The sequence below is a fragment of the Nicotiana tabacum genome, chromosome 20 (genome assembly GCF_000715075.1).
Source record: "Nicotiana tabacum cultivar K326 chromosome 20, ASM71507v2, whole genome shotgun sequence".
Lineage (NCBI taxonomy): Eukaryota > Viridiplantae > Streptophyta > Magnoliopsida > Solanales > Solanaceae > Nicotiana > Nicotiana tabacum.
In genome coordinates this window covers 55,399,199-55,471,287 of record NC_134099.1, presented here as the reverse complement: position 1 = coordinate 55,471,287, position 72,089 = coordinate 55,399,199, and the positions used below count along the sequence as shown (strand labels likewise).

The 72,089-nt window shown below is 37.9% G+C and overlaps 2 protein-coding genes and 1 pseudogene across 5 annotated transcripts; 1 reads left to right on the top strand and 2 right to left on the bottom strand.

Annotated features, from left to right (window-relative positions):
• Positions 1-48,707: 48,707 nt before the first annotated feature.
• On the top strand, positions 48,708-50,769 carry LOC107804880 (GDSL esterase/lipase At3g26430-like). Its single transcript, XM_016628819.2, is given in 6 exon segments — positions 48,708-49,044; positions 49,317-49,526; positions 49,626-49,795; positions 49,916-49,984; positions 49,986-50,187; positions 50,376-50,769. Coding segments are annotated over 6 exon segments (1,239 nt in total). The 5' UTR covers positions 48,708-48,722; the 3' UTR covers positions 50,642-50,769.
• Positions 50,770-54,786: 4,017 nt separating this feature from the next.
• LOC107804878 (transcription factor MYBC1-like) lies at positions 54,787-56,002 on the bottom strand (annotated as a pseudogene).
• Positions 56,003-57,043: 1,041 nt separating this feature from the next.
• LOC107804879 (bifunctional protein FolD 2-like) lies at positions 57,044-63,383 on the bottom strand. Of its 4 annotated transcripts, none has more exons than XM_016628817.2 (6): positions 63,198-63,383; positions 59,496-59,650; positions 59,081-59,264; positions 58,045-58,202; positions 57,650-57,862; positions 57,044-57,437 (listed from the first exon to the last, which is right to left on the bottom strand). In XM_016628817.2, exons 2-6 carry the CDS (start codon positions 59,607-59,609, stop codon positions 57,207-57,209), a joined length of 900 nt encoding a protein of 299 aa, XP_016484303.1. In that variant the 5' UTR covers positions 59,610-59,650; positions 63,198-63,383; the 3' UTR covers positions 57,044-57,206. The 4 variants fall into 4 exon arrangements, with proteins under 4 accessions (XP_016484303.1, XP_016484304.1, XP_075096776.1 ...); XM_016628818.2 differs by having other exon boundaries at positions 59,496-59,653; positions 63,198-63,377; XM_075240675.1 differs by having other exon boundaries at positions 59,057-59,264; positions 63,198-63,377.
• Between the last annotated feature and the right edge of the window lie 8,706 nt (positions 63,384-72,089).

The window sequence follows — 72,089 nt, the reverse complement described above, 5'->3', positions numbered from 1 at the left end:
TACTAAGACAAAAATCAAAATAAGTTAGTAATAAATGTAAGGATCAAACCAATTACGCAACTGTCTATGCCTACGGTGGGCGCCAAACTGTTTACCCGTAAAATAGTAGAGTTAAATTTATTACGTGATTTATAGACAAGCGAATTAATTTTATCCAAAAATGATAAGGAAATAAGATTAAAATTGAGATTAGTGATTGAAATTAAAGAAGACAAGAAGCCTTGCCCCGAATACAATGCCTCCGAGAACAAAAGTGAGAGTAGCGATAAAGTGCAAATGAAATTGTTAAATTTGAGAGAAAACATAGGAAAATAAAGCCATTGTATGCAGAAAATTTAATGTCTTTACAATGGCTGATGAACCTGCTATTTATAGCTTTACCTAGGGAAATAAGATCCTCGGATCAAGCTCCTCATAAATGATAATAAAAGAGTCATTGATGAATGCGTAACGGCAGGCCATAAATGCAAATATTCTCTGTAATAGTCGTTCATTTAAAGTTAGTGAATATTATTTCATTGAATGTTATCCGATGGCAACCCTTGATCTGAACTGTTGTGATGACCCGAAAGGTCATCACTTATTTTAGAAGCAAATCCTGTATTCCGAGGCCTTAAAACCTCCTTTTTACCTCACCTCGATTTGCGTACATGGTGCGAACCTATATCCGGAAAGCCTTTTATGTGAAAATATGAGAAAATAAAATTTCTAGAGTTAAAATTTGATTATAGTTGACTTTAGTCAACATTTTGAGCAAACGGACCCGGATCCATGTTCTGACGATCCCGGGAGGTCCGTAGGAAAATATGGGACTTGGGCGTATGCCCGGAATCGAATTCTGAGCTCCCAAGCCCGAGAAATGAATTTTTGAAAGAAATTATTTTGCTGAATTATTTATGAAATAAAGAAAAGAATTTATATTTGAAATCATTGTTATCGGGCCCGTATTTTGGTTCCGGAGCCCAGTACAGGTCTTATATATGATTTAAGTTGAGCCTGTAAAATTTGGTAAGAAACGGACTTGAAATGACGTGATTCGGAACTTTAGTTGTAAAATTTGGAACTTTGAAAGTTCATGTGATTTCCTTAGATTTTGGTGGTAAATTCATGGTTATTGATGTTATTTTGAGGATTTGATTGCACAAGTAAGCCCGTATAATGTTTTTAGGTTAGTGTACATGTTTGGTTTGGAGCCCCGAGGGCTCGGGTGAGTTTTGGATAGGTCGCGGAGTGAAATCTAACTTAGGAAAACAGCTGGTATTTTTCAGACCTGCAGGTTTCGCAATTGCGAGCTGGCAATTGCGATAAACCCATTGCATTTGTGAAGACTGGCTGGGAAGGGAACCTTCGCAATTGCAAAGCTTATGTCGCAATTGCGATCTTAGTAGGTATCGTACTTGCGAACGATAGTTCCCATTTGTGAAGAAGGCACCGGATGAATGACGCAAAATTGAGCGCCTGAAGTCACGAGAGAAGGGCGCGAGTTCCTTCAGAGCAAAGGGCATACTTGAAATACTTCGCAATTGCGAGTTCGCATTTGCGAACGTATCATCGTAATTGCGATATCTGCGACCTGCAAATTCATAACTTAGCCGAAAATCTTTCATTTTACAAACCCTTTCAAAACCAAAACACTCTTGGGCGATTTTTCAAAGATAACTTCTCTTCTAAATCGATTGTAAGTCATTTCTAACTCATTTTCTTCAATCATTAACATATTTTCACATGATTTCAACTTAAAATCAATGATTTTCATCGGGGAAATTGGGTGTTTTGGGTAGAACCTAGGTTTTTCAAATTTTGGGGATTTGGACCTTGATTTGAGGTCCAATTTCAAAACAGATTATATATTTTGGGTTCGTGGTGGAATGGGTAATCGGGTTTTGGTTCGAACCTCCGGTTTTGACCATGTGGGCCTGGGGGCGATTTTTGACTTTTTGGGAAAAACTTTAGAAAACCTATTTTCATGCATTGGATTTGACTCATTTAGCATTTATTGATATAGTTAAGTAACTTGTGGCTAGATACAAGTGAATTGATGGTGGAATCAAGAGGTAAAGCGATAGTTGAGGATTGAATTGTGTTCGTGGCATCGAGGTAAGTGTTTGGTCTAACTTTGGCTTGAGGGATTAAGGGTTGTGTCATATTTGCTATGTGTTAATTGTTGAGTGCGACGTATAGGCATGGTGATGAGTATATATATGTCATTGTCAAGCATGCCCGTGAGTCTTAAGTTGAAGTCGTCGTGTTCTTAATAAGTACTACAAATGCCTAAGTTGTTGAATCTCTGTGTTGGGCAAGAATTATGCTTATTCTCGTGGAAATCGCTCATGGTTGAGCATTGGGGCTAGTTGAGGTTTCTTTTGTGAAGTTAAATATTGGAACAAGTTTAGTTATAGTTGATTCCCTTGCCAGGACGTATTTACTTATATTGTCGATTCCCTTGCCGGGATATTGTTGTTCCCTTATTGTTCCCTTGTCGGGACTCTTTTGTGATTGGTGTTGAACTGTATATTGGGATCGGGTTTCATGCCACAACAATATTATATTTGGATCGAGTTGCATGCCGCAACAATATTATATTTGGATCGGGTTGCACGCCGCAACAATATTATGCTTGGATCGGGTTGCACACTGCAACAGTGATATATGATATGGATCGAATTGCACACTGCAATAGAGTTTTTACGATTTGGATCGGGTTGCGCGCCGCAATAATAAAGGATAAAAGTGGTTATTGATTTGATACGGTTTCCTTATTCTTTCTGCTGCGAATTTTAAATTGTTCTTTATGCTTTTCTCCTGAGTTACTCATGGTAAATGATATTCCCCCCGCAGCATGTTCCCCCCTCCCATTCTTAACGGTACATTTCTGCTTTATTTTCCACTGTGTGTGATATAACTTCACAGGTTTATTTGGTAGTCTGGTCCTAGCCTCGTCACTACTTCGCCAGGATTAGGCTCGGCACTTACTAGCACATGGGGTCGGTTGTGCTGATACTACACTCTGCACTGTGTGCAGATGTCGGAGCAGCAACTCTCTGACCGTAGCTTTGGGTGGCTACCTTCTGTCTAGTCGGAGATTCCGAGGTAGTCCTACAGGCGTCCGCAGGCCTTGGCGCCTTCTCATATCCTTTTTGTTTGTTTCTTTTATATATTTCAGAGACAACATTGTAATAAATCTTTCAGACATTTATTTGTAGTATCCCTAGACCATCTGTGGAATTATGACACCAGTCTTGGGTAGTTGTTGTATGGATCGGTATTGGCATCTTTCTTAAATCATTACATTTCAGTCTTCCGCTTATTAGATTTCCGTTGCTTATCAATTGTTGGTTATTAATTGTAAAAGGACTAAAATGGGAGAAAGGAAATAATCTAAATGGTCGGCTTGCCTAGCTTTCATCAAGAGGCGCCATCACGACTCCCGAGGGTGGGAAATCTAGGTCGTGACAAGTTGGTATCAGAGCTCTAGGTTACATAAGTCTCACAATTCACAGACAACCTTAGTAAAGTCTGAGGGATCGGTATGGAGACGTCTGTATTTATCCCTAGAGGCTACGGAGTTAGGAAAAACTTCACATTTATTCCTTCCTGTCGTGCAATTTGGTTTCTTAATGCTAATTAAATTTCTACTTTGTTCTTTCGCAAATGGCGAGAACACACGCTTCCTCATCTACCGATCAGCAGCCCGAGCCCCCAGCAGCAGCTCCCACGAGGGGCAGAAGGCGAGGCCGAGGCCGTGCTAGAGGCCGAGGCAGGGGCAAAGATCAGCCCAGAGTAGCAGCACCAGCGGCGGAGCCTCAGGTTGAGTTTGATGATGAGGTTCCGGCCCAGGCAGTTCTGGTGGGCCCAGCTCAGGTCCTAGAGGGGTTCATTGCTACCCCAGTACTCCAGGATGCTCTGGTCTATCTAGTGGGCCTTATGGAGAGTGTCACCCGGGCAGGTTTGCTTCCTGTAGCACCAGCCATCTCTCAGGCTGGAGGAGGAGCCCAGACTCCTGGTACTCGCACTCCGGAGTAGATGGCTCCCCAGTTTCAAACTCCAGCATCTCAGCCAGTTGGAGCAGTTCAGGCGGATGTGGTAGCTCAGATCGGTGATGGAGCAGCTATGTCTCCCGATGCTTTGTGGAGATTGGACAGGTTCACCAAGCTTTTCACTACCACTTTCAGCGGTGCATCTTCTGAGGATCCCTAGGATTATTTAGACAGCTGCCATGAGGTTCTCAGGAACATGGGGATAGTGGAGATCAATGGGGTCGACTTTGCTACTTTTCGCCTATCTGGATCTGCCAAGACTTGGTGGAGAGATTATTGTTTTGCTAGACCAGCCGGATCACCATCTTTGACTTGGGAGTAGTTTACTCATCTATTTCTGGAGAAGTTTCTCCCTATCACTCGAAGAGAGATCTATCGGAGGCAGTTTGAGTGTCTCTAGTAGGGTTTTATGACTGTTACTCAGTACGAGACCCGATTCATCGACTTGGCCCATCATGCTCTTATAATACTTCCCACCGAGAGAGAGAGAGGGTGAGGAGGTTCATTGAGAGACTCATTCAGCCTATTCGACTTCAGATGGCTAAAGGAGACGGGGAGTGAGATTTCTTTTTAGGAGGCGGTCAATGTGGCTAGGAGAGTTGAGATGGTTCTATCGTAGGGAGGTGGTCAGGGGTCTGACAAGAGGCCTCATCATTCAAGCAGATTCAGTGGTGCCTCATCAGGAGGCAGGGATTCATATGGTGGAGGCCATCCTCCTAGGCCTTTTTAGTCAGCACTTCAGGCTTCTCACGGTGCTTTAGGTGGTCGTGGTTCCCATATGTAGTATTATGATCAGCACTCCTACAATGCACTACCAGCTCCTATCAGTGTACCTCCGCTCCAAAGCTTTCAAGGTCGTTAGTTCCAGCAGCAGAAGGCTTGTTTTACTTATAGCGACACGGGGCATATTGCTAGATTTTGTCCTCGAGCACCGAGTTGTTCTCAGCACCAGGGTTCATATGCCATGGTTCAGGCACCGAGTGTTCCACCGCCCGTCTAGACAGCCAGCTAGAAGTAGAGGTAGAGGTGCTAGAGGTAGAGGTAGAGGTATTAGAGGTGGAGCTCAGGCCGCTAGAGGTGGAGGCCAGCCAGCAGCAGGCCATCCTAGAGATGTAGTTCAGAGTGGTGGGGCCAGCCCCGATGTGATGCTCTTCCAATCAGACCTGACGCTGAGGCTTCCAATGCAGTTATCACAGTGATTCTTTGAGTGCTCCTATATATATGACTACATAGGTGGGTGATTCTATTGTGGTAGATTGTGCTCATCGTTCTTGTACAGTTGTGATTGGGGGTCTTGAGACACGAGTAGACTTATTACTTCTGGACATGGTTGATTTTGATGTCATATTAGGGATGGATTGGTTATCACCTTACCACGCGATCTTGGATTGTCATGCCAAGACTGTGACCTTAGCCTTGCCGGGTTTACCTCATTTAGAGTGGAGGGGGACTCCTAGTCATTTTACCCGCAACGTTATTTCATATATGAAGGCTTGGCGTATGGTCGAGAAGGAGTGTTTGGCTTATTTGGCATATGTTCGTGATTCTAGTGCTGAGGTTCTTTCTATTGATTCTGTGCATGTTCTTCGTAAGTTTCTTGTGGTATTCCCTTCAGACCTGCCGGGTATGCCACCCGACTGGGATATTGACTTCTGCATTGATTTAGCTCTGGGCACTCAGCCCATTTCTATTATGCCGTATCGTATGGCCTCACCTGAGTTGAAAGAGTTGAAGGAGCAGTTGCATGACTTGCTTGAGAAAGGCTTCATTAGACCTAGTGTCTCGCCTTGGGGTGTGCCGGTGTTGTTTATTAAGATGAAGGACGGATTGATGCGAATGTGTATAGATTACCGGCAGTTGAACAAGGTTACAATCAAGAATAAGTATCCATTGCCGGGGATTGATGATTTTGTTTGATCAGCTTCAGGGTGCCAAGGTATTTTCAAAGATTGACTTGAGATCTGGCTACCATTAGTTGAGGATTAGGGCATCCGATATCCCTAAGACAGCTATCCGCACTCGGTACGGGCATTATGAGTTCCTGGTGATGTCATTCGGGTTGACAAATGCCCCAGTAGCTTTTATGGATTTGATGAACCGAGTGTTCAGGCCTTACTTGAATTCGTTCGTGATAGTCTTCATTGATGATATTTTGATCTATTCCTGCAGTCAGGAGGAGCATGAGCAGTATTTGAGAGTGGTTCTTCAGACTTTGAGACACAGTCAGTTGTATGCCAAGTTTTCAAAGTGCGAGTTCTAGTTAAGTTCAGTTGCATTCCTGGGTCATGTTATATCAGTAGAGGGTATTCAGGTTGATCCGAAGAAGATAGAGGCAGTCAAGAACTAGCCTAAACCCGCATCAGCTACAGAGATCCGGAGTTTCTTAGGTTTGCCAGGCTATTATCATCGGTTTGTGGAGGAGTTTTCATATATCGCAGTCCCGATGAACAGGTTGACCCAGAAGGGTGCCCAGTTCAGGTGGTCGGATGAGTGTGAGGAGAGCTTTCAGAAGCTCAAGACAGCTTTGACTACGTTGCCAGTGTTGGTTTTGCCCACAGGTTCAGGGCCATATACAGTTTATTGTGATGTATCTCGTATTGGACTTGGTGCGATATTGATGCAGGATGGAAAGTTCATTGCCTATGCTTCGCGGTAGTTGAAGATTCATGAGAAGAACTATCCGGTTCATGATTTGGAGTTAGCAACCATTGTTCACGCGTTAAAGATTTGGAGGCATTATCTATATGTCGTGGCATGTGAGGTGTCCACGGATCACAAGAGTCTGCAGTACTTGTTCAAGCAGAAGGAGCTAAATTTGAGGCAGAGAAGGTGGTTGGAGTTATTGAAGGACTATGATATCACCATCTTATATCATCCGGGAAAAGCCAATGTGGTCGTCGATGCTTTGAGTAGGAAGTCATCCAGTATGGGAAGTCTTGCATATATTCCGGTCGGGGAGAGACTGCTTGCTTTGGATGTTCAGGATTTGGCCAATCAGTTCGTGAGGTTGGATGTTACTGAGCCAAGCCGTGTGTAGCTTGCATAGTCGCTTGTTCTTCATTATTGGAGCGTATCCGAGATCAGCAGTATGATGATCCCCATTTGTGTGTCCTTAGAGACACGGTGTAGCACGGAGGTTCCAAGCAGGTTACATTAGGAGATGATGGAGTTTTGAGGCTGCAGGGTCGAGTTTGTGTGCCTAATATGGATGGGCTTTGGGAGTTGATTTTAGAGGAGGCCCATAGTTCCCGGTACTCTATTCATCCAGGCGCCGCTAATATGTATCAGGATTTGCGGCAGCATTATTAGTGGAGGAGAATGAAGAAGAACATTGTTGCATATGTGGCTCGGTGTTTGAACTGTCAACAGGTTAAGTATGAGCATCATAGGCCTAGTGGTTTGTTCTAGAAGATTGAGATTTCTGAGTGGAAGTGAGAGCGTATCACTATGGACTTCATTGTTGGACTCCCATGGACTCAGAGGAAGTTATATGCGGTGTGGGTTATTGCTGACAGGCTGACCAAGTTAGCACATTTCATTCCGCTAGCAGTCTCCTATTCTTCCGAGAGGTTAGCTAAGATCTATATCCGAGAGATTGTTCGTCTTTATGGTGTGCCTGTGTCTATCATTTCGGACCGAGGTACGTAGTTTACCTCGCATTTCTGGTGAGCAATTCAGAGAGAGTTGGGCATACAGGTTGAGTTGAGCACAGCGTTTCATCCTCAGACAGACGGGTAGTCCGAGCAGACTATTCAGATTTTGGAGGATATGCTCTGAGCTTGTGTCATTGACTTCTAAGGCTCGTGGGATCAGTTTTTGCCTTTAGCAGAGTTTTCCTACAACAACAGCTACCAATCGAGTATCCAGATGGCTCCTTATGAGACTTTGTATGGTAGGCAGTGTCGGTCGTCGGTTGGATGGTTTGAGCGGGGAGAGGCTCGGTTGTTCGGTACGGATCAAGTACAGGATGTTTTGGACAAGGTCAGGATTATTCAGGATAGGCTTCGTACAGCTCAGTCCAGGCAAAAGAGTTATGTCAACTGTAAGGTTTGTGATTTGGTTTTCATGATTGGTGAGCGGGTATTGCTTCGGGTGTCGCCTATGAAGGGCGTGATGAGATTTGGGAAGAAGGGCAAGCTTAGCCCTAGGTTCATTGGCCCGTTTGAGATTCTTTATCGAGTGGGAGAGGTGGCTTACAGACTTGCATTGTCGCCGAGCTTATCAGCCGTGCATCCAGTGTTTCATGTGTCCATGCTTTGGAAGTATCACGGCGATCTATCCCACGTATTAGATTTTAGCACTATCTAGTTAGACAAGGACTTGTCTGATGAGGATGAGCCGGTAGCTATTCTAGACCAGCAGGTTCGTTAGTTGAGATCGAAGAGTTTTCCTTCTGTTTGTATTCAGTGGAGAGGTCAGCCTGCTAAGGCATCGACCTGGGAGTCCGAGTCCAATATGCAGAGCCGTTATCCCCATCTTTTCCCCGACTCAGGTACTTCCTTCTTATGTTCGTTCGAGGATGAACGGTTGTTTTAGAGGTGGAGGATGTGATGACCCGAAAGGTCTCACTTGTTTTAAAAGCAAATCCTGTGTTCTGAGGCCTTAAAACCTCCTTTTTACCTCACCTCGATTTGCGTGTGTGGTCCGAACCTATATCCGGAAAGCCTTTTATGTCAAAATATGAGAAAATGAAATTTCTTGAGTTAAAATTTGATTATGGTTGACTTTGGTCAACATTTTGAGCAAACGGATCCGGATCCATGTTCTGACGATCCCGGGAGGTCCGTAGGAAAATATGGGACTTGGGCGTATGCTCGGAATCGAATTCCGAGTTCCCAAGCCTGAGAAATGAATTTTTGAAAGAAATTATTTTGCTGAATTATTTATGAAATAAAGAAAAGAATTTATGTTTGATATCATTGGTATCAGGCCCGTATTTTGATTTCAGAGCCCGGTACAGGTCTTATATATTATTTAAGTTGAGTCTGTAAAATTTGGTAACAAACGAACTTGAAAGGACGTGATTCGGAACTTTAGTTGTAAAATTTGGAACTTTGAAAGTTAATGAGATTTCCTTTGATTTTGGTGGTAAATTCATGGTTATTGATGTTATTTTTGAGGATTTGATTGCACGAGCAAGTCCGTATGATGTTTTTAGGTTGGTGTACATGTTTGGTTTGGAGCCCCGAGAGAGCGGGTAAGTTTTGGATAGGCCGCAGGGTGAAATCTAACTTAGGAAAACTACTGGTATTTTTCAGACCTACAGGCTTCGCAATTGCGAAGCCTGGCTCGCAATTGCGAGCTGGAAATTGCAATAAACCCATCGCATTTGTGAAGACTAACTGGGAAGGGAACCTTCGCAATTGCAAAGCTTATGTCGCAATTGCGACCTTAGGAGGTATCGTATTTGCGAACGATAGTTCCCATTTGCGAAGAAGGTAGAGTTGGGCATACTTCGCAATTACCTTTGCCGCAATTGCGAGTTCGCATTTGCGAACGTATCATCGCAATTGCGATATCTGCAACCTACAAATTCATAACTTAGCGGAAAATCTTTCATTTTTCAAACCCTTTCAAAACCAAAACACTCTTGGGCGATTTTTCAAAGACAACTTCTCTTCCAAATCGATTGTAAGTCATTTCTAACTCATTTTCTTTAATCCTTAACATCTTTTCACATGATTTCAACTCAAAATCAATGATTTCATGGGGGAAATTGGGTGTTTTGGGTAGAACCTAGGTTTTTCAAATTTTGGGGATTTGGACCTTGATTTGAGGTCCGATTTCAAAACAAATTATATATTCGGGTTCGTGGGGGAATGGGTAATCAGGCTTTGGTTCAAATCTCGGGTTTTGACCATGTGGGCCCGGGGCGATTTTTGACTTTTTGGGAAAAACTTTAGAAAACCTATTTTCATGCATTGGATTTGACTCATTTAGCATTTATTGATATAGTTAAGTAACTTGTGGCTAGATACGAGCGAATTGGTGGTGGAATCAAGAGGTAAAGCGATAGTTGAGGCTTGAATTGTGTTCGTGGCATCGGGGTAAGTGTTTGTTCTAACCTTAGCTTGAGGGATTAGGGGTTGTGTCCCATTTGCTATGTGTTATTTGTTGAGTATGACGTATAAGCATGGTGATGAGTATCTATACGTCATTGTCAAGCATGCCCGTGAGTCTTAAATTGAAGTCGTTGTGTTCTTAATAAGTACTGCAAATGCCTAAGTCGTTGATTCTCTGTGTTGGGAAAATATTATGATTATTCTTGTGAAAATCGCTTATGGTTGAGTATTGGTGCTAGTTGAGGTTTCTTTTGTGAAATTAAATGTTAGAACAAGTTTGATTATAGCTAATTCCCTTGCCGGGACGTATTTACTTATACTATCGATTCCCTTGCCGAGATATTGTTGTTCCCTTATTGTTCCCTTGTCGGGACTCTTTTGTGATTGGTGTTGAACTGTATATTGGGATCGGATTGCACGCTGCAACAATATTATATTTGGATCAGGTTGCACGCCGCAACAATATTATGTTTGGATCGGGTTGCATGCCGCAACAGTGATATATGATATGGATCGAGTTGCACGCTGCAACAGAGTTTTTACGATTTGGATCGGGTTGCGCGCCGCAACAATAAAGGATAAAAGTGGTTATTGATTTTTTACGGTTTCCTTATTCTTTCTGCAACGAATTTTAAATTGTTTTTTATTCTTTTCTCCTGAGTTACTATTGGTAAATGATATTTCCCCCGCAGCATGTTCCCCCTCCCATTCTTAACTGTACATTTCTGCTTTATTTTCCTCTGTATGTGATATAATTGCACAAGTTTATTTGGTAGTCTGGTCCTAGCCTTGTCACTACTTCGCCGGGGTTAGGCTATGCACTTACTAGCATACGGGGTCGGTTGTGCTGATACTACACTCTGCACTATGTGCAGATCCCGGAGCAACAGCTTTCAGACCGTAGCTTTGGGTGGCTGCCTTCAGTCCAGTCGGAGATTCCGAGGTAGTCCTGCAGGCATCCGCAGGCCTTGGCATCTTCTTCTATCCTTTTAGTCTGTTTCTTTTATATATTTCAGAGACAGCATCGTAATAAATCTTTCAGACTTTTATTTGTAGTATCCCTAGGCAGTCTGTGGAATTGTGACACCAGTTTTGGATAGTTTTTGTATGGATTGGTATTGGCATCTTTCTTAAGTCATTACATTTCAGTCTTCCACTTATTAGATTTTCGCTGCTTATCAATTGTTGGTTATTAATTGTAAAAGGTCTAAAATGGGAGAAAGGAAATAATTCAAATGGTCGGCTTGCCTAGCTTTCACCAGTAGGCGCCATCACGACTCCCGAGGGTGGCAAATCCGGGTCATGACAACTGTTAACTACGCTCCCTTCTGGATTAACCTGATATCGATTACATTCGTTGTATTCAGTATTGGTTGTTCTCTGACTTTCCCTTTGCCTAACTTTGGTTCCACGTGTCATGTTACCATTCAACCATCTATTATAAACCAATTTTACCCTATTTACCTTTCCAATTCACATGATCATTTCAGATGAATTGATTTAGCTTACAAGTTACACCCAAGAAACTACGGTAAAACCTTATCTGCACTGGGTGTCTTCATTCAACTAATAAGAAAATGACATGTCACTTTATCTAACCATAATCATTAGTTTGTTGTGCTTACAGTTAATTATGATGTGTTTTTGTGACGACCCTGCCAGTCATCTCATGAGTTAGCGCTTTGTTTCCTTCATTTCTGCTTCTTATTCTTTATTAGTTGTATATGTGATCGGGTTGGTTGGCTCGGGTTCGGAAAGGATTTGGTAAGGTTTGAGACACTTAGTCTCTTTTGAGGAAGCTTAAGTTGGAAAAGTCAGTCGGATGTTGACTTATGTATTAGAGGGCTTGGATGTGAGTTTCGATGGTTCGGATAGCTTTGGGAGGTGATTTGGGACTTAGGAGCGTGATCGGAATGTATTTTGGAGGTTTGAAGTAGATTTAGGCTTGAATTGGTGAAGTTGGTATTTTGGCGATTTTCGATTGATAGGCGAAATTTTGATACAGGGGTCGGAATGGAATTCTGAGAGTTGCAATAGTTCCATTGTGTCATTTGGGATGTGTGTGCAAAATTTCAGGTCATTCAGACGTGATTTGGTTGGGTTTTTGATCAAAAGCGGAATTCGGAAGATTTTTGGAAACTTAGGCTTGAATCCGATGTGCTTTGGTTGATTCAATGTTTTTTGAGGTGTTTTGAATGTTGGTATAAGTTTGAATAAGGTTATGGGGTATGTTTGTGTTTTTGGTTGAGGTCTCGGAGGCCTCGGGGTGATTTCGGATGGTTGGCGGAGAAGTTTGGAATTTTGGTAAAGCGGCAGATTTGTTGCTTCTGTTGTTTCCGCACCTGCGGATTGGGGACCGCAGGTGCGACGCCGCATATGTGGACGGTTGGTCATAGAAGCGGAGATATGCTAGAAAGGTTGTGACCGTAGAAGCGGTTGGTGAACCGTACCTGCGATGGCGGAGGTGTGGCTGGTGCATCGCAGATGCGATATTGGTAACTTAAGTGAAAACCGCAGAAGCAGTTCGTTGACCGCAAATGCGCTACCGCAGATGCGAAATCTCTGGGCCAGAGCATATAAATTGTTTCCTTCGCGATTTTTGAGCTATTCCACCATTTCCAAGTCGGCTTTGGAGCTTTTTGGACGATTTTGAAGAAGGATTTCAAGGGAACTTCATTGAGGTAAGGATTTTGGACCTAAAACTCATTCCTATGGTATTATTTCACGGATTAGAGCTATAATTAATGTAATTTAAGGATTAAAATTGGAAAAACTAGGGTTGGTATTGGAGACCTAGACTTGAGGATTTGAGGGACCTTTTATGATTGGATTTTGGTACTTTTAATATGTACGAACTCGCGGGGAGATGAGGAATCTATTGATGTGAATTTTATTGAATTACTAGACGTGGGCCCGGGGGTCGGGTTTTGGTAATTTTGGGATTTAAGTTGTAAATCGATTATTTTCACTTGGGCTTCGTTCCCTTAGCGTATTTTGATGTCGTGATTCTGATTTTGGATAGATTCAATGCGAGTGGAGGCCGATTTGAGGGGCAAAGGCGTCGCGGGCTAAAGTTTGGATCAGATTGAGGTGAGTAATGATTGTAAATGATGTTCTGAGGGTATGAAACCCTGGATTGCGTATTGTTGTGCTATATTGAGGTGACGCACAAGCTAGATGACGAGCATGGGGTCGTGCACTGTTAGGGATTGTGACTTAGTCCATTCCGAATGACTATTTTACCGCGTATTTGACTGAAAACTATTTGTTATCATCATGTTTAGGGTTGAACGCCATATTTGGGCCTCGTGCCAACTATTTGAACCCTTAGGGGATTTTTATTGTTATTTCCTCACAGTTTTGATTTTGTACTTGAACTCAGTCATGCTATATTCTACTGTTTTCAAAACTCAACCATGTTTACTCTGCTTTAACACTTAAAATGTTATTCCAAATGATATTTTGGGTTGAGCATCATGTTTTACTATTGCCCGAGTAGCTTTTTGAGATTCTGACTGAGTAAGGCCAAGGGCTTGTGTTGTAAGGAACATCCGATTATTTTTTATGAGGCCGAGGGCCTGAGATTTGTATGCCACGAGATGTCTTGTTGATATGAGGCCGAGAGTGTTACACCCCGCAATATTACGTCAATATTACGTCCCGCGGTATTATATTACGACAGTGTTCTACCCTGTGGTATTACATTACGGTGATGTTACGCTTCGCAGTAAGTTACGACAATGTTGCACCCTGCAGTATTGTACGTTGAATTTGTCGTAAGATATTTGACATCAGTCCAAGGAAAAGATTATTTGGGGATTATAAGGATCATAAGTGATGAGTAAATTTTTAAAGGTAAGAGGGTAAGTAAAACGAAGAATATAAATTTTGTCAATGTTTGGCATTTTGGAATAAAATACGGGTCGAGCGATAATACCCCATAATTATGAACTAGTACCATGCAAGGTACCATATGACCATGGTAGTGTGTATATATATATATATATATATATATATATATATATATATATATATATATGAAGTATTTTAAAAATAAATAGAATTTTAAGTAATTTGTGATAATTTTTAAATTATGCGAGTAATAGACTAATTATCGGGTAATGAAACATTATCCGGTTAACTAATAAGTAGATAAATTTAATCAATTACCCCAAGGGGGGAATGTGGCAGCCCCTCCTTTTGTATAAGTTGAGTCATTGATTCATGTTTTACATGTGTCAAGAGTTAAATATCAAAGTCTTACCAAGACTTGTTGTAAGATTTATCAAACCAACTGAGATAAACATTTCATTTTCAAAGACAAAAGCTCAATTGTTACATTCTGACTTTTGAACCAAAACGTGAGAACCAAAAGAATTCAAAAAGGTCTCTTTCCAAGACATCAAAAATCAGAAACGTTTCCTTCTTTATATTTCAAACCAAGAAACATTGGATCAAGTTTTATATTTAAATATATTCATCAGTTAAAAAACGTTCAAAGCAAATTCGTTCAAATAATTCCGAGAACAGGTATGTTAAGGTCCTCTCTTCTTTCTTTTGGCATGTTCCAAATTATACTGAAGAAACGAGCAAATACACAGTTTTCTATAAATTACTCTATTTATAAAAATAGTAGGGGTGTCTATATTCTTGACTCCCCATGAAAAATATTACTATCTTCTACTCGTGGGTCTCAGAATAATACGCAGTTGGAAAAATTTATCCGGGAGGAATATTGAGATTATTACGTATTTTTCATGCATTTCATACATGTACATTGACCTATAACCAGATGGCATTATATACACGTATATATGTAAATATATGTATATGGGATATGGGAAAAGGTTACGGCGTTATATACGCACCACCACCTGATTAGCTGGTATATGATGATGATGTTGCCCACAGTGGCTGAAATATGATTCAAACGGCGTTATATACGCGTATATATGTAAATAGATAGCGTTATATACGTGTATATATGTAAATATATATATATGGGATATGGGAAAAGGTTGCGGTATTATATACGCACCACCACCTGATCAGCTGGTATATGATGATGATGTTGCCCACAGTGGCTGAAATATGATTCAAACGGTGTTATATATGTATGTACTCAAACGGCGTTATATACGCGTATATATGTATGTATTTATATGTATATGGGATATGGGAAAGGTTATGGTGTTATATACGCATCACCGCCTGATCAGCTGGTATACGATGATGATTTTGCCCATAGTGGCCGATATGATTTGATGGGATGCCCTCAGAGCTGATGATGTTATGAAACATGTACCTATGCACGACATAACATTCATACGCATATGCATGACGCTAAAAGTAATTTATGATTTACAAAGTTATTCAGACTTATAGGTTGAGTCATGTACTCTATATTTCTTCCATGTCTCTTATGTACCTATTTATATGCCTTACATACTCGGTACATTATTCGTACTGACGTCCCTTTTGCTTGGGGACACTGCATTTCATGTCCGCAGGTCCCAGTAGATAGGTCGAGAGCCCTCCAAGTAGGCTATCAGCTTCGCGGAAAATTTTGGTGCGCTCCATTTGCTTCGGAGTTACTTTTTTGGTTAGTATGATTTAGACGTGTATTGTTTGGTATCGCGGGACTCTATCCCGACCTTTATGACATTTATGTACTCTTAGAGTCTTGTAGACATATGTCGTATACGTGAAAGATTGTACGGCCTTGTCGGCCTATGTTTTGAATTTATAAATGATCATGTTGGCCTATTAGGCCCGTATGTCACGTGTATATGATGATGTAATAAGAAAGATACGTTATGTTGGTACTCGGTCGAGTAAGGTGCCAGATGCCCATCGCGGCCCATCGGTTTGGGTTATGACAAAAGTGGTATCAAAGCAGTTCTATCCTAGGGAGTCTACAAGCCGTGTCTAGTAGAGTCTTGTTTATGGGTGTGTCGTGCACCACACTTATAAGCAGGAGGCTATAGGACATTTAGGATTGTCACTCTTTTTTCTTACTCTAGATCGTGTGGTAGAGCTCACTTATAGTAATTCAAATTTCGAAATTCTATTTTATTCGTAATAAGACGATGCCTACATTCAGAAAGATGGTCGATAAGGGATATAGCTATGGAAGTGTTGAGTTAGAGGAACTCGATTTTTCATCTTGCTTATGATGAGTAAATGTGAGGTCTTCTGCAGATCATGCGTGTACTAAAAGGTGTAAGGTTCTTGATAAGGAGCTTTAAGGAAAGAATACTTATCCACTCTTACGGTAAAAAGGAATAACGGAATCGGAAGTTAGACACAAGTTTCAGCAAGTAAAAGAAGCAAGGTGAAGAAGGGTATGAGGTACCTAGTTAATAAAAATTATCATTATTTACCATTCAGGAAGGGAGATATAAGCATTTTGAGTTACCTTCAACAGTAACAAATGTACGTACAATCGGCCACACCTGTCTCAGTCATGCCCTATGGGAGCTAATGGATATGGTTTAAGAGGAGGATGGGATAGCAGGATCTGGCTGGGGTTAGAGTAACCCAAAATGATGGATGGTTTGTGTTAATTTACATTTCGGAAGGATATTAAAAAGGTGATAATAGATATCCTTATGAGATACCTAGATGGTGCACTCTAAAATAGTACAGCTAGACATGAGTACTACAAAGACAGGCACTGGAAGCCTGAAAAGGATATATATTATCTTAGTATATCTCCCGTCCCTAGTAGAGAGATAATGCTAGGCAACCCAAAGAGCCAGTGGATGGTACAAAGGGGAGCTAAAAGCAAAAGAATATCTTGTTGAAGTTTTCAGAATAAAGTGATAGACAGAAATGTTAGCAGAAAATAAGAAGAGTGCTAATGAAGCATTAAGAGTAAGATGTGATACATGGATGACAATGGCAGGCCAAAAATATGACAGTATTCCAGAGTCGATAGTCAAGTGAAGGAAAAATGAGAAGTGATAGGCCTTAAGATAACAAAAGAGTATAGGCCATAAAGTCATATCCTCACTTCGAGAAATAAGTTCGCGACGCTAGCGTGATTCAGAAGAAAAAGTTAGACCCCAGAGTAATAGAAGTCAGCATGGACTGGTGGAAAAAGAAACTAAACATGAATTAAGGACTGAATGATTTGATGGTGGTCGGCATCATGAGAACTTCATATTGCATTCCAGCGATAATAGAATGGACCACAGAGGAAGATTCATGAGAAACACAGAGAATGGTTATTCAGGAAAACGCTTCCCTAAAGTAAGCAATGTGAGCAAAGTTAAGCTTAAGGGATTGTATGTGCCAGTTACACTAAATATCACCCTCGTGGGTGAGGAATTTTGTTATCCTTGGTACAGAAGAATTACCGCAAGGCGAGTAAGGGTTATCGATGATGTGAAAAGATGCCAAAGATAAAGAGGTAACACATCTATAGGTAGATCCTCGTGGCTTCAACTCTTAGTACTCCCCTAAAGAGGGGAATATGGAGTGATGTGGTATTAAGTTAGAATTAAATGGTTCCAGTAGCTACGAAATGGTAAAGGAAGAATGCAATAAAAATAATAAAGGGATGAGATTGCACTATTCAAAACCTACAGATAGGCTACGATCCCAGAACATTATACAAACACAACGTCAAGGAAAAGAAGTGAGACATTACTGCCCAGAATGTTATGGACAAATAAGAAGCCAGTGCGAGACGTAAGTTAAGACAAAGGAAATAACCCAAGAAAGATTATGTGGAATATTTATGTGAGAATGGACCAACGAGTAGTTAGCAGTTGATTAAGGAAGAGCCTAGTTATGGCTAGAGAGGAGGTTACAGATGAATCAACAGATATGCAAGATAAACATAGTAAAACCCAATAAGTGAATTCAGCTTCGCAGTAATGTTATTGTAATACTTGAAATATATTCATATAGAAGTCAGGGTAGTTAAAGGTACCATATGAATGTTACGAGAATAAAAGAGAGTGCCATTGGGAAGATAGTCAAAATATCAGTTCAGAAGCAACCCTACAAGCACAAGGGCATGGAGGTAAGCAACTACGGATAATTATAGGCAAGGAAGGACATCAAAAGGTCCATAATAAGCTCACAACTTTACAGGAATCAAGGGTTCTCCCTAAGTACTATAATGAAAGACTAGCTGAGGAAATAAGGAAGAAGGCTTCAACCTAAGCACAACGACCTAAAGAGGAAAGGGTCGTGTAACAACATTGTAAGCACTCCAAAGGGAAGTGGCTCCTACCGTGGATAATGAACGGGAAGAAAAATTAAAAGTAATATTCGAAGGTCATATGAGTTGCATGAAAACTCTAGCATACATGGGAACTAAGATAAGCTAAGTATGCATGCAACAAGAGGGCAGAAAGACCAGGAAAGGTAATAGATTATATTGAAGAAAGCTAAAAAGTAACGAAAGAAATTATTCGATCAATGATCCTGAGTTTGTGATGTTATGAACGCACTTAAGAGTTTGAAGTTTTATACCTGCATCATATACAACCATAGAAGATTCTGGTATACGTTAAAAGAAAGAATTGAGCCCAGGTCATAGATGAAGGATTGAATTGTTAAAGGATTTTATCATAAATATCCCTCAGCGCCTATGAAAGGCTAAAGTAATAACTAATACCAGGAGCTGTAGGTCGGAAGATATCTTAAGCCTACATAGAGGCTGATCAAAAAGAAGAGGAGACTAAAGAGTTACATCGACTAAGCAAAACAGAAGGGACCAAGAGAATTATAGACCTCAGGATCACTCTTAAGTAGCAGAGGTATAAGAAAGATAGTACAGTAACCATATTTTATAATAGCTCTATGATGAAGCCAACTGAAGAGTACCAGCTTCATAAGAAGTCAGTACGAAGCTTCCACCGGATTATATATGCACCAGAGGTGTAAGAATTATAATAAAGTTTCAAGTTATGGACGTGAATTATACCTACGTGGAAGGGAGGTTATGAAAGAGATAGAAGATATGATGCGAGATTTTAAGGTAAGTAAGGTAAAGGTGAACAGCGTACGAGATACTCAAAGGCAAAATATGTGAATAGTTCATATTTTGGATAAAAGGCTAGAAGTGCTGGGATTCAATATCCAGGAATGATAGCGGCATAGTAGGTGGCATATCTCATAGCTTATGGTTTCAAGGTATCGAGGAGGATAATTAAGATAGTAAAGAAGAGTTAGAGACAATGTAATGTCTCGCTTGATGTCCCAGAATAACATAAGAAAATCTATGATGCAAGCAGGTTGAAAGGTTACAAGTAATATAAATAGAGTTGTGTAGGTCGTAAGCCATTGTATGGTGAAGCGACAAGCTTCTAGAAGACAAGAGCAAGAATAAGAAAGGGCGAGTGAGAAGGTAACGAAAATGGATAAGTCCTCATGATTAAGCCCATGAAAACAAGAAGAGCAGATGGTTTCTCTAAATTATACAAAGCTCACTATAGCCTAAATGAACTCAAAGGAGTCTAAGACTAATAGCATTTAGAATGCCACCCTGGTAATAGAATGAGGGTGTAATTGTGATAGATAAAAGATGATGTTTGGGCCTTCGATTGAGTAATGATTCAACAAAGACAAGAAATGGATCTTATGAATTGGACAGGATTAAAGTACCCCACGCAAGGTGAATCGCATTGGGATGCTGTGAGGTATGGTTATGAAAGTAGGGTATCGCCCCAGGTGGATCAATCTAATCATTTCAAATGTTCCCCGATAAAACGTGAATCCTAGCAGCAATATTACATAAAAGGTTAAGTTATCAGTGGTCTATTGTAGATCAACATTGAGGTGAATCAACAATGGATGGACAAAAGTTACAAAGTATGAGATAAGATTAGGCCGTCATTCTAAAAATGAATAGTAATGAGGAAGCATTAAAGGACTTTAATTTATCATTGCTGAGGTCTGCTACCAAATCCCATTTGGTAGCAGACCTCAGCAATGATAAATTAAAGTAAGGGTTATGACAGTAAATTCATACGGATGGTTAAACGGACCTATGCGATGAGATATAAGAATATTCATGAATTCAACCAAGTACCGAGCGAAGAACTTCAATATACCCATAAATGCCCAAAGGGACATCTTATCAAGCTCTACATGTGAAGCCTAGGGATTGGGCACACTTACAAGATCAAAACTATACAGGCTGCATGATGAAAGATAGCAACAGTTACGAGATTGGAAGGACTCCGACTACAAGTTATGGTGTGAGAAGGAGGCCTAAAGAGGGATTCCCTAGACTTTGGACTTATTCACAGAATAGTCGCCTAGGTGGCAAGGAAAGCTTTAAAGTATTCGGAAGATATAAGTTAAGAAAATAATAAGAGCATTAGTCAACATCCGAGGACGAATGTTTCAAAGGGGGGAATGATGTTACACCATGCAATATTACGTCAATATTACATCCTGCAGTATTATATTACGACAATGTTCTACCCTGTAGTATTACATTACGGTGATGTTACGCTTCGCAGTAATAAGTTACGATAGTGTTGCACCTTGCAGTATTGTACGTTGAATTTGTCGTAAGGTAATTAACATCAGTCCAAGGAAAAGATTATTTGGGGATTATAAGGATCATAAGTGATGAGTAAATTCGTGAAGGAAAGAGGGTAAGTAAAATCGAAGAAAATAAATTTTGTCAAAGTTTGGCATTTTGGAATAAAATGCGGGTCAAGCGATAATACCCGATAATTATGAACTAGTACCATGCAAGGTACCATATGACCACGGTAGTATATATATATATATATATATATATATATATATATATATATATATATATATATATATATATATATATATGTATATATGTATGTAATTTGAAAATAAATAAAATTTTAAGTAATCTGTGATAATTTTTAAATTATGCGGGTAATAGATTAATTACCGGGTAACGAAACATTACCCGATTAACTAATAAGTAAATAAATTTAATCAATTACCCCAAGGGGGGAACGTGGCAGCCCTCCTTTTGTATAAGTTGAGTCATTGATTCATGTTTTACATGTGTCAAGAGTTAAATATCAAAGTCTTACCAAAACTTTGTTGTAAGATTTATCAAACCAAATGAGATAAACATTTCATTTTCAAAGACAAAAGCTCAATTATTACATTCTGACTTTTTGAACCAAAACGTGAGAACCAAAAGAATTCAAAAAGGTCTCTTTCCAAGACATCAAAAATCAGAAACGTTTCCTTCTTTATATTTCAAACGAAGAAACATTGGAGAAAGTTTTATATTTAAATCCATTCATCAGTTCAAAAATGTTCAAAGCAGATTCGTTCAAATAATTTCGAGAATAGGTATGTTAAGCCCCTCCCTTCTTTCTTTTTGCATGTTCCAAATTATACTGAAAAAACGAGCAAATATATAGTTTTCTATAAATTACTCTATTCATAGAAATAGTAGGGGTGTCTATATTCTTGACTCCCGATGAAAATTATTATTATCTTCTGCTCGTGGGTCTCAGAATAATACGCAGTTGGAAAAATTTATCCGGAAGGAATATTGAGATTATTACATATTTTTCATGCATTTCATACATGTGCATTAACCCATGACCAGATGGCGTTATATACGCGTATATATGTAAATATATGTATATGGGATATGGGAAAAGGTTATGGCGTTATATATGCACCACTACCTGATCAACTGGTATATGATGATGATGTTTTCCACAGTGGCTGAAATATGATTCAAACGGCGTTATATACGCGTATATATGTATGTATATATGTATATGGGATATGGGAAAGGTTATGGCGTTATATACGCACCACCACCTGATCAGTTGGTATACGATGATGATTTTGCCCACAGTGGCCGATATGATATGATGGGATGCCCTCAGAGGCTGATGATGTTATGAAACATGTACCTATGCACGACATAACATTCATACGCATATGCATGATGCTAAAAGCAATTTATGATTTACAAAGTTATTCAGACTTACAGGTTGAGTCATGTACTCTATATTCCTTACATGTCTCTTATATACCTATTTATGTGACTGACATACTTGGTACATTATTCGTATTGACGTCTCTTTTGCTTGGGGATGCTGCGTTTCATGCCTGCAGGTCCCGATATACAGGTCGAGAGCCCTCTAAGTAGGCTATCAGCTTAGCGGAAGATGTTGGTGCGCTCCATTTGCTTCGGAGTTACTTGTTTGGTAAGTATGATTTAGACGTATATTGTTTGGTATGGAGAGACTCTATCCCGACCTTTATGATATTTATGTACTCTTAGAGACTTGTAGACATATGTCGTATACGTAAAAGGTTGTACGGCCTTGTTGGCCTATGTTTTGAGTTTATAAATGATTATGTTAGCCTATTAGGCTCATATGTCACGTGTATATAATGATATAATAAGAAAGATACATTATGTTGGTACTCGGTCGGGTAAGGTACCGGGTGATCGTCGCAGCCCATAGGTTAGGATTGTGACAAAGAGCCTAGTTACGATGCCACGAGATGGCTTGATATTGCGCTTGGGCCGTAAGGGGCCCCTCCAGGAGTCTGCACACCCCCAGTAAGCGCGGGTATCCAGTGTGATCTGAGAGATAGCCTGAGGGGCTAGTGTTGTTCTATGATCTTACCCGAGGGGCGATCCTTTATGTGTTTATCTTTCCTATTTGCCTGTCATTTGCTTGCTTAATTGTTAAAAAGGCATTTTATGAAGTTTTAAACTGAACTCAGTAATTTTACACATCTTTACTGCTTCCTTATAGCCTATAATGTGCCTTACATTATTTCTTGCTTTAAGTCTTTATTTATGATTATTACTTACTGAGTTGGAGTACTCACTTTACTCCCTGCACCCTGTGTGTAGATTCAGGCGCTGCTGATCCTGCTTGCGAGGGTTGAGAGCTCCCGGTAGATTTCGGAGTTCACGAGGTAGAAGCTTGGCGTCTGCAGTCCCGTGTCCCCCCCCCCATCTCATTTCTTTCTCTGTCAGTGATTCTGCAATAGTTTAGTAGACACTTCAGACTTGTAGTATATTAATAGATGCTCATGACTAGTGACACCCCGGTATCGGGTTGTGTTGGGTTTTATTTCCGCAAACTATAATGTTCACTGCTTACTTTTGGATTATCTATTTTGTTTTAGACTTAATTCTTAATGTTTAACTACTTAAAACTGAAATGGGAAAGTGTCGGCTGGCCTTGTCTTCATGAGAGGCGCCATCACGACCGGGTCCGGGTTTAGGGTCGTGACAAGTTGGTATCAGAGCTTAGGTTACATAGATCTCACAAGTCATGAGCAGGTTTAGTAGAGTCTCCCGGATCGGTACGGAGACGTCTGTATTTATCCTCGAGAGGCTGCAGAACCTTTAGGAAAACTTCATATTCTTGAAATTCTTATCGTGCGAATTTGTTGATTCGAGTACTAAACTTCTATTATTCTATTCTCTCACAGATGGTGAGGACACGCGCTACCGGTCAGGATGGACGACCACCAGTACCACCAACTATGGCCACTAGAGGCCAAGGACATGGTCGTGGTCACGATAGGGGCAGAGGTGTGGCCCGCACAGCAGCTAGGGCAGTACCTGCATATCTACTAGCCACCCCAGTTTAGGATCAGGTCCTAGTTGTGGACGTTCTAGCAGCACCAGTTGTGCCCATTGCGATTCCGGGTCTTTAGGAGGCCCTGACTCAACTTCTATCAGTTTGCACTGGCCTAGCTCAAGCGGTTTCAGTTAATACAGCCGCAGCTACTTCTCAGGCCGGGGGAGGCACTTAGACTCCCGCCGCTCGCACACCTAAGAAGGTCGTGCAGGGACTTCAGACACCAGGGGCGCATCCAGCCCATCCAGTTGCAGCTGCTCAGGACTATGTAGTTCCTGCCATGCCAGAGGTTGAGCAGCATAGGTTGGAGAGGTTTGGTAGACTTCAGCCTCCGACCTTCAGTGGTGTAGAGGGCGAGGATGCCTAGTGTTTCTTAGATAAGTGTCAGAGGATGCTTCGTACAGCGGGTATTCCGGAGACCAGCGGGGTCGCTTTCACTACTTATCAGTTTTCGGGAGCTTCCTTCACTTGGTGGGAGACTTTTGAGAGGCGTGGGGCTGTTGGTGCAGCACCCCTTACCTGGCAGCAGTTCACCTTTCTCTTCTTGGAGAAGTATGTGCCACAGTCTCGCAGAGAGGAGCTGCGCATGCAGTTTGAGTGGCTGCGTCAGGGAGAGATGACTATGACGCAGTATGAGATGAGCTTCTCCGAGTTAGCTCGCCATGGTATTTGATTGGTTCGGACAGATAGAGAGAGGATTAGGAGGTTTGTTGATGGCCTCACTTATCAGCTTCATATTCTTATGACCAGGGAGAGGGTGACTGGTGCTACCTTTGAGGATGTTGTAGACATTGCTCATGAGATTGAGTTTGTTCGTCGCCAGGAGTAAGAGGAGAGGGAGGCCAACAGGCCTCGAGGATCTGGTAGTTATAGTGGTACTCCTTCGAGAGGTCAGTTTCAGCACGGTAGAGGCCGTCCATTCAGGCATGCTCAGCCAGCTCACCCAGGTTATCGTGGGGTATCATTGGGTCATGGTTCTCACAGTTCTCATCAAGGCCAGTCATCAATTAGTGCCCTTCCAGCTCAGAGTTCATCCCGTGCTCCATCAGTTTAAGGTTCATCTATGCCAGGTGCATCTGCTAGTCATTTCGGTGCTAGGGGTTCCCTTCAATCCCCTTCTCCAGCAACTGGGAGCTGCTATGAGTGTGGAGAGATGGGTCATATGTGGAGGCAGTGTCCTTGTCATCTCGTGGGTCCATCTCAGCAGAGGGGTCAATCATCGGCTTTAGCGCTAGTTACTTCATCATCACCCACCCACCCAGCTAGGGTAGGAGGTCAGTCAGCTAGGGGTCGCCCTAGAGGGGGAGGCCGATCAGGTGGCGGTCAGGCCCATTTCTATCTACTTCCAGCTAGACCTGATGTTATTGCTTCTGATGCTGTTATCACAGGTATTGTTTTAGTCTACCACAAAGATGCCTTTGTATTATTTGATCCTGGTTCCACCTTTTCTTATGTGTCATCTTACTTTTCTCATTATTTGGGAATGCCCCATGAGTTTCTTGCTTTACATGTTCATGTATCTACCTCGGTGGGTGATATTGTTCTTGTTAACCATGTGTATCGGTCGTGTGTGGTGATTATTGAGGGTCTGGAGACCCGAGTGGATATTTTATTATTGTGTATGGTGGCTTTCGCTATCATTTTGAGCATGGATTGTCTATCTCCGTGTCGTGCTATTCTGGACTGTCATGCCAAGACAGTCACATTGGCTATATCGGGTGTGCCACGGATTGAGTTGCAAGGTTTGACTGATATGTTCCCAGTAGAGTTATCTCATTCTTGAAAGCCAGTGTATGGTTGGGAAGGGTTGTCTCTCGTATCTGGCCTTTGTGAGGGATGTCGGTGCAGAGACTCCCAACATTGATTTTGTTCCAGTTGTGAGGGATTTTCCCGATGTGTTTCCTGCAGACCTGCCAGGCATGCCACCAGATAGGGATATTGATTTTGGTATTGACCTGGTGCCGGTCACCTAGCCTATCTCTATTCCTCCGTATCGTATGGCACCAGCGGAGTTAAAGGAGCAGCTTCAGGAACTCATTGATAAGGGGTTCATTCGGCCTAGTGTGTCGCCTTTGGGTGTGCCCGTTCTATTTGTGAAGAAGAATGATGGCACTATAAGGATGTGCATTGATTATAGGCAATTGAACAAAGTAACATTTAAGAACAAGTATCATTTGCCTCGCATTGATGATTTATTTGACCAGCTTCAGGGAGCGAGAGTATTCTCCAAGATTGATCTTCGTTCAGGTTATCACCAGTTGAAGATCAGGGACTTGAATATTCTTAAGACAGCTTTCAGGACCCGATATGGTCATTATGAGTTCTTGGTGATGTCTTTTGGGCTAACCAATGCCCCAGCAGCATTCATGCATTTGATGAACAATGTGTTATGGCCTTATCTCGATTCATTTGTCATAGTCTTCATTGATGATATTCTGGTGTATTCGCATAGTCACGAAGAGCACGCGGAGCATTTGAGAGTTGTGTTGCAGAGATTGAGGGAGGAGAAGCTTTATGCAAAATTCTCCAAGTGTGAGTTTTGGCTCAGTTCAGTGGCTTTCTTGGGGCACATGGTGTCCAGCGAGGGTATTCAGGTTGATCCGAAGAAGATAGAGGCGGTTCAGAGTTGGCCCAGACCATCCTCAGACATAGAAATTCGTAGCTTTTTTGGCTTGGTAGGTTATTATCGCCGGTTTGTTCAGGGTTTCTCATCTATCGCATCGCCCTTGACCAAGTTGACTCAGAAGGGTGCTTCAGTTGTGTGGTCGGATGAATGTGAAGAGAGCTTTCAGAAGCTCAAGACAACCTTGACCACAGCTCTAGTGTTAGTTTTTCCATCAGCTTCAGATTCATATACCATGTATTGTGATGCTTCGAGAGTTGGTATTGGTTGTGTATTGATGCAGGAGGGTAGAGTTATTGCTTATGCTTCTCATCAGTTGAAACCCCATGAGAAGAACTACCCCGTTCATGATTTGGAGTTGGCTTCCATAGTTCATGCGTTGAAGATTTGGAGGAATTACTTGTATGGTGTGTCTTGTGAGGTGTTTACTGATCATTGTAGCCTCCAGCACTTGTTCAAGCAGAAGGATCTTAATTTGAGGCAGCGGAGATGGTTGGAGTTGCTAAAAGGATTATGATATTACTATATTGTACCATCCGGGAAAAGCCAATGTGGTGGCCGATGCTTTGAGCCGAAAGGCGGTGAGTATGGGGAGTTTGGCATATATTCCAGTTGGGGAGATACCTCTTGTAGTTGATGTTCAGGCCTTGGCCAATCAGTTCATGAGGTTAGATATTTCGGAGCACAGTCGGGTATTGGCTTGTGTAGTTTCTCGGTCTTCCTTAAATGATCGCATCAGAGAGCGCCAGTATGATGATCCGCATTTGCATGTCCTTAAGGACAGAGTTCAGCATGATGATACCAAAGATGTGACTATTAGTGATGATGGGGTGTTGAGGATGCAGGGCCGAATATGTGTTCCCAATGTAGATGGGCTTCGGGAGTTGATTCTGGAGGAGGCCCATAGCTCGCGGTATTCCATTCATTCGGGTGCCGTGAAGATGTATCAGGATTTGAGGCACCATTATTGATGGAGAAAAATGAAGAGGGATATTGTGGGATTTGTAGCTCGGTGCCTCAATTGTCAGCAGGTGAAATACGAGCATCAGAGACCGGGTGGCTTGCTTCAGCGGATAGATATTCCAGAGTGAAAGTGGGAGAGGATCACTATGGACTTTGTAGTTGGACTTCCATGGACTTTAAAGAAGTTTGATTCTATTTGCGTGATTGTGGATTGGCTGACCAAGTCCGTGCACTTCATTCCTGTGTGCACTACCTATTCTTCAGAGCGGTTGGCAGAGATCTATATCCAGGAGATTGTTCGTTTGCATGGTGTCCTAGTTTCCATCATTTCAGATAGGGGCACTCAGTTTACTTCGCAGTTTTGGAGGTTTGTGCAGCGAGAGTTGGGTACTCAGGTGGAGTTGAGCACAACTTTTCACCCTCAGACGGACGGGCAGTCCGAGTGCACTATTCAGATATTGGAGGACATGTTGCGCGCTTGTGTCATTGATTTTGGAGGGTCATGGGATCAGTTTCTACAGCTTGTAGAGTTTACTTACAACAACAGCTACCAATCGAGTATTCAGATGGCTCCATATGAGGCTTTGTATGGGAGGCGGTGTAGATATCGAGTTGGTTGGTTTAAGCCAGGTGAGGCGAGGCTACTGGGGACAGACATGGTACAGGATGCTTTAGACAAAGTGAAGTGATTCAGGAGAGACTTCGTACAGCGCAGTCGAGACAAAAGAGTTATGCTGATAGAAAGGTTAGGGGTGTGTCGTACATGGTTGGTGAGAAGGTTATGTTGAAGGTTTCACCCATGAAGGGTGTTATGAGATTTGGGAAGAAAGGTAAATTGAGTCATCGGTTCATTGGGCCTTTTGAGGTGTTTCAGAGGATTGGGGAGGTGGCTTATAAGCTTGCTTTGCCACCCAGTTTGTCGAGTGTGCATCTGGTATTTCATGTTTCTATGCTCCGTAAGTATATTGGGGATCCGTCTCATGTTCTGGATTTCAGCACGGTTCAGTTGGATGGTGATTTGACTTATGATGTGGAGCCAGCAGTTATTTTGGAGCGTCAGGTTCGAAAGTTGAGAGCAAAGGATATAACTTCGCTAAAAGTGCAGTGGAGAGGTCGGCCCGTAGAGGAGGCTACCTGGGAGACCGAGCGGGAGATGAGGAGCAGATATCCTCACATGTTTGAGGATTTAGGTATGTTTCTTGACTCGTTCAAGGACAAACGTTTGCTTAAGTTGGGGAGGATGTGACGACCCGGCTAGTCATCTCATGAGTTACTGCTCTATTTCTCCCATTTCTGCTTCTTATTACTTTGTCTATCGGTTCTATATGTGATCGGGTTAGTTGGCAAGGGTTCGGAAAGGATTTGGTAAGGTTTGAGACACTTAGTCTCTTTTGAGGAAGCTTAAGTTAGAAAAGTCAACCGGATGTTGACTTATGTGTTAGAGGGCTCAGCTGTGAATTCCGATGGTTCGGATAGCTTTGGGAGGTGATTTGGGACTTAGGAGCGTGATCGGAATGTATTTTGGAGGTTCGGAGTAGATTTAGGATTGAATTGGCGAAGTTGGTATTCTGGCGATTTCCGGTTGATAGGCGAGATTTTGATACAGGGGTTGGAATGGAATTCTGAGAGTTGCAGTAGTTCCGTTATGTCATTTGGGAAGTGTGTGCAAAATTTCAGGTCATTCGGACGTGGTTTGGTTAGGTTTTTTATCAAAAGCGGAATTCGGAAGATTTTTGAAAACTTAGGCTTGAATCCGATGTGTTTTTTGGTTGATTCGATATTATTTGAGGTGTTTTGAAGGTTGGTATAAGTTTGAATAAGGTTATGGGGTATGTTTATATTTTTGGTTGAGGTCCCGAGGGCCTCGGGGTGATTTTGGATGGTTGATGGAGAAGTTTGGAATTTTGGTGAAGCTGCAGATTTGCTGCTTCTGTTGTTTCCGCACCTGCAGATTGGGGACCGCAAGCGCGACACTACATATGCGGACGATTAGTCGCAGAAGCGGAAATAGGCTGAAAAGGCTGTGATCGCAGAAGCGGTTGGTGAACCGTACCTGCGATGGCGCAGGTGCGGCTGGTGCATCGCAGATGCGATATTGGTAACTTAAGTGAAAACTGCAGAAGCGGTTCGTTGACCGCAAATACGGTACCGCAGAAGCGGGAAATTGGGCCGCAGATGCGAAATCCCTAAGCCAGAACATATAAATTGTTTCCTTCGCGATTTTTGAGCTATTCCACCATTTCCAAGTCGGCTTTGGAGCTTTTTGGACGATTTTGAAGAAGGATTTCAAGGGAACTTCATTGAGGTAAGGATTTTGGACCTAAAACTCGTTCCTGTTGTATTATTTCACGGATTAGAGCTATAATTAATGGAATTAAAGGGTTAAAATTGGGGAAACTAGGGCTTGGTATTGGAGACCTAGACTTGAGGATTTGAGGGACCTTTTGTGGTCGGATTTTGGTACTTTTGATATGTACGAACTCGTGGGGAGATGAGGAATCTATTGATGTGAATTTTATTGAATTCCGAGACGTGGTCCTGGGGGTTGGGTTTTGGTAATTTCGGGTTTTAAGTTGTAAATTGATTATTTTTGCTTGGGTTTCGTTCCCTTAGCATATTTTGACGTCGTGATTCTGATTTTGGATAGATTCGACGTGAAGGGAGGCCGATTCGAGGGGCAAAGGCGTCGCGGGCTAGAGTTTGGAACGGATTGAGGTGAGTAATGATTGTAAATGATATTCTGAGGGTATGAAACCCCGGATTGTGCATCGTTGTGCTATTTGAGGTGACGCACACGCTAGATGACGAGCGTGGGGTCGTGCATTGTTGGGGATTGTGACTTAGTCCATCCCGAATGACTATTTTACCGCGTATTTGACTGAAAACTATTTGCTATCATCATGTTTAGGGTTGAACGCCATATTTGGGCCTCGTGCCAACTATTTGAACCCTTAGGGGATTTTTATTGATATTTTCTCACTGTTTTGATTTTGTACTTGAACTCAGTCATGCTATATTCTACTGTTTTCAAAACTCAGCCATGTTTACTCTATTTTAACACTTAAAATGATATTCCAAATGATATTTTGGGTTGAGCATCATGTGTGTTGCCCGAGTGGCTTTTTGAGATTCTGACTGAGTAAGGCTGAGGGCCTATGTTGTGAGGAACATCTGATTATTATTATGAGGCTGAGGGCTTGAAATTTGTACACCACGAGGTGGCTTGTTGATATGAGGCCGAGAGCCTAGTGATGATGCCACGAGATGGCTTGATATTGCGCTTGGACCGTAAGGGGCCCCTCCAGGAGTCTGCACACCCCTAGTGAGCGCAGGTACCTAGTGTGATGTGAGAGATAGCCCGAGGGGCTGGTGTTGTTCGATGATCTTGCCCGAAGGACGATCCTTTATGTGTTTATCTTTCCTATTTGCTTGTCATGTGCTTGCTTAACTGTTAAAAAGGCATTTTATGAAGTTTTAAACTGAACTCAGTAATTTTACACATCTTTACTGCTTCCTTATAGTCTATAATGTGTCTTACGTGATTTCTTGCTTTCAATCTTTATTTATGATTATTATTCACTAAGTTGGAGTACTCACTTTACTCTCTGCACCCCGTGTGCAGATTCAGGAGCTGCTGATCCTGCTTGCGAGGGTTGAGAGCTCCCGACAGATTTCGAAGTTCACGATGTAGCTGATTGGCATCCGCAGTCCCGTGTTTCTCCTCCCTTTATCTCAGTTCTTTCTCTGTCAATGATTATGTAATAGTTTAGTAGACACTTCAGACTTGTAGTACATTGATAGATGTTCATGACTGGTGACACCCCGGTATCGGGCTGTGTTGGATTTTATTTCCGCAAACTGTAATGTTCATTACTTACTTTTGGATTATCTATTGTGTTTTAGACTTAATTCTTAATGTTTAACTGCTTAAAACTGAAATGGAAAAGTGTCGCCTGGTCTTGTCTTCATGAGAGGCGCCATCACGACCGGATCCGAATTTAGGGTCGTGACAGTTTTCCACATACTTTTAATTAATAATATAAATATAAAAAATATCTAATATCTTGTTATTCTCAGTTAAGTTCTAAACTGAAACGTCATTTAGATTTCTTTTAAAAAATAAAATATTATGGTACTTTCTTCATACTGTGTGTGCCAATACCACAACCCAAAGCGATCACCAGCCCGTACGATCTAAGAACAAGATTTTTTCCCCTTGTTTCTGCTGTAGTTATCAATAAACATTTCAACCTTAACCAAAAAAAAAAAATTGCCTTTATATATTCTGGTGTAACACATCTAAATATTAATACTTATAAAAAAAAATCTTCAAAAAATTCCACGTGGCTTTGCATATTACACTTACTAATCATGAAAAAGATTATAAAAGGAAAAATACATAAGTTGTACTATCAACTTGTCCCCAAAAGTTAGTTTTCAATTCAATCTTTATGGGCGTTTTTTTTTCACATTGTACTTGTCCGAATGAATTTAATATATCCCTGAGATATATACAACCAGTCGTACAGTAAAAGGTATTGCACGCTCTCCCTATGTCTTGACCCCGTATTAGCACAACAGATCCAATTTGATTTTACCCTCTCTCTCTTTTTTAAAAACTTTTTTCTTAATTTTTACTCCTTTTCCTTATTTCTCTTTTCAAATTTGCATCTCCTACGCGACATTTGTTCTGAAAATCTCTTCTCTCAAGCTCCCTTCCTACAGTACAATTCTTCACCCCAATTAATTTTTTTTAATTTTGATAAATTATTTTTAAAGTTAATTGAGAGTTTCGGCATTGTAATACCAAGAGAAAAGGGGTTGAGAAGAGATATATGAATATGGTTGGAGGTTGATCGGAGAACATAGAAGCTCGCCGGAGGAATTTTTTCGGCCAATATTTGGTGGCATATTATAGTTTAATTTGAGTTTTTTCATGTTAATGAATTTTCATGGTTTCAATAGTCAAAGGTGAAAATACAACCAATGATTTTTGCACCCTTTAATTAATTTTCCATCTTAATTTTCTGCAGGGAAGAGGAAGGGGGATCGGCAACAATGGAGGTTTTGCGGATGGAAAAATAAAAGGAAAATGAGGAGAGAGAAGAAAGTTGGAGTAAGAAAAGAAAAAAGAAAAAAAAAAGGAAAAGGAAAATAAAAGGCAGAAGAAAGAGGGTCACGGTTAATTAAGTGTGTTGGGTACATTATGTCCAATAAATATTTGACACAGTACAATTTAATGAGTTTTTAATTTTTTTTGTTTTGCTCTTCACTCGCGTTAAAGAAGATTTTTTTTCTCTTTGCCATGTCATCTTTTAGGAAGGTATTAAATTTATTTTGGACAAGCATGATGAAAAAGGAACACCAGTAAAGGTTAAGTTGGAAACTGACTTTTCAAGAAAAGTTCAAGGTGCATTATTTATTATAGAGAAAAAAGGGTAAAACTTATTTAAATTTGAGATGAGAAAATTTTTTTATATTATAATAAGAAAGGTCATAATATGGATAAGTCCACGTAACTCAAGTCAAATGGATAAAATCAAAAACTAAAAAAATATCAAAAGAATAGAGATAATATGAGGATATTTACAAAATCATAAGTTTAGAAAATAAAATAAAGTAAATATACAATAATTAAAAATATTATTAACAAATTTAAATAATTTAAGAGTTTAGATCAATATTTTAAAAAAATTATTTTATAATTAAAAAATTTATATATTTATCTATATTATATTAAATAATAGTAGTTGATAATGATATTAAATAAAGTTACAAGTTAATGAAAAGCCACATAAAATGTAATAAGACTATATATTAGATTAAAAAAATAGCAAAATTATGTTAAATTATTAGAAATTTACTATTAGAAATTAAAAGAAAAGGATATTTGAATTTGAGATTGGAAAGTTCTTAAAACTATGATGCAGAATGCTCAAACTATGAATAATACCACGAAATTGAAATCTTATTTATAAAAAAACAAAATTAATAAAAATAAATTTAAAAATACAAATTAAAATACTAATATAGGTATATTTACTAATAAAAATTAAAAATTAAATTTTTAACTTAAAACTAAAAACGAAAGAAAATTTACGCAAAGAAATAAAATGATAGTGAAAATATTACTATAACATTTAGAATAATGTGTTTAAACAATTAAAAAAAATATTTTTCTATGATTTATATTTGAATTGAGTGTAGTTAGTCAAATTTTGAAAGCATAACATAAATGTTTTTGAAAATGGGGTCCAACTTAGAAAATTAAATGATAAAAATTATTTGAATTTGGGATGAGATTTTTTTATTTCATAATTTTTTTATTTTTGGAGATATTACGCAAAGAAATAAAATGATAGAAAAAATAAAATAATCAAGAACTTATGTATTAATATTTTAGTCTATTCAAAGTTACAATTTAAAATAAAATGTAATATTATTTTTATTATGGGTAAAATATTAATATAAAAACTAATTAACATTTATAGTAGGTAAGAGAATGTATAAAAAAAATAGAGGTAGTGTGAGGATACTTATACTTTAAATTAATTTAAAAATAAATAAATTAAATAATTAAATTATATTTAAAAATATTACTGATAGATTTAATTGATTAAAGAATTTCGAGTAAGAGGATACAAGCATAAAATATATTAAATGTCAAAATAAAAGTTTTATAATTACTAAAGACTATTAAAAAGCTAATAAGCAAGACATTAAGTTATTTGTTAAGATAATAAAAGATTATATGATATTATAATAATATTGAATAATAATAATACAATAACTACAAAAGAACAAAAAGAAAAAAGAATTTGCGTAAAAATGATGTGATGAATAAGACTTATTTGACTTTCAGATAAAAACAAAGTGATAGTAAGAGTTTTGTTAAAATAATATGTTCTAATGTACTCAAACAAGACAGATCAAAACATGACATGTTTAGTATTCTTTAATATTGACATCGAAATAAAATACAAATACTAGAATTAAGGGGTTAGGTCGCTACAAATATAATAAAAGTAGGTTGTCGACTACGATATTTGAATAATAATTTCATATCCTGTTTCTTAATTAATATCTAATGATTATGCAATTTTTTCTGAGAGGTTTATTTTGAGGTTATTTGCACATGATTCAACACAACATACATCACAATTTGATATGACTTGTGTCTGCGCATCGGACGGGTACTAGTACCATTTAAATTTATTTCAGATAAGTATGGTGAAAAAGGAACGCCAATAAAGGTTGAGTTGGAACTGACTTTTCGAGAAAAGTTCAAGGTGCATTATTTTTCCATTATAAAATTTAAAAGAAAAAAAAATCGACGAGAAAATTTCAACTTAAGTTTTATCATGTTGTTCTTAAAGACAATAAAAGCCTTAATGCACACAACAATATGCTCCTTACTTTTAATTCAACACGCATATATATATATGTTTACAGTAGTATGAAATTAGCCAACCAGTTATATGCCAATTCCTAAACTCCCAACAATCGTAGTTTAGGAGAATGACGCAAAATGTCAAATGGAGCTAAACCAAGAAGAAGAATGCATAAAAGAAAAAGGAACATTGACGGCAACCCTAAGCTTCTGTTATGGAGTATTACTTTACTTCCTTTTTCCAAATTTTCTTATTTATTAAAATGGGACTCTTAATAGCCTTCGTTTATCTTTTATAGTTAACTTTAAGTAAGCCGAGTGTAAATATTTACCATGTTACTACTAGATGAATTGATCTCCAAATCTAAACTATGTAAGTTTGAAAATATAGCAGGGCTCGAAGACCAAAACTAAATGGATTGCATACTTTAAGGACTATTTGGAATAGAGTTATAGCTCGTTTGGCCAAGCTGTAAAAATCAGCTTATTTTGAGAAGTGCTTTTTTTCAAAAGTACTTTTGGTGAGAAGCAGTTTGTGTTTGGCTAATTAGTTTGAAAACACTTTTAAACAGCAATTAGTATTTGGCCAAGCTTTAAAAAACTGCTTCTTAGTGTATTTTTCTCAAAAGTGCTTCTCAAAAAAGTGCTTTTGGAGAGAAGCTACTTTTTTCTGCTTCTCCAAAACTGCTTCTGCTTCTCCTCAAAAGCACTTTTTTTTCCTTCCAGAAGCTTGGCCAAACACCTCAATTCTTTTGGCCCAAAAAAAAGCACTTTTGGCCAAAAATAAACTTGGCCAAACAGGCTATTAATATCCTAAGACCACCCCTTTAAACTGTCATGTTTTTGTCAGTTTCCTATTTAAACTATTTGGTGTCCCCAAAACTCCCCTGAACTATATTGTCTTTCATATTAAAACTCGCTCGTTGCATTCTTAGAGGTGCATCTAGTACACGCTCCTAATTATCTGAATACGTGCCATGTAGCACTATATGTGGCTATTTAACTCAGCCTGAAACCGCCCTGAACTATCACTTCCTTGTCAGTTACCTACTTAGCATATTTGGTGTCCCCAAAATAACCCCTTCCTCTCCCCTCCCCTCCCCTCCTCGAACTATATTCTCCTATATATTAAAATCCCTTATTGAATTATTAGAGGTGCATCTGTCTAACTATATCAACTTATGGTTTGTACAAAATTCTTTGTGTAGTTTACCCATGATGTATTACTCTCGGATGACCGATAAATTGATGTTTTATACTTCAATACCACACAAGAAGGGGGAGTGATTTGTGTGTACAGATTATAGAAGGATCTGATTCTTTTATGTGTTCCTTATACAGTTATGGAGTATTAAATACAGAAAGTAAAGAATATAAGTATTTTTATGTGAAAAACACCTGGCTCAAAAGGTGAAAACATCACGACCTGGCCAGTAGGATTTTTTCCAACACTTCGCAAAATCACTGAGCCAAAAACAACATTTACAAAACTCTTGTAAACCTAAGGATTACCTCTAACCCTTTGTGGCAACAAGCCTCACGATGTTGCGACAACTTCAAGTTAACTCTAACTTGAATACTACAACTCAAAGTACCTAGTACAAATGCTTCTAGATAAATCTAAAAGGTACAACTCAAAAGCCCTACTACATTTGAACTAGAATAAAAGACAGACACTTAGAACTGGTTCTTCTATCTGGTTCATGTAGCTTCAGGTTCGCACACCTAAAACACACAAGAATTGCTTGCAAAATGCCTTACTATTTTGCTCTCAACTATTGCTTAACTTCAACTTTTGTGCATCCCTGTAAAAGAAAACGAACTGATATATAGAGAGTTAACAGAATAAGAAATAACTAGAGTTCTAATGTTACTCTTACTTGGTGGAAGAGTTCTAGTCTTCTTCAACTTCTAACTCCTCCTTTTTATCTACGATAGAGTTCTCTTCGAGTAAGGAGTTATGCTCCTTATCAATTATGCAACCTTTTCATTCAGGATATATCATATATAACCACTTAAGCTTATATCCATCATATACATGCCTTGTTCTTGAATCTGCCCGTGTCTGTGTATACTGTATATGGACCTGGTTCATGCGTGTGTTTCTTTATCAATCATCAAAATAAACTTACTCAGGCTAACAAATTTCCCCCTTTATTTATGATGACAAACTCAGTGCTTTTCATAAGAATGAAATCGGTTTCAACTCAGCTTCAATATCAATACAATGTTATAACACTTTCTATTTTAAAGTCACAAATCATCAAGGACCAGGTTCATTAGGCTATAATCATCACAGTCCAAAGTAAAAGCACAACCTATCTTCCCCCTTTTGGCATCATTAAAAGGTTGATAATTACATTAGATAACCAGATTTTAGCAGATCTTACTCATGGTCATTTAGGCTACTTCAAATGCAATCATGGAGTCAAGTATCACTTATCAGTCTATGGATATTAGCCATCTAAGAAGCATCAACAAACAATTAGAGCAAAAGCGGTTAATTATCATTAATAAGAGTCATCCACAAAGCATGGAGGGAAATAAAGATACTGCATCATAAGCAAAAAGACAAAAAAACATCCCATCTAGGTCACTGATTTTCTAACTAGGCTAGGAAGGTTTCAAGGTTAGGAAGGACCAGGTTTAACATGTCATGAAAAATACCTTCATTCTTGTCCTTTTCCTTTGCAAGCTTAGTTATGAGAGCATCCCTCTCACATTCTACTTCAGTCAGCCTTTTCTTCAGCCTCTCAATCTCAGCGTCTTTAGCCTCAATCTCCTGCACCAGGGCTCGCACTTTGCTGTTCACAGGAACCCACTTGGAAGAACCAGGTTCTTTGGCAGCAGCATGGACTTCATTGTTACAAGCATTCAAGGTATTGGCCCCAAAGTGATCTTTGATTGTGCTAACATCCAATTTCTATAGGGGAACCTTGAAGTGAACCAGCACAGTAGTGAGAATAAAATCATAGGGTATGGCATGAGTTTTAGTACTAGTGAGTACCCTATCAAGGAGCTGGATGATAAACCCCGGGCAATTTATCGAACTCCCACTATCTAGGGATTCAATAAAGGCAAGGTCCATAAAAGTTGCAATATGCCTTCGTTCCTTCCTGGGCAGAGCAACCTTGTTGACAAATTCAAATAGCAGCTTGTGGGCAGGCTTCGTCTCACTTTTGTACACAGCCTTGGGCTGTAACTCTAAGTCATTGTCAGCAAATTTTCTTTTAATGGCAAGGGAGATGGGTAGGTTTTCTAGGCTTGGCCATTTTAGTTTCTTGTAGTCATTTTACCCTTCAGTAGGTAACCCTAGAATTTCTCACAGTTTCTTAGCATCAAAACTCACAGTCACTCCTTTCACTACACCAGGGACCCTGCCATTCTAGATATCACAGTTAGCCATAAACTCCACAATTTTTGCTCGTTCTAGTCTTCCTTCCATTTGAAGGACTATGTCCTTCTATCTCTGAAGTTATAGCTTTTCCCGCAACATCACTATTCCTTTCTCCTCCAAGTCCCTGAGGAGTCTTCTCTTCAAGATTGTTCTCTTCCTAAACTTCACCATTTTGTCCTGATCCTTATCAGTTTCCTCTTCTTCTTCACTTTCTTCTTCTTCCACTACTTGAACTTTCCTAGATTTTCTGGAAGACCTAGTTCTTTTTTCCAAGACAGAAGGCTATGTATCAGTATGCTTTGAAGGGGACTTCTTTTTGGAAGTCTTTCTTTTCTTTGCTTTTGGAGTAACAACCTCTATTTCCTCTGCCTCGTCTTCATCGTGAAGGACCAGTTCCATCTCCTCAATCTCAATCTCCTCAACAAGTTTACTCACTTTCTTCTTTCCCTTTGCAGCAGCTTTTCTTTACTCTCTTCTAAGGCTCTTTCAAGTTCAGCCTCACTCTGCTTCTTCTGACTCCTTGTTGCTCTTCCTCTTGTAGGAGGAGTTTCTACAGGAATAGAAGAGGCAACCTTTCTCTTCTTGTGTGCCCTAGTAGTTCTAGGAATTTAACTCCTCAACTTTTCTTCCTCTTTGGATTGTAACTATCAAACAACTTTTTTAATAACTCTTTGAGGGGTTCCTTCACAAATGGAATAGGTTCTTGGAATCTCTTCCTCAACCTAACCAATCCCTCAACTGCACTAGCATCACCAGATCCATTACCTCCTTCTTCTCTCCAACATTCTTCCTCCTCAACAGCTTCCTCACTTCATACAACCATTGCCCATGTTTCCTCAGTCAGCCCAACAAGAGCAGGTGAAGAGTCAACCACTCCTTCTTTCCAATTTTCCCTTACATCTCCTTGAACAGCCTCACTCTCTTTTTCTTTTCTTTTTTTATTTTTACCACCAACTATCCTAGACTCAGTAGTCTCTACCCCAGCAATTGTTCCAACCAGAACAAACCCGTTCTCCAAACTTTTAGCCACTTCAAAAATGACCTCAGATAGACCAGAGGTTACCTATTCTGTTTCAGATTAAATAGTTTTTCCCCCTTAGTTGCAGACTTAAAAGATTCTTCTAATTTTTGGGGTTCTTCTTCTTGGCTTACTTTCAATTGCTCATTTATTTTCTTGATTTGTTCACTGCCAGCAACTGTCTTATGAGAAAGCATCTTGAACCTTACTTTTGTAGAGATAGGTGTGGTTGAAGGTGTGGTCGAAGTGTTGGTGATGATTCTTTGGGTGGTGAAGAGGGGTTTTTCAGATGGGTTTGCCATTGATGTGTGTAGAGGAGATGTGTGTGTAGAAGAGACTAGAGAAGATAGAGAGAATGTTGGCGGCTGAAAAATTAGAAGTGAAGAAATAGTTAAGGCCTAGTCAATTTAAAGTGGAAGAGGTTGCGTGAGTAACAGTTGCTTTTTGAAGTTCAGAAGTCTAATCACAATGGGAAAGTCTGTTTGAAAAGATGTTGGACTCTTTCCTAGAATATAGGCAATTATGGTGTGTGGGACTCCTATTTGGTAAAACTGGTTCATTTGTAATGGATAAACTTGAAGGAGATTTGGATTGAATGGGACTCTCTTTTTTATCATGATCCAAATACAATTATTTTAAAATATGCGGAGTGGAGAGTACATACTGATAACTAGGGATCTTAATACATTTTATACTCCTTCTTGCTTAAGTTTTGATTAGAAATTTGTACAAAATAGTCCCAAAAGGCTCACAAGTTGTGCTTGATTGCAGGTTTGATCAACAAAGTGACAAGATGTCAAAGATCAACTCAGAAAGAGTGAACCTTGCACAAGTGCCAAAGACAAGACAAGGTCAGGCAAAGCAGGCCCAGTGCGGCCGCACACCATTCTGTGCGGTCCGCACTAGGAGATACAGAGAGGTTGATTTCCAGGCAAAGATGCAATGCGGCCGCACTAGGTTTTGTGCGGTCCGCACTGAAGGCGATGCGGCCACATTAGGTTTTGTGCGGTCCGCAAAACCCAAGATCAGAGAGGTGCCAGATTTGAGGATTGAAGCCTATGCGGTCCATTTTATGCAGACCGCACTAGAAGCCTATGCGGCCGCAGTCCATTATGTGCGATCCACATTGCCCAAGTTCAGAAAGCTATATTTTCAAGTTCAGAGCCTTAGTGCGGCCGCACACCATTTTGTGCGGTCCGCACTAACCCCGCAGGGGCATTTTTGTCCAGAATTTTTAGCTTAGTATAAATAGCTTCTTTTCCCATTTTTAGGGTATCAGATAGTTTTGTAACGTAGTTGTGCTCGTGGGTTCTACTTTCTTAGCCATTTTGGGCAATTTTATCTACTTTTCATCATTGAATCTTGTTATTTACCTTAGTGATTAATTAATATGAGTTGTTTTTCATCTATTTCTTGCTTTTCTTCTTTAATTATGAGTAGCTAGACCCATAAGCTAGGGTTATGGCTCAACCCTAGTGTAGGTAATTGATGGGTCTTGTATTTTAGGGCTAAATTGACTATGGGTGTTTGATATTAGGGCCAATTTTAGCTTAGTTTCATCATTGAATCTTCAAGTTTTATCTAGTAATTAGTTATTATGGGCTTTTCTTCATCTATTTCTTTGTTTTCTTCTATAATCATGAGTAGCTAGACCCATTAGCTAGGGTTGTGGCTCAACCCTAGTGTGGGTAATTGATAGGTCTTGTGTTTTAATGTTTGATTGTCTATGGGTGTTTGATATTTGGACTAATTTAGGGTTTTAATGTTGAATTAGTGGTTGCAAACATTAGTTTGTGTTTAGTTGACTAGGGCTCTTCTTGAGAAAGAGAGCCTAAGTTTCCAAAATTGGTCCAACAAGGAATTGGGTGTACTCAATAGATTGATAGCCTCAATTAAAGGGTTAAACCTCGAGAGAGTAATACCTGACTTGAACCCTAGTTGTACAAATTTGCATATCTAATTGGTCTTGAGAAAGTCAATTCGGGCAAAATCACTCGAACCACCGAGAGGTGTAGAGTGGGTAATATCGTGCAATGGTTATGTCATACTCCCCAATTATGTAAATCGTGTCTTAGATTCAATTACCCGCCAATTAACCACCTAGGTGAAAGTCATTACCCTAGTACATTTTAAACTATTTGAACAACCCTTTCTAGATTAACTCTTAGCATAATCTAGTTACATTTACCATTTGTAGTTGATAATAGTAGAAGTAAAACAATAAACCCAAAAATGATTAGAAGTGTAATTTGGAACACATACGCAATCATATACTAGATAGATACTCGATTCCAAATTCTAGCTCTCTGTGGAAATTGATCCCAACCCTAAATCGGGTAAAAGCTATTCCGACCCTCTCTCGCTACTCAATAGTAGTGTGGAGTAGGCCGCGATCACATACCATGTAATCTTGATGAACCAGGTTCTTCATTGAGAATTCTCTTGTGTAAGTCTGAATATTCCAAGAAAATAAAGATAATATCATTAGAGATTAATGAGACATTTTAGCACATGGCACAATAGTATACTAGTGAAAGTATGAGACTGAGCAACATCTAATCTAGTTATTTACAAAATTCACAAATTATCTAACCAATTATTGAAGGTTCATTTTAGGTGATCTTAATCATCCATAATTCTAATATGTTCCTTTCAAAGCGATCTCTATTTAGAGATTTTATGAAGATGTCAACTATTTGCTTGTTAGTAGCAAAAAGTTCCATAGTGATCAAACCTTTCTCATAGTTGTCCCTTAAAAAGTGATGCCTAACATCTATGTGCTTAGTTCTTTTGTGATGAACCGGGTTATTGGTCATACTAATTTCACTGGTGTAATCACAAAAGATGGGGATACAACCTACATCAATTCTAAAGTCCATTAACTGCTATTTGATGCATAACAATTGAGCAAAATATGAGACAACAGCCACATACTCAGGTTCAACAGTAGACAAGGCCACAGAATTTGCTTTTTGGTGGCCCAAGACACAAGACATGAGCCAAGAAAGTGTGTCATACCTGAAGTGCTCTTTCTATCCACAAGAAACCATGCATAATCAGCATCAGCATATCCTACTAAGTTGAAATTACTACCTTTTGGATACCATAGACATATATCAGTGGTGCATTTTAGGTATCTCAAGATCCTCTTGACAGTTGTCAAGTGAGATTCCTTTGGATTTGCCTGAAATCTAGCACAAAGGCCTACATTGAAAACAATGGCAGGTCTACTAACAGTGAGATATAACAAAGAGCCAATCATACCCCTATACATTTTCTGATCAACCGATGAACCAAGTTCATCTAGTTTTGTGGTTATTGCTATAGGAGTGTCAATTTCTTTGGACTCTTCCATTTTAAACCTTTTAAGCAGCTCTTTCACAGACTTTTGCTGATGAATCATAGTTCCATTTGAATTTTGTTTAATTTGTAAGCCTAAAAAGAAATTAAGCTCACCCATCATACTCATTTCAAACTCACTCCCCATTAGCTTAGCAAAAACTTTATAACTTATCTGTAGTTTCTCCAAAGATTATATCATCAACATATATCTAATCTACCAAGAGATCTTTACCTTTTTCTTTCAAGAACATAGTATTGTCAATTTTACCTATCTTGTGGCCATGCTCAAGCAAGAATTTAGACAGTCTTTCATACCATGCTCTTGGAGCTTGTTTGAGCCCATAAAGTGCCTTGTCAAACTTGTATACATGATCATGACATTCCTTGCTCTCAAGGCCAGGAGGTTGCTTGATGAACAATTCTTCTTTTAGATAGCCATTGAGGAAGGCACTTTTGACATCCATCTGATGGAGAGCAAATTCCATGTAAGCAGCAAAGGCTATAAGAAGTTTGATTGCCTCCACTGGAGAAAAAGTCTCATCATAGTCTATGCCATCCTCTTGACTATAATCTTGAACCACCAATCTTGTCTTGTTCCTTGTAATTATTCCATCTTTAACAAGTTTTTTCTTAAGACCCATTTTGTATCAATTACTGATATGTCATTGGGTCTTGGTACCATATGACAAACTTGACTTCTCTTAAATTGGTTGAGTTCATCTTGCATTGTATTCACCTAGTTTGCATCCTGCAAAGCCCCAGAAACATTTCTAGGTTCAATAAGAGATAAAAAAGCATCAACAGCACAGAGGTTCTTTAGAGAAGATCTGGTTTTGATTCTAGAGGTTGGATCAGTGATTATGTTCCCAATGGGATGAGAACTTTGATACTTGTAAGATTTCACAACCATATGGTTTCGCCTAGATGTTCCTTCAATGTTCTGTTGCTGAGAAACAGGTTTATGGACAGGTTCCCTCAAGGATTAAGGATCAGTTCCTATCTATTCAATTCCCCTTGCCAGGTTGCCCTGGGTGGAAGGACCTGTTCCGTTACTTGTTCCTTCCTATGGTGCAGCTTCAATCTGGGCTGTGGTTTCATTTGAGTTTCTTACCAGCCCAATTGCTTCATCATCATATTTCTACCTCTCAAAAAGAATGTTAGTTTCATCAAAAACCACATGTACACTTTCTTCTACACACATAGTTCTTCTGTTATAAATCTTATAAGCATTTTTATGTGAAGAATATCCCAATAATACTTCCTCATCACTTCTGGGATCAAACGTACCTAGGGAGTCCTTTCCATTATTATGCACAAAGCATTTGCATCCAAATACCTTAAGGTAGGATATATTTGGCTTTATTCCTTTAAGTAACTCATAAGGAGTCTTCTCAACAAGAGATCTAGTCATACACCTATTTATGATGTAGCATGTAGTGTTCACAAATTCTACCCAGAATTTGTGGAGTGATTTACTAGCAAGTAGCATAGTCCTAGCCATTTCCTCCAATGTCGTATTCTTTCTTTCAACTACTCTATTTTGTTGTGGAGTCCTAGGAGAAGAAAAATTATGGTCTATGCCATGCTCATCACAAAATTCAGCAAATTTAGCAATTTCAAATTCAGTACCATGATCAGACCTAATTGATGCAAGTTGATTACCTTGTTGTTTTTGAGTTTTTCTAACAAATGTAGTGAACATATCAAATGCTTCATCTTTAAATGTTAAAATAATGTCCAAGTAAATCTAGTATAATCATCAACAAGCACCATAACATATCTTTTACCACCACTACTTAATGTTCTCACTGGTCCACAAAGATCCATATGGACTAGTTCCATCGTCCTAGTAGTGCTTACCATTTTCTTACTTTTAAAAGAGGATCTTACTTGCTTCTCTCTTGAACAAGCCTCTCAAACTTTATCTTTCTTGAACTTAATGTTAGGCAACCCTACTACCAATTCCTTGGAGACTAGTTTGTTGAGTTGGCTTATACTGGCATGTCCAATTCTCTTGTGCCAAAGGAGGGAATCATTTTCCAACACACTTAAGCAAGTGAGTTCATTATCTGAAAGTGTGGACAAATCCACCACATATACGTTATTCACTCTTTTCCCCAGCAAAACTATCTTGTCAGTGGTAAGATTAATCACAAAGCATTTTGTAGAAGTGAATGCTACCATGTTACCTTTATCACACAATTGCAATACACTTATTAGACTATACTTCACTCCATCTATCAATTAGACATTCTCAATAGAGTGATAATCATTCTTACCCACCTTTCCAACCCCAATGATCTCACCTTTCTTTCCATTTCCAAATAAGGCATTACCTCCTTTAAGGTCCTCAAGTGAAAGAAACTAGTTCTTGCTTCCAGTCATGTGCTTTGAACAACCACTATCCATGTATCATATTTGGATGTTCCCCTTCACTTGGACCTACAAAAAGACATCAGGGATTAGTCTTAGGAACCCAAACTAGTTTGGGCCCCTTTCTATAGGCAAAAGGATGAATCAAATTCTTTTTAGCCCAACTTGACAACCTATTTTTCCCTAGAGGAAAATTTTTGTTCTTTTGACTTGCTTTCTTTTTTGCAGTGCCATTCACTCTTATAGTGACCAGTGTCACCACAGTGTGTGCAAATCTTATTCTCAGGGAGTGTGAGGTATTTGCTTTTGGGATTCCACTTAGGTGCAGAGTTCCTAAAGCCAATTCCTCTTCTGTTGCTACTATGATGTTCTTGTAGCCATAAAAGTGCATCAGGGGACTTGTTTCATTTACAAGTTCTGTCTAGCTCATGCTTGACCTTGTTCAAATCCTCCTTTAAGACTCTTACCAGTTCATCCCTCTAATACAACTCATCTTTCATTTTTCCTATATTTTCTTCTAAAGTGAGTTATGCGTGATCAATTTTCTTTTTTCCTATTCCTAACTTTAATTTTAGATTTTCAAATCTAAGTTCTAGGACATTTATATATCAAGTGCATGAACTTGGTTCTTCAACACAGTATTTTTACTTTCAGTTTCACAAGCCCTAAGTTTCAGATTTTTACACTTAGCTTTTAAAATCACACATTCTTTTGACAGATATTCCTTTTCATTATTCACATGATCATATTCATCAATTAGTTCCAATAATAAATCAGATAATCTTTCTTTAGACAAAATTGATTTTATCTTTGATATGAAGGACACTTACCTCAGTTTCTTCATCAGATTCTCCAATGGCCATTGGTGCTCGTTCATTATCATCATCTGAGCTTTCTCCCCAAGCAGCGACCATAGCCTTGGTTGATCCTTTGTTGTTTCCTTTCTTAGGTTGAATATGTTCCTTCTTTCTATTTCTTCGTTCAGCTCTTTCTTTCTTCCATTCAATTTTCCACAAAGGACAGTTTTTGATCATGTGATCAGTCTTTCCACACTTATAGTAGCCACCATTGGTTTGATTTTCGGGAGCTCTTGCTTTGTTGTAGATTCCACTCCTTGAAGTTCTCTTTCCTCTCCTTAGGTACTTCTTGGAGTCTCTGGTGATCATTGTCATTTCATCATCTTCCAGATCAGAACCTTTAATGATTTTGAGTGCCAAACTCATTTCCTTCTTAGGTACATCCATTTTTATAGTTTTTCTCTTAAGTTCCTAGGTAGTGAGGTTTTCAATCAATTCATCTAGTGGGAGAGTGGCAATTTTTTTATTCCTGGATTGCAGTGATCTTGATTTCCTAAGTAATTGGCAAAACCCTAGTGAGTATCTTCTCAACTCTTTCTTCTTCAGGGATAATCCGTCCAAGAGATTTTTGTTTATTTGTTAATGTAGTGAACCTTGTGTACATCTCCTGAATGGTTTCTCCATCCCTCATAGCAAAGTTCTCAGACTGAGAGTACAGTAGAGTTCATCTAGATCTTTTCACCTGAGTTGTTCCTTCATGGGCCACTTGTAGTGTGTCCCAAATTTGCTTAGCATTGGAACAACCTTGGATTCTGATGTACTCATATGGACCAAGTCCACAAACAAGCCATTTCTTGGCTTTGGCATTCTTTTCCCACTTCTTCAGGTCATCAGCATTGCAATCAGCTCTTGTCTTTGACACATCTACTCCTTCAGCATTTTTCTTCAAGGTAGCCAATGGACCATCAATGACAATGTCTCACAACTCATATTCCTCTCCCTGAATTTGATATCTCATTCTTGACTTCCACCAAGAGTAGTACTGGCCATCAAAGAGCGGTGGCCTAGCAATGGATTACCCTTCCCAATTTCTGGGTGGTGCACTCATCTTGATCTTCTCCTAAGGTATTAACCTCTTCAAGGATAACCTGCTCTAATATCAATTGATCTTTTATACTTCAACACCACACAAGAGGGGGATGATTTGTATGGTGTCCAATTTTTCGCATGCACTAATTATAGAAGGATCTGGTTCTTTTATGTGTTCCTTATACTATAGTTGCGAAATAATAAATACAAAAATTAAAGAACACAAGTATTTTTACATTGAAAACATTTGGATTAAAAGATGAAAAAATCACGACCTATTGCCCAGTAGGATTTTTTCCAGCACTTCACTAAATCACTGAGCCAAAAATAGTGTTTACAAAACTCTTGTAAACCTAAGGATAACCTCTAACACTTTGTGGCAACCAGCCTCAAGCTATTGTGACAACTTCAAGTTAACTCTAGCTTGAATACTACAACTCAAAGTACCTAGTACAAATGCTTCTAGATAAACTGAGAGGTACAACTCAAAAGTCCTACTACAATTGAACTAGAATAAAAGACAGGCACTTGGAACTGGTTCTTCTATCTGGTTCATGTAGCTTCAGGTTCGCACATTTGAAACACACAGGAATTGCTTGCAAAATGCCTTGCTATTTTGCTCTCAACTCTTGCTTAACTTTAGCGTTTGTGCGTCCCTATAAAAGAGTGTGTGTGTGTGTGTGTGTGTATATATATTGTTAGTAGAATAAAAAATAACTAGAGTTTTAATGTTATACTCTTCCTTGGTGGAAGAGTTATAGTTATCTTCAACGTCTAACTCCTCCTTTGTCTAAGATAGAGTTCTCTTCGAGTAAGGATCCTGCTCCTTATCAATTATGCAATATTTTCGTTCAGGAGATATTTATATATAACCACTTAAGCCTATCTCCTCACGTGCATGCCTTGTGCTTGAATCTGCCTGTGTATGTGTACACTACGTATGGACCTGGTTCATGCATGTGTTTCTTTGTCATTCATCAAAACAAACTTACTCAGGCCAACATAAATTCTAGGAGTTTTGGCCAAAATATTACCTAATGTAATGTATTAATTTTAAGTTAAATTCTAGTCGTGCTTTATGCCAGACTCCAATTAAATAAGTCCTTGTTTACTTCACTTTGCAGCAAAATTAAAAAAATGAAGGAATATATGGTTGCATTTATGAAAATTTATCTTATATTACATAAGCAAGATTACACAAAAGAAAAATTCGTAATAAGAAACCAATCCGCCTGCAACAATATTCTCTGATTCTAGATTACACAAACAAGATTCAAGAGATTCAACTTTATTCTCTGTAAGGTATTGGGTTTAATAAGAAGATTTAAATGAGTACTTTTTCAACAATATGTGTAAGACATGAAAGAAAACTAAAACAAGAAAGAGAATAAATTATTTCAGAGGAAATAAGAAAGGGTTAAATTATTTCAGATGGAACCCACATGGAAAACTAAAGAAAAAAGGTGAAAAATGAAGAAGAGTGGAAAAAATAGAGAAGAAAGGTAAAAAAAAAAAAAAAGTGGTAAAAAACAAGGAAGAAATGTCGATATAAAGGAATTAAGGAGAATATTAAATAAATGAAAAATAATTTCAAGAGAAGGTTAGGCATTAGTCATTACATTCTGTCAAGTGGGCCATGTTGATGGGTTTTTTAGTTGCCGCGCGCTCCCAAGCGAGTTATTACACATATTATGCCAGGTAAACAACAAGTGGATTTAAATATGAAGGAAAATATAGTTTAAAGGGTTTTGGACATCGAAAAATTTAAGTAGAAATTGACAAAAACATACTAATAATTTAAGGGGGTTTTAGATATTAACTCTTTGGACAATTCGAGTAGATTACTAGGTTAGTACAGGCCGAATACCATTGTACTTGTGCTTTCATATGACAGATAGATCATGCCACTCTGATTTATTTTCTAACTTGAATAGAAAAGCAATTAACCATTTCCTTAAATTTAGCAACTGAATCAGATCTATGGTCTTTGAGCAATAGTAATAATTAAAAAAAGACTAACGAATAAAGTAGTATTGACTATGACTACAAATTGTAGTAGTAGTAACATTTGTCACAAACTCTTTAGCCAATACCCTTATATTTGGCATATATCAGTAGTTGAAAGAAAAGTTGAGATGATGGACTTAACACAGATTTTTATACTATTGTCTTTAATGCCAACTCAAATACTATGTGTTAAGAGTTGCCATTTTCCAGCCATTTTTAACTTTGGTGACTCGAACTCAGATACTGGTGGTCTTTCAGCAGCATTTGGACAAGCACCTTATCCCCATGGTGAAACTTTTTTTCATGCCCCTGCTGGTCGCTTCTCAGATGGCCGTCTCCTCATTGATTTCATTGGTAAAATTTCCTTTTTTTTTATTGAAAAACTTGTGTATGGAACACGAAATTCCATAGATGTTACAGAGGTTTTGTTTTAAACTCAAATGGTCCCTTAAGCTTAAGGGTAGCCCGTTGGTCTAACTTAGTTTTAAACTTAAAGGATCAAATCTGCTCAAGGTAATATAGGGACGAAGGGGATCATAACTCTTCTTGAGATAAAGGGCATGTTTTTCTTTTCTTGTTTGTTCAGCTTCTGATCCTTTTTTGGTTCTTGATTTACGAATGGTCAGCTGAAGGCTTAGATTTGCCTTATCTTAGCGCGTTCCTCGATTCGATTGGTTCCAACTTCAGCCATGGAGCTAATTTTGCCACAGCAGGATCAACAATTAGACCTCAAAACACAACCATGGCTCAGAGTGGATATAGTCCAATTTCACTGGATGTACAGGGTGTTCAATTCTCAGATTTTCATACAAGATCCCAGACAATTCGCCTAAAAGGTATTACTAGTAGTATTCTTAAGCAAAACAATATAGAGTGTAGACAAAACAAGTATGATTCATTTTGTGATAGGCTAAAGGTTTTGTTTTTGTGAACAGGAAATATCTTTGGCCAATTGTTGCCAAAGGAGGAAGACTTTTCTCAAGCATTATATACCTTCAATATCGGCCAAAATGATCTCACTGCTGGCTACAGACTTAATATGTCCACTGAGCAAGTAAAGGCTTATGTTCCTGATTTACTCTCTCAGTTATCCAATGTTATAAAGGTCAGTGAAAGTGAACCAAACTATAACAGTTGACTTCTCAAGTTCCAATAGCTTTTACCTATCTACATTAGTTGTTTACTTATTTTATTTACTGGTTTTATTCATTTGCTATAAATGCAGAAAATATATGCACAAGGTGGAAGATCATTTTGGATTCACAACACTGGACCAGTAGGTTGCTTACCATACGATTATGGACCGCTTTTTGATCACAGCGGCACAAATTGATAAGTATGGATGTGCTGATCCTTTCAATGAAGTGGCAAACTACTTCAACCTTCAGTTGAAGAAAACTGTTGTTAAGCTCAGGAAAGAACTTCCTTTAGCTGCAATCACTTATATTGATGTTTATTCGGTGAAATACTCACTCATCGGTCATGCAGAGAAGCTAGGTAATTTTATGATCTAACTTACCAAGAACCTTGAACTTGAGTCCTTTTAATTTCTTTCATGGCATAAACTTCTAGAATTTGAGTCTTATGTAAAGAAATCCCTTGCAGTAGTTATTCTTATACCAAGATTTATATGTTACGGATATATAACTAGATATGCATATTATAGATTCTATATGAAATGACAGGATTTGAGGACCCATTTTTAGCTTGTTGTGGTCATGGTGGGAAGTACAACTATAACAGATTCATCAAATGTGGAAGTAAGAAGGTGTTGAATGGAAAAGAGATCGTGATCGCCCCATCTTGCAAAGATCCATCAGTTCGGGTTAGTTGGGATGGAACTCACTTCACTGAAGCAGCTAATAAGTGGATATTTGATCAAATTGTTAACGGCTCGTTCTCAGATCCTCCAGTTCCTTTGAGTTTGGCCTGTAACAGAGTTAACCATTGAATTTTGTACTCTTTAACATACTGTCTTATGTTTCCTTTCTATTTGACCTTTATAGATGGAATAATCTCCTGTGTTTCATGAATGTCATTTGACTGAAACAAAAGCTTATTGATTCACAATGTTGGGGGTACCACTGTTCCACTTTGCACCTTGAGAGTTTTTGCTTTCAATAGTTTGGGGATTCATGACAAAGAGAAATTTCCATGAGAGATATACAACAGCTTCTTGTTTTTCTTTTTTCTCTTTTATTCTTAACGGCACCTTAGAATTAGAATTCTAAGGCTCTGGTTTTAAAGGACCCAATAAGGAGGTATAGAGATGAGGCTTGGCGTAACTGGTAAAGTTGCTGCCATGTGACCAAGAGGTCATACGATAGACCCTTGTGGTCAGGCCCTTCCCCGGACCCCGCGCATAGCGGGATCTTAGCGCACCGGGCTGCCCTTTAGAGATGGGGCTTGAAATCACCTTTGGAGCTTGTGACAGTCTAATTTGAACAGATGAACCAATATTATTCTGCTACTTTCATTGCCTCAACTTGCATATGAGCAAATTCCTGTGTCAAATTGTTGTACATTAGAATAACTAAAGCTCTTTAAATACTTGGCATTCTCAAGAAAGTCATGTGTAATTATCAATCTCATAGAATCACCATGGGAACAAATTGTTATTGCCATCTCTGCCTATGTAATCTACAAGGAGTCTTAGAATGACCTATTTTCTATTTTCTATTATCAATCTCATCTATTCACCTACTACATAGCATACACTCTCCTAAAGTCAAAATTTATATAAATCTACTTCATCTCAATCAAATTTAACTTCTTAGTCAATACATAAAAAGGTTGGGCATGAATATATCAGTCAATACGATTTTCCACAAGTTCTTCCATGTCCATTGTTTAACCCCAAAAACACTAGAATAATTGCTACTAACAAGCCTTATGTGTGCTGTATTTGAGATACATATTTGTTAATTGCATTCTCGATATTATTGGTGCATCACATACTTTATTCTTTTCAGTCCTGGAAGTGATTGTTTTACAAGCAAGAGAAAACAATAAATGTCAGCTATGGATATTATTGAAAATTAGTTAGTTAGTTGCTAGGGTCAACGTGTAAATACTAGAAGTTAGTGGTGCTTATTATTATTTTAGTGTTTTCTAGTAATTACTTTGTATATATGTAGCTGTTTACAATTGTTAATATCATTTGAGCAATTCCCCAAACAATCATCTTCTGCATTTAGTCGTCTTCGGCATGCTTCCAATTGCACATCTATGGCTAATTCTAACATGGTATCAGAGCAATGGAGACCGATTCATGTGGATACCTAGTCTAGTTCAACTAGTTTCTTACTCAATTCAAGTGCTTGTCTTCGATTCAGTGAAGTTTTTTTTTTTTCAATTGTGAAGCTCAATGCGACAGTGAAAATTGATCATACTCATCCATTTTTTCTCCAACCTTCAGATACACCTGGCTTGATTTTAATCCCAATTCAGCTCATAGGTTTCAAAAACTATTGATTGTGGAGTAGATCGATGCGACTTGCCTTCAAGGCTAAGCGGAAGCTAGGGTTTGTTACAGGGACGTGTGCTAAAAACTCGTTCAATGATTCTTTTCATGAGGAATGGGAAACTTGCAATGCAATTGTCCACTCCTGGTTTATGAACTTAGTTTCGAAGGATCTGCGTAGCGGGATAATATATGCATCAGATGCTAATGCGGTCTGGGAGGACCTCGAGGAGCTTTTTGATAAGGTGAATCGAGTGCGCATTTTCCAATTGCACAGAGCAATTTCGCGATTATCACAAGGATTAGATTCAGTGGCCGTGTATTTCACCAAATTGAAGGAACTCTGGGTAGAGTATGATGTGTTTAGTGTCATCTCCTAAATGTGGATATGCAAAGTCAAAAGAGCGTGTGACACCGATGACCACAGTACAAAGGACAAAGCAAAAGACTCCAAGAAAGCAGACTAAATCATAAATACGAAAATTTCCCTACAAAGGGGCTGGCTTCAACAACCCATAAGGGACAGCTGGCCTGAATGACACCGATGACGAAGCTCAAATCTTACTAGACCAGACCTGTATGTATCGCAAATCGCAATAAATATTTAAGCTCCTGCCTCTTTGTTTTTTTTTTCTTCAAAAAATGGTTAAGCTTTTCTTCTTTTTATTTTGTCTAATAATCTCTACTAATGATTGAAATTTACTAAATTTTCTCATGCAGCTATGTTTGAATTCTTTTCTCCGACACAAACTTTTTGGCATATAGTTTAGGTTTTGATAAGGTATATTTTAGGTCTAGAAGTATAAAAGCAAAATTATTGGAAATGATTCTCTTTTTACTTTTTTTTCTGGGGGGGGGGGGGGGGGTTAACGTTGTACAAACATGGCCAGTAAGAAAAAGTTTTAAAATGTGAAATAGAAGTAATTGATCCTACTATTTTGCTAATTGCTACTACAAGCTTTCATGATCCAAGCGAAATATACATAACTGAAATTCAACATCGACAAATATATAGAAATCCATTTCCATGGGATAAGAACAACTCCAGACATCATTTTAAAAATAAATCAGTGTTGATCAGGCTTGTCAAAAAGAATAGAAGCTGCATTGTGTAAGTTTACAAACAAAATGGAAGATAAACAGGCGGATCCAAGATTGTAACTTGACGGGTTCGACCTTTAAAGTTCAAGAGTTCACAAGGCTCATGCACTAGAAGTAGTTAAACAACTATTGCAAACCAGAGAATTGAGGACACAGGTTCCAAAAACAGGTGGCCTCAATTTCTTTTGGGATCTGCAACAGGAATATCCATTCTATCCAAACAGAATAAAACATGGCCAAACTACCCTTGAGAAATGATCTTCTAGTACATAAAATTTGTTATCTACAATCTTAATTTGGTGGATACAACTTCCACCTACCTTGTAACAACATACAAGCTCAGAAGATACTCTTAAGTAGTTCACGTAATCGCATTTTAACTGACAAGATTCAGAACGCTTACAAAAATAAAAAGCTTCATATCTTGAAGTAGAGATTTACCTCGTGCTTTTTCTCATACTTAGCTGAAGAAGCAACAGGAGTAGACATACTATGTCTCCAGTTATTTTATGTGGCAACTACTATTCCGCCAAGCACTAATAGGACAAAGCAATAAGCATCGGGAAGGAGTAATCAAAGTTAAAAGAAAAGGCAGCTACGAGCAGCTACGAATTATCAATTCTGGTCTCGAGCATAAACAATGGAGTAACATTAGCACCAGAATGATTACTCTCCAGAGAGATTTTCAACAAAGTGTTTAATCCGCTATGAGATCATTCAATTTACAACAAGCGGGACTCACCTCTACATGACACTAAACCACGAGACAGCAGAAATAAATTCTTATCAGAAGATTAGGGAAAATAGCCAAAGATAGCTGTGTCATGCTGTCCAATGCTGTTAGCCTGTTGTTACCAACAGCTATTTAATATTTCATATTCATCCGAACAATCTTGCTTTATATGCAACTGTTGCCATCATGTCTTCACAGACAACAACTTACCTCAATAAGAAATACAGAGCTGAGGAAAGTCTAGCGCTTCTTATGCAACCACGGAGTAGAGCAACTTTTTTTAGAGAATCACATTGATCAATATACTTAGAGAATGTTGTTACCACTGACTCTGAGGCCCATTGTGACATTAATGCTCCCAAATTGATATTTCCTTCATTATTCATCACTAGTAGCCGGCAGGGGTTAAATTAGACAGCAACATGGAGGCTGACAAGAGAAACACAGTGCTAACCACAACATAATTACACCTGTAGAAGTTCGTCTAAGTGAACAATTTCAGCACTGACACTATGCACCAAATCCAAATTCATAAAAACACACACTACACCAACAAGGGGATGCAGCGGCAATAGTGTGTACGCAGACCTTACCCCTACCCTGGGTAAAGAGGCTGTTTCCAAATAGACCCCCAGCATCCTTCCCTCCAAGAACTTCCCACCTTGCTCTTGGGGAGACTCGAACTCACAACCTCTTGGTTGGAAGTGGAGGTTGCTTACCAAATCCAAATTCATAAAAACACAGATGACTTTGACCTGAAGACAGTAATAGGCTGGAAAGTGGATTCATAGTCTTATAAGGACCAATACTAAAGAGATACTAAAAACTGAAACACCACTTATCCAATAAAAGGTTCTAAATCAAAGACTCAGGAATTATACAGAAGACAGTTTCCAGATATATCCATAAGCCAAATTAACAGGATAATTGCATAATGACAAATCAACAGTTACCCTGAATATTAATCATCCCCAGTTGGAAACAAAGTAATAACCTTTCTCCCATTAGCAGCTGTAGCTGATTCCAAATCCTCAACATAAGATGGCACCATAGGACTACTACTACGCACTGATGTCCCATTCTCTGAACCTGTTGCTGCGACTGCCACGACAAGAATGGAACCTCAAACTGCCCGTTTGGTGGCGACCCGAAATGCCTATAATGTTGCTGAAGCTGTGGAGGTGTCCAACAACTGCAGCCATCTGATGATGATGCTGCATTGCTGCCACTGGCACGAACGGCATATACTAGTCAGAATTCCCCTCCCCGGATGCAAAAAATGTGGAGGCACTGGTGAACTAGCAAACAGTTGATCTGTTGCTGTATCCACCATCCCTCCCCCGGATAAACCCGGTATACTGCCATTCCCATTGCCACTGCCACCATTAGAAAGTCCCTGCATACGTTTCAAATATAGCCTATACTTTTGCAAATGACTAGCCACATTCTCATGAGTTAAGCCATCTACACTCATCAACTGCATTATAGTTTTGGGGACAGCATTCTTGATCCCCAAATGAGCAACTGCATCCACAAATCTCTTGTGGAGCTGTGGGGTCCACACAAGCCTAGGCCTTTTAAAGGTGCGAGCAGGTTCATCAACGCCCCTTGAACCTGCAGTGCCACCCAACTCGGCGGAGTCAAACTCGGCTGATGAGTTAGGGTGAGATGAAGGTGTATGAACTCCTACTGGTAGAGTACTCTGCTGGTGTTGTTGGTGGTGGGTTTTGGGAAGTGGACTATTGGAGTTTTTAATATCAAAAGCTAATGCTAAATCAGGAGTGATTAGGGTTTGGGATAAAGGGATTAGCTCCTCAGGAGAAGGAAGTTCTTCCCATTTCGCAAACCAATTAGAATCTTCTTCCCTCATTTCACTAAATCTTCAAGAATATTCTAAATTACAAGATTTTGGAGCAATTGACAATTGAACTGAAAAAATGAGTCTTTTTAACAGATGGGGTTGGAGATAGAGAGTATAAAAGTTGAAAAAAATCAGATTTTTCTTCTCCTTTTTGAAATTCAGATTGGAGGACTTAATTGATAAATGAACTTGAAACACAAGGTAGGAGCAGGAGAAGGAATTTCTTTTTAGAGAGTGGAATTGTGATATACAGTATAAAACTTGAAAAGATTAGATTTTTCTGAGATGGAGTTGAAATTATTTCTGGGGTCAATGATCTCTACTTCTTGGAAATTCAGATTGATGGACTAATTCTAACAAATGAACTGAAGACTAAGGTAGAAGAAAAAAAAAAAAAGGGAGTGTATTTGAGAATTATTGTCTTAACACTTCAGCTACCTAATGACAATTATTGTACCCCACATCCCCAATACTAGCTCCCATTTTCTTGTGAATTACATGATACAAACCTAAAAATTGAAAAAACAGAAAAGGGCAGCTCGGTATCGAAATTCCTGCGTTCACGTAGGATTCAGGAAAGGGTCACATCCAAAGTGACTGATTCCACAACTCGAACCCGTAACTTATAAGTCACACGAAAATAATTTTATTATTGATGCAAAGCTTCCCTTCGCTAATTAGAAAAAGAAACGTTATCCTACTAATAGTTAAAATGTAATACTAATAGAGAGCCAGAGACACACACCAAAATCCTAACATAAAACAAGAATAGCTTTCTAGACTCTAATGAAACGTTAAATACATTCCCAATATATATATATTTGACCAACTCCATATTAAGCAAGTGGTTATAGAAGTTTGCTTATGAAGATGAAGCTTTATCGAGAAAAGAAATAGCACTTAAATGCCATGAGGATGGTTGGTTTCAAAGGACAATTGTATTATTATTACGAGTTCATATCCGATAAGTTTGTGGAAAAGAATAACGAAAGAAAAAAGAACTATTATAAAAACATTTTGGCTTTGAAGTTGGTAATAGAAGAAGGATCCTTTTTTTGTTAGATGTAGTGCATTTTCAAAGTGACATTGCAAAAAGAACTGCTAAAATCTTGTAGTTCAAGACCTTAGGCTAGCGTAGCAATAAAGTGTCTTAACTTCACCAGTTCTAGTGAAAACTTTAGATTTCGCAAAGCTCTTTGAATTCCCAACATGAATTCCACATCACAGTAAAAGTCTCATTGCTATTTCTCGATTGAAAGTGCCACCTCTAAATGTATGGTTTTCTTTAAATATAAGAAAAATCAGCAGCTTAGCAGCCTTGACATCTTATTGTAGGAGTAAAGAGCTAAAGAAAGTGTTTACTTCTCGATAACTCGTTTAGCTCCATCCAAGGTATTCTTGAGGAGCATTGCAACAGTCATCGGTCCTACACCTCCCGGAACTGGAGTTATCCATCCAGCTACATTACATGCTTCCTGAAAATCGACATCTCCAACAAGCCTATATCCTGACTTCCTAGTAGGATCATCAACAGCATTTGTCCCTACGTCAATCACTGCAGCACCAGGTTTGATCCAGCTGCCTTTGATCTGAAAAATAAGACAGCAACTTGGTTCAGAGGCCAGTCATCTATGGAATAAAAATCAGCACTTGCTGAATGGTTTTCTTACTGCCATTAGCAGGGTTATATTTCATTGAGAAAGCTCTATTGCAAGGGATTAGTAAACAAAGAATTAATGAATAGAAGCAAAATGATTACAAAAAGGAGGGTGAGAAGGGAGAAATGAATGCTCCTTGTTACCATCATAGCTTGCCCCGCGGCAGCAATAATAATGTCTGCTTCACGAACGATTTTTTCTGGTTCCTCGGTGCGCGAGTGAACTATGGTAACAGTGGCATTTTCCTTCAGAAGGAGCAGAGACACTGGTAATCCAACAATGTTACTTCGACCAACCACAACTGCATTCTTCCCCTTTATGCTAATCCCACTCCGATGTAAAAGCTCGATGCATCCCTGTTTAGCAGAGACCAGATAGGGTGCTTTTAGAAGACAACAGATGGTTGTATATAGATAGTATAGATTTGAACATTAATTCCTAAACAAGGCAGGAGAATTAGAGAACTGGATGTTTCGATCTTCCATAACAAAAATATTAGTTGTTCTCAGAATTACCTTGGGCGTGCTCACTTTATTACCTTGGGCGTGCAAGGGAGGAACAGGGGTTGTCTGCCTTTCATTGCAAGCTTGCCAATATTCAGAGGATGAAAGCCATCTACATCCTTTTCCAGACTGATTTCACCTAGAACTCTCTCTTCATTAATATGTTTTGGTAACGGAAGCTGTACCAGTATACCTGTAGCAATGCATAGAGTGCCTTTAGTTCACTTGTCTTTGTTATGCGTCATTTGATTATCTACCCCACACATTTGCTTCTCAACAGTATACTTGTGGAGCATTACCAATAAACCAAGAGTGAAAATGCTAACTCAAGGAAAAATAGAAAAAGAAAAGATAAGAAACATCTCAGCGGCAGACAGGAAAAACTCGAAAAAACCCCACCTGCTGAGTGAGAATATAAGAGATTCTACAAGGTGAAACCTACTTTAAAAAAGTCATGGTAAGAAGCGGTGTAAATAGAGTAGCAGCAGACACCTATATGTATAGGAGTGTCTAGCAGGTAAGCTCTAGCCAAGTTGAAGTCAGAACTACAGAAGTCAAAGTGTAGGAATGAGATATTAGATAGGTGGTACCTTTCAGACACAGTATATTAGATGTGCGATCTGATCTGAGGATTTTCACAATGTGTCAAATACACTTAATATACTAACTGATTATGTAGTACCCACTTAGTACCAACATCATAAAAGCAATATGCAGGTTGCATAAATGGCTGGTTACTATAGTCTATAGATGCCACTATGTTGCCAACAATTAACACGATTGAGTTTGTCCAACAGAGCAATTTCATTCAGAATATTTTGCATTGAGCCTACAATAGCTAGGACCTTAAAATTTTCTTCTTGACTAACTACCCAGGCATGGACAATGTTGGCTAAAAATAACCTGGTTGTGTACAAAAATAAAAGTAGGAGCATGGATGACAAATTAACATCTGCAATATGTGCAAACCAAGTACAGACAAACAAGGCTAAATTTACCCATTCAAACAACATAAGTATAACAAAGCAAAAGGCCAGAAAGATTAACTTCCTACTATCGCCAATGACTGACCATGTACATCAGGATTAGCATTCAGCTCGTGGACCTTGCTAATCAATTCATCTTCAGCTACGTCCTCTGGGAGATCTATGTCAAAAGATTGAATCCCAAGCTCAGCACAAGATTTTCTCTTCATATTCACATAACTTTGAGAATCCTTCCTATTTCCTACAATGACTACTGCCAACCCAGGGACCTGAAAATAACAATAAACTTGGATATTTGAATTCCGCATGAGCCATGAAAAAAATACAATTTCTGATTAAGGACATTGCTTCACCAGCTTCAAAATTCAAATACATCATATACACATTAAAGCATGCACATAGTCTGTGAATTATCTTCATAATATCCACGATGTAATTACCAGATTAATAGGAAAATTTGTGTACATGCATTCGCTTAAGCATGCAGTCAGGGAACTAACCTTGCCATACTTTTCTGAAAGGAGTCGGACTTCAGAAGCAATCTCAGAACGAATAGTTTGAGCAATTGCTTTACCATCAATGATGGTAGCCTTGTGATCTGACGGCAATGCCATTGTTTCTTCAAACGAGAGATAACTTCCCTATAATTTCAGGACTGCTAGTTTCATACCAGAAAAGAGATGTTAAACCAAAGGGTTGGACTAGGATAAAAGTAGGCATATTCAAGGTCAATATTCTACTCAGGGGCAGTCCGACGAATTTTGTGGCTTAAAGCCAAACTTTATGAGGGCCTTAACTTTTTAATTTTTTTTTTAATTATTTATTTGAAGTCTATTTTTTTTAGCTTTCTTAGATACAAAATTATTAATAATTTTCTTATAATTAATAACTCCTAATAAGTATTTCTCAATTGACAATATAGCAAATCCATTTAACGTTTCTTTTGACATTGTTGCTCTTAGGTAAGATTTTATCAATTTTAATTTTGAAAACTTCTTTCCGTTGAAGCAACAGTAACATGAGTTATGAACATTATTCCATAAGCAATTTAGACATTTGGAAAAGAATTAAATCTTTTTATTTGATTAAATGTATCAATTAAACTGTTATTTTCTAATTGTACTATTTTCTTAATACTTTTAATTCAGCAAATAAATTTGGACCATCAATATCGAATTGATTATTATGCTTTAAGGAACATTCAAGATTAAGGCAATATATTTTTCAAATTTCCAACATCTAGTGATCTTAGTTTTTACTGCCAAATAGAAAACCAAAAATATTTTCATATGTTTCGAATTGTTCAAATCTATTGTGAAATGAAAAAATAGTCTTGTCTATTATGTATAAAAGTAATCAACTCTAAAGGACTCTTCGAAAGATTTTGAGATTTCATTATCAACATTCGCATCGTTACTTGCTATATATCACACGTTTCTTACGAAATTCGGGTTCGATATTCATTTCAAGTGCAATTTCTTTGGTAGAAATCATAGCAGTTGCAAATTCTTCTTCTCTATATTTGTTTAAGAAAGAAATCAAAGCTTTTCACTTTACATAACTTTTTTTTAAAACTTATACATAGTCTATTAGGTGTAACAAAAAAATGGGACCCCCATAAATATGGGGCTAAAGCGATTGCTTTACTTGCTTTATGGAAGGGCCGCCCCTGATTCTACTCATAATTCAGAATCAATCCAAAACATATTAAGCATCTATCGATTTAGTTCAGCTATAGTGATTGTGAGAATGCACAGGAGAAAAATCTATTTATTAACAATGATATAATAAGCCCTATATATAATACATATTCTACTCCTACTACATATAGGACTAGGATATATTCTACTCCTACTACATATAGGACTAGGATATATTCTACTCCTACTACTAGGACTATTTACACATAACTATCTAACACTCTCCCTCAAGCCGGTGCATACAAATCATATATACCGAGCTTGTTCCATATGCAACTAATACGAGGACCAGTGAGGGACTTGGTGAAAATATTTGCAAGCTGATCATTCAACAAAACCAGTTGGTTGCTAATAAACAGGAGTTGGCTGAAAGGTCGCCGGAAAAATCTTAAAATAGTGAGACTAAGCCGAATTCCAAATTACAAAATAGGTTTTAAAACACCACGAGAAAACAGAAACTTTTTCTGGAAATTACTGTTCACGCCGGTAAATGTGCATTGTTCACGCCATAAAAAATAAAAGTTGTCAAAATTTGATATTATTTATATGGGTAGGATCGGAATCACGGAACAAGTAAGTTGTCCTGAAGAAGTTTTGTTAAAAAATGGCCGAAATGACTCACACGGGCCGGAAAAGTTATTGTAGCTCGTCGGGACCCTAGTTTTGGCGGCGCGTGAGGGACTTTCTGCCGGAGTGATTGACTGGAATTTTGTTGCCAGACTTTTTCGAACAAGATGGTAGTGTTGGTTTTCGCACAATAGTCACCGATGAGGAGATAACGCAAATCAATCTTCAGACGTCAACCGGAAAGACGCACGGTGACTGACTTTTCTATTCCGATGGGACTGAAATTTCTGGGGTTTGGTCGCATAAGGGTTCCGGATCTGATGGTGGTAATGGTATATGCACAGTACCACTTAGCAATGATGAACCCTGGGAACAAGACGAAGTTGCCAAAAAATTGCACGACGATGAGATCTTTCTTCCCAGGTGTCGCTGGAATGACGCATAACGATAATTTTCTCGCTGAAGCTCTGATATCATGTGAGAATGCACGGGAGAAAAATCTATTTATTAACAATGATAAAATAAGTCCTACATATAATACATATTCTACTCCTACTACATATAGGACTAGGACATATTCTACTCCTACTACATACGGGACTAGGACATACTCTACTCCTACTACATATGGGACTAGGACTATTTACACATAACTATCTTAAAGTGATATTTCAAAGTGTAGTGTGATTAGCGGGTGCCTAACAAGAGTGTGGCTTTCACAAGACTAATATGTCTGACTAAAGTGTATTTGTGGACTGATGAGTGCATTTCCCTACTTCAGAGGAATAAGTGCACTACTTTTCCTAAAGTTCCATTAGGAAGAAAAAATCATTTAGAGATGGGGCTTTAAAAGGAGTGGAAAAACCTAATAGATTTGATTGACTGTTTGTTTGCAAACTTAATGTTGAATAACAGGTTTTTTCAATTTTGAAGCCAAATTAAAGATGATTAAATTCGGTTTTGATTTGGACATGAATATAATCTTGTTCAACCAAATTTAACATTGAAACTTTCATTACCTCAGTATAGCAGTAGCTCGTAGAAATGCAAGGTGCAGATAAGCACAACTTAATATGACAGGCACAATTTTAAGAAAAGCACAACCTTGCTCCTTCTCAAAAAAAAAAAAAAAAAAAAAAAACCTTGCACCACAGTGCTCTATAACTGTAGGTTGAATTAGAAAATTCAACAATTAAGGTCCATTTTCAAGTAGTAAAGTGTTCAGATAACAATGCTGGTAGTTGGTTCTGCTACAGAAGCCAATGAGGTTTTTAAAGTAAACTTAAAGGTCCTCAATTGGGAGGAAAAAACTTTTGTAGCCTCCTTATTTGAATTTTTCATATAAACAAATTGGAGATAACCCCAATTCAAAGTGACTTCCTCTAGCATTGATAGCTCGAAATATCTCAAAGCTTTTCTCAATTATTTAGCCAGCTTTGGGTTACATGCTTAAGTTTAGCACCTTCAACCAGTAAATAATCAACTACGTCTCAATCCCATACTAGTTGGGATCAACTAACTATATGACCCTCTATATCCATTTTGCTGCTCTCTTGCCCTTTTCATTCCAATACTTGCAAATAATTACTGTTAGAATCACACTATATAATGCTGAAAAGAATAGTCAAGCAAACCCACTTAATTTCAGATAAAAATCCAGTTTTCCTTCAGGCAGCAGCAAATAATTCAGCTCCGTATATGCAATTTCATCCTAAATCTCAGTACATACAATTTTAATTCAGTAGCAGATTGTCAATTTCACAATACCGTTTAATACACATATCCCCACAGAGCAAAATAGCTATGGGGGATTCATATAGCCAATCCCAATTTGATTGATTGATTGATTGATTGATTGATTGATTGATACCTTCAATAAATGTGATTCGCATAGCATACAGCTTAATTTTATCAACAACATTCTGAAATACTTACAGCAAAGAAAATCTTGAAATTGTAGCAGAGAAATTGGGTTGTCGGATCTGTAAGAAAAATTAGAAAAATTGGCACCCTTTTTAGATAAAATCTTTCTTTTTGCAGGAAGAGGAGCTGACAATCGGGGGTAGGAGCTGACAGAAGCGAACTGTAGAGATGTGAAAAATACTGTTTCTAGATGAGGATGAAAGATAATTTGAGATTTTTGGGTACCAATGTGAAAAAATTGAAATTTTGAGAATTAGATTTGAAAGTAAAAGCCAAAATGAAAAAGCACTTGTTAGCAGTAAAAACTATAAATTTTAGCTTCTTTCAAGAAGATAAAGTTAATTTGTTTAAGATAAAAATAATATTATAATAAATTTATATTTTTCAACTTATCCTTGATTAATTTAATATTTCTTTTTTTTCCTTTTCTATTTTCTTTTTTTTTCTACTATACGTTTATTCTCTTTTTTATTTTAATCAAATTTCTATTCTCTTTCTCCTATTCTTAAGAGTTGATTTTAAATTTATATTGAATGATGTATTTTGACATATTTAAATTATCATATGAATAATAAGTAATACCAAGCACTCAATATTGTTGCTTTGGAATAACTATATTTTATATTAATTAAAAATTTTAATTTATATTTTTACTTACATTTTATATTTTAATTGAATTCTTTTCTAATAAATGTTTAAATTTATTTTTCTTTTCTAAATAATACTAATCGCAAATTGAACCTTTACTGTTCTTTTTCGTAATTTGATATTTAAAAGTGCTTTTTAAAAGATTGGCCAAGCACGATGAGCTTGCAAAAAGCACTACTCAAATGAATCGGCCAAACACAAACTACTTATTTTGCAAAAGTACTTTTGAATAAAAACACTTTTCAAAATAAGTAGTTTTTGGCGGCTTGGCCAAACGGACTCTAAATATTAGTAATATCTTTTGTTTGATTTCTTTCACTTAATTCAAACCTAATAATTTATGAGGTATTTTAATTTCATTATTTTTGATTAGTTAGTAATTGATATAAAGTATAAATTTTATTTATTGTGTGCTTAGTATGTGGAAGTCTTTTCCATGAAAAATGTGTATTCCTAGAAAATATTTTATAAAAAATAATTCTAAATATTTGGTTGGTGAGTAAAAAATACATATAAATATAATAAATATTAATAATAATAGTAAATTAGAGAACATTGAAATGAAACTTTTGAGCCGTCGAGATTAATAATATGTTCAAAGTTAAATGTTGTAAAAAAATCCTCCAATAAGTGAAGAAAGTTATTTTTCTAATTTTTGTCAAAAATAACTTCCATACAAAAAAAAAAAACGTTTCGTAAGAGAAAATTAATAACCATTGTCATGCCAAACACAACCTTGGCTAAAAGTAGGAGTGTTCATAGGTCGGTACGGTACGGTTTTTAGTTATTTCGGTTCGGTATTGTCGGAATTCGGTTTCTTAAAATGCTATACCAATACCATACCTAATTACATTCGGTATAGTTCGGCTTTTCTCCTTCCGGTTTCAATTTATTCCGTTCGGTAATTTTGGTTTATTTGGCTTGCATATTAACTAGTTCATAGAGTCATAGACTATAATATTCTTAATTAAAGTACTCAATGAAAATGTTCTAAACTCACCTGACTGTTGACAAATTTTTTGTCCAAAACCATGACTAAGAGAAAAAGGGTAAATAAAATAATACATTTAATCATTGGAAATATAATGTTACTTGCTTAGTATTAATTGTTGAAATTAGAGAATACAACAAAGACTAATCCAACATATGCAACAACAATACAAAAGTACCGGGGTAAGAAACCCCTCAAAACCGTTGAAATATTACGTTAAACTGCTTGGCAACCTAGAGACTAAGAATTAAAATTTGCATCCTACCTTATTCCTCCATTTTCCTAAAGAAGTACACGGGCTTTACTGCCAATCTCAACATGAATGCAAAGAAAAGCATTGTGTAACTTAGTATATTAATCAAATATCTGTAATGTGTAATTTAGTATATAGTTCGGTACGGTATCGGTATTTCGATATTTTTTTAAATACCAAATATCATACCTAATATCAAATTATTTTTAAAAACTTAAACCAAATACCAAAATACCGAATACCATATACCAAAATTTTTGACTTCAATATAATAATTCGGTATTGACCATATTATACACCCCTAGCTAAAAGTCATTTCCCTTGGTCAACTTAAACATTAGAGATTCAAAGCTTAAGTTAGCGTTTGGCCATAGATTCCCAAATTTGTTTTGAAAAATCTGATTTGGATGAAGTTTGGTTTGGAGATGAAAATATGTTTGGACATATGTTTTCAAAACATATTTCCCAACTTTATTTTGGAAAAATATGTATATTATTATACTTGTTTTCGAATTTTGGCCCAAAACCAGCTATTTAGCTGGTTTTGGGATTTGGGAATCGTGATTTTGCCAAAATATAGGCAAAATCTATGGCCAAACATGTGTTTGCCAAATAAAACCCAAATTTATTTTGGGAAAATCTATGGTCAAACGGGTCCTAAAGAGCTTTAAATCGAATCTTGAAGGAACTACGTCACATGGGTCATGAGCTAATAATTGGCTGTGCATAGAGAATAGGGATGGATTCGGCCTTTCAGCTATGAGTTCAACTGAATTCGTAATTTTTGATACAGAATATGGATTTTATTTTTAAACCTTATTAAAATCTCAATAAGTACTGGATTTGAACCCATAATTGTAACTATATAATGAGTTTAAGGCTAAAAATCTTCAAAGCTAAACCCATTAAATTTGAATCCTGGATCTATCTATGATTGAGAATCCAATAATGCAACATGAACAATTTAAATCTACCTTTGGTATTTGGTATTTAAAATGTACATCAGTTTTGTTTATTTATCTATCAAGTTGCACGTTAGTCTCTTGGATTTGTAAACCAAGGAGGGAAACAAGTCCTTTTAATTCATGTCCGCTCCTTGATTTTTCTGATTTTTTAAATGATTTCATAAATCAAAGAGATTGCATAAATGGATGGATGAACTGTCCTATAATATAATATAATGCAAATGTTGATTTTGAAAATCATATGAATCATGATGGTTGGTTTCCTTATAGAAAATCAGATCTTACATGTATGTATCGCAAATCGCAATAAATATTTAAACTCCTGCCTCCTGTGGCACATCTTCAATTAATGCATCATTTGACTATTAAAAAAATGGTTAAGATTTTCTCTTTTTTATTTTGTCTAATAATCTCTGGTAATAATTGAAATTTTTTAAGAAACTTAGCTTAAAGTAATAATATAAAACAAGAAAATAGATAAGAATGTAGAGAGAAAGAGAGGAAAGATTCTTATTTCTTCCATGTATTCAAAGTGTGTATAATGTGATGCCCAAACCCTATATTTATAGGATGATATAGATAATACAAAGGGATGTCATGAACATGGTATTAACTATTGAGAATATGGGGGAAGATCATGGAGATGTGGGAGTTACATCCATAATGGTAAGAAGTAGTGGGAGGTTAATGGAGAAGAGTAGTGGGTGTTACTCCCTTAGCAGTTATGTACATCCACCATAATCAAGTATTTCATAACACTCCCTCTTGGATGTCCAAAGATAATGTGCCTCGTTAAAACCTTACTAAAAAAAACCTTGTGGGAAAAAATCTTAATGAAGGAAAAAGAGTACACATATCTTGTAATACGCATTACTTGATGCCTCATTAAAAACCTTGCCAGGAAAACCCAGTGGGACAAAATCTGTGTGAAGGGAAAAAGAGTGCAGCACGTGCTATACTCCCCCTGAAAAAAATATCACTTAATATCTCAAAGACGATAAATTCCAATCATGTATAACAACTTCTCAATTGTTGAGGTTGGCAATGCCTTGTGAAGAAGTTTGCCAAATTATCACTTGAACAAATTTGTTGAACATCAATCATATCTAAAATAGAACTTTAGTGAAATACGTTTTATTTTGTCTCCTTCGATAGTCCTTCTTTCAATTGAGCTATGCATGCAGTATCATCTTCAATGTAATTGAAATCTTGTTGAATATCATAATTTGGCATTACGCTCACAGCCAAATAGATTATCTAAACAACGAACCATGCCCTGCATTTGTATAACCAACATAACCTTGACAATATTTGTTATAATAAACAAATCTATATCAAGGACTTCTTTTGCAATATAATTTTAATAGTATTCCAGTATCTTTATATGGGAATTAAAGTATATCTCGCTAGCATATTGTTATACTTGTGGTTCTAGCAAGATACACAGTGCACCAATAAATCATGTACGCCATGATTGCTTTAATCCACATAAAGATTTGCTGAAGCTTTAATTAATGAATTTCTTGGGAACCTTAATATGCTTTAGAACAGTTTAAATCCTTCAATGATTTTTATATACGCATATCAAATTTATCAGGTATTCCCAGACTAAAATCTGAAAGAAATTGTACCCACCACAAGGGAACATGTTTCCATATAATCAATGCTAGGACATTTACGTAAAATCTTGTGTCACCCTGACTTTATACTTTCAGGTATTGGGACTATCAGTCCAAAACTTCATGTTTTCCAAGTGAAGTCAATCTTAATTGTGTATTTTTCATTGACCAATAATTTATCTATCCAAATTCCATGATAGATTTGAGCTCAAGATCCTTGTCAATATTAAAAATATTGAGCGCTACATTATATCAACAATATCATCGATGATCATTTTACATCGGTTCCATCATCACACAATAAAGACATAACTTATCGAGATCTCATTATTTTCAGGTACCTGATCCTCTTCCATGAGGTCTTATAAAAACTTTATGTCATGGTGCTCTTACAGAGCGCTTGCCTCCTTATTATGACCATCTTTATCATTTGCTCCTCTCCTTCTTCAAGGAGTTTTATCTTTGGAACCGATTAGTCAATTACGTTTCATGCATTCCATAGACTATGTCCATCATGAAGTTTATTTTATTTGGAGCATTAGCATCTGAAATATAACATTTAGCTTTTGGGTCAGCAGATGTGCATGGCAATATTTTGCAAATGAATTATCACTTGAACTTCAAGTTCATATTTTCTTGTACGAGGATCTAAGTGTACTTATAATAATTCATTTCATGTATCACTTTTTCAGCTGCCCATTTTCTCCCCCTAATATTGGAATCACCAACACATTTTCCAACCTTTTTTGGGAAACCATCTTTGTGCATTGTGGTAGCATAATTAAATCATATAGCACAATCATATTTCTAGATGAAAATTATTTGGTTCCTGACCTTGAACCAATTATGATAGGGAGAATTTATCATAACTTGCTGGCTAGATGCATACAAATGCTATTGTATATTAGATAATACACTTCATACCAAATTTCTATTTGGGAGTTTTGTTCTCATAACCAATGGTTTAGCTATAACTGGAGGCATACAATTTCTGCTAAACCAAGTTGGATTTAAACCAGTATTATCAAGATAAATTATCATAATATTTATTCTGGAACTGTGCTCTAATAATTTGAGTAATCGACCTTGCAAAATCCAAATTGCAAGTTGATAACAAACGTACATGTGACCATAAAATATATGCATCTATTAAAATTATGTAATAGTAAATGGTCCACCTGACAGGTGACTGAGCCCATATATATATCACCCTATATTCGTTCCAGATTTTAAGGGATTCAATCCCAACCTTAACGGGTATATCATGAGAATAAGCAGCACAAGAGAATTCTTGAAGAATCTTCTATTTCTTTAATATATGCCAATGTGAATTCTCAATTAATTTTCACACCATAATTGAACCGGGATGGCCAACCGGTCATGCCAACTGATATTTATTTCAGTAAACATCTAATTTACTATTACATGTGATTCTATCACCATGCTTATACTTGTGTGGTACAAATAGAAGAAAAATCGGATAACTTTTTATATTTACTTGGTATGATTATAGTAATATGAAGATATTCAATCTTCTTTTCATTTATAGGCTCAATATGCCAACCACTTTGGCTAATATATTTGAAACTCAAAAAGTTTCTTTTGAGACTTACTACAATATCAATGTCATGCACAATTTCATTCATCTGGGTAGTAACAAATTAATTCTTTCGGAACTCTTGATTTTGTACTACAAGATCTTTTGTCACACCATCCATATGGTGAATGTCTCCTTCACGGAGAAAATTATATCTTAATAATTGTCATGGTCAAAATTATCATAAGCAAAATTATTTCTTGCTTTAATTTTGCCTTTAATAACTTTTTGTAAGGCATGGCAAAATATTTTTGGTGTACCATATGTATGCGACCAATGACATATTCATGTAACCACACAGTAATGTTCATTATCGTTTTTTCTCTCAAACCTCCCATAGAGGTGAGTTGTAATATTTATCCAACCATGCATAAGCATATTCTTATGCAGAATTTGTATCACATATATATTTTCACATTCATTTTTAGGAATGAGTCTTCATTTACAATGCTTATTGCGAGTCACTTTTAGGAATGAGTCTGAATTTATAATGCTTATCACAAGTCGCAATCATTTCAAAAATGGATTATAATCGTCCGAACGTGCCATATTTACATACCATATTGATACACATTTCCTTCACCTTTGAAGGATTATTTTGAGATGTGATCGGTGCCAACCCTACACCACTACAAAGTGGCGAGAGCGGTCGAAGCAGCTTTTACCCGAGATGGTCGGGATCGAATCCACAGGGAACTAGAATTGAGAATTGGATTCCTATCTAAACTAGTAGTGCGTAGTGCTCTTAATTACACTTCCAATCATCTTTGGTTGTTTGTTTTGTTACTTCTAATTTTTATGCTAATAGTATGCTAAATTAAACTAAGAGTGATTGCTTATAAGGTTTTCTAAATAGTTAAAGAGGCACTAGGGAAGTGACTTTCTCCTAGGTAAATACTTGACGAGATCTAAAGCCTAAGGTAAAGTTGTTACGTTGGGGATTGCGATATAACCAATGCACGATACTACTCACTCTATACCTCTCGGTAGCTTGAGTGACTTTTCCCTAATTGACTTTTTCAAGACCAATTGGGTGTCAAAATTATGCAAGCAATATAGGCTCAAATCAGGTATTACTATCTCTAGGTTTAACCCTTTAATTGGGGCTATCAATCTCTTGATTACGCCTCAATTCCTTGTTGGACTGATTTTCCTAGACTCAAGATCTCTTTCTTAAGAAGATCCCAAGTCAAATAGGCACAAATTAGTGTTTGGAACCACTAATTCAACATGGAAAACACAAATCAGTCTAAATATCAACTACCCATAAATATTTAAGCCTTAGAACAAAAGACCCGTCAAATACCCACACTAGGGTTGAGCCACAACCCTAACTAATTGGTCTAGCTACTCATAATAATGGAAGAAAACATAGGATTAGATGAAGAATAACCCGTAAATTATGGTTACAAACTAAGAAATAAAGATTCAATGTTGAACTAGCCACAAAATTACTCAAAATAGGTCCAAAACGGCCTTCACGTGCTCTGGGATCTAACAGATTACAAAAGATGCCCTAAAATTGTGAAAAGAAAGTATTTATACTAGGCTGAATTTTTTGGACAAAAATACCCCTGTAGAGGTATAGCGGACCGCGAAAAATGTACTGCGGCCGCGGTGAGGCTTTTTGGCTTGAATATTTACCGCAGACCGTACTGGCTTCAATTATCCCAACTTCCAACTCTCTGAAACCCCCTCTTCGTGGACCGCATAAAATGGATTGCGGCCGCGAGAAAACCTCCGCGGACCGCACTGCTTTAAGCTTTAAATTTGCACCTCTCTGGATCTTCTCACCGCGGATCGCACTAAATGGATTGCGGCCGCGGTGGGTCTGTTGCAACTGTACTTTGACTTGTTCTTGGTACTTGTGCATGTTTCACTCCTTTTTGAGCTAGTTTTGACTACTTGTCACCTTTTTGACCAAACTCTGCAAACAAGCACAACATGTAAGCCTTTGGGACTATTTTTATACATTTTTAAACAAAACTCAAGTATAACGAAGTGTGAAATGAACTAGAATCCCTAGTTATCAACTCCCCCAAACTTAAGCTTTTGCTTGTCCTCAAGCAAACAAAATAAGTCCTACCTCCTTAAGAGTTTACAAGAAAATTCAGCTGACCTAAAGTGACCTCATCTAGCTTCAATTGGGACTAACAATTGCCCTCAATTCAAATGAATCATTAACAACATTCAACCTTTTAAGCACCATGGTTTGAGTGCGACACAAGAGCATCAAGAGTTGACTCAACCCATCAAGGAAACTCTTTCTACTGCTTTGGTCATTGTGGAACCCAAACTCATACTCCTCACTCTCCTTTAAGCAAACCTCACTTTTAGATTGTAGCACTTAGAACGAGGATTGTGGAAACATACTCATCTCTCTCAAAGAAAGGTCACAAGTCCGGCTCTAAGTACCATAAGCTTGCCCCTTATGTGAGTCACCACTAATGTAAGCTTCATTCAACTCAAGATCATATAGGGCTTTTTGTGGAGATGTAGTGAAGGCTTTTGATTCAGGATAGGAAATATTTGGTCTAAGTAGGTTCCATCTTTCCTTAAGCACTCAATTTCTTCATTTTGGCATGCATTCTCTTGACTATTTGAGTCATTTACTCCTTTCTTAGGGGTTAGAGAGACACACTTTCACTCTTTCTTGTTCTTTTTAAACCTTTTTCTCCTTTCAAAACTTTCCACACCTTTCATCTCTTTTCTTTTATTGAATCCCTTCATTTCTTTTTACATTGTTCATTCTTTTTGACTTTTTGATTTTTTATTGCTTTTCCTTTTCTTCATTTTGTACCTTTTACCATTTTGTTGCATTTCTCGTTCCT

Bases quoted from the DNA above. Each gene is read 5' to 3' on its own strand.
- LOC107804879 (XM_075240675.1), bottom strand. From the start codon at position 59,609: ATGGCATTGCCGTCAGATCACAAGGCTACCATCATTGATGGTAAAGCA. The intron at 59,265-59,495 runs GTTAGTTCCCTG...TGTTATTTTCAG, and splicing joins TTTCAGAAAAGTATGGCAAG to GTCCCTGGGTTGGCAGTAGT. The intron at 57,863-58,044 runs GTAATAAAGTGA...TCTGCTAAACAG, and splicing joins TCCTCCCTTGCACGCCCAAG to GGATGCATCGAGCTTTTACA.